Source organism: Oenanthe melanoleuca, chromosome Z (assembly GCF_029582105.1).
Source record: "Oenanthe melanoleuca isolate GR-GAL-2019-014 chromosome Z, OMel1.0, whole genome shotgun sequence".
In the NCBI taxonomy this organism is placed as follows: Eukaryota; Metazoa; Chordata; class Aves; order Passeriformes; family Muscicapidae; genus Oenanthe; species Oenanthe melanoleuca.
The window spans coordinates 21,580,727-21,644,094 of record NC_079362.1 but is presented as its reverse complement, the minus strand read 5'-3'; the positions used below and the strand labels follow the sequence as shown (position 1 = coordinate 21,644,094).

Genomic DNA, 63,368 nt, shown 5'->3' with positions numbered 1-63,368 from the left:
AAGTGGAAGGATAACTGAAAGCAGGAAAAGGAAGGCACAATTAGAAAAATACAAAACATTTAGAAAAGGATTGTGCTGGGTACAGTGTAAGTGGGTGAGAATTTGATTATAGCATGTAAGAAGGTTGGGAACACAGTCAGCAGATTCAGAGAGAAAATAGGTCAGAGCAGACCAACTGCAACAGAAATTCCTTCAAGGAATTTCAGGCCGTATGGAATAATTATAAAATGTATTCACAGAATTATAGAATATCCTGAGTTGAAAGGAATCCACAAGGATCATCAAGTCCAGCTGCTAAGCCTGCACAGGATAGCCCCCCAAAATCACACCATGTGCCCAAGAGCATTGTCCAAACACCTCTTCAGCTCTGTCAGGCTGGTGCTGTGACAGCTTCCCTGGGAGCCTGTTCAGTGCCCAAACACCCTCTGGGTGAAGAACTATTCTCTAATATTGAACCTAAACCTCCCCTGACACAACTTCAGGCCATTCCCCGGGTCCTGTCCCTGTCCCCACAGAGCAGGGATCAGTGCCTGCCCCTCCTGCTCCCTCACAAGAAGCTGTGACTGCAGTGAGGTCTCCCCTCAGTCTCCTCCAGGCTGAACAGACCAAGTGCCCTCAGCCCCTCCTCACACGGCTTCCCCTCCAAACCCTTCACACCCTCACGGCTCCTTTGGACACTCTCTGACAGCTCAGTGTCTTTGTGTTGTGGCACCCAGAGCTGCCCCAGCACTGGAGGTGAGGCTGCCCCAGCTCAGAGCAGAGCAGGACAATCCCCTCCCTTGCCCGGCTGTGATGCTGTGCCTGATGCCACCAGGACATGGAGTATCCTTTTGCTGGCAATAACTGGGAGCAGTATCTATGCAGGCAAGCAACAAACTGGCATTTTTAAGGTAGAAGAATTCTTCCACATATTTCTTTGGTTGTTTTTCTACATGAAAATCCATCTGTTGCCATTGTCAGGTTGTTGTCAATCGTCTGCTGTGACACTGCATAGAAGTAACAGATGTCTCTGTATTGCTGGATGATTTTTCAGTGCCTTATTGACTTAAAGGAAATGGTAAAACATTTCATGCAGTTGAATATGAAGTAATCCTGACCCAGCAGTGAGATGCCTATTTCTGGTATTGTTCTTCTCCTTGCCAAATGTCAGCCAGCTGCTTGTCTCAGCCAGCTGCTGTTTTAGATTTAATATCCTTGACTTGATGTATCCCTTCTGTTTCCATTATTTGCTGCTTCTTTTTTTTTTTTTCTAGTTTATGTCATTCTCCTGTACAGAACAAATATGTTTTTAAAAAATCCTTAGTAAAAGTATTATCAGGAAAAAGTTAATGAGCAAAATAACCTCATCTGACCCAACACAACTATGCAGATAGTTGCTGTTGAAATGAAACAAAAATTTATTTGCCACACCTAATTTCCCTGATAATTTCCCTAATATATGTGATCTATTTATCACTCATGTTCTATCTCCTACTTTAGCTCCTTCCATTTTGATGTATAATTTATAGAATCCTGCCTTGCCATATTTTTACTCCTTATTTATTCTGCATTTTCCCTCATGGTCAGAGTCTCAACACTATGGCAAGAAATGAAAACTTAGACAAGCCACTTAGAGCTGAGTTTCTATTTCATTCTGATTGCAGAACTGCTTCGGCTAAATGTGCTAGGGAAGCATAGAGTGTTTGGTGAGCATCCCTCAGAAGAATTAATTTAATTTCTAAGATGCTTCAATTTTTCCATCAACTACTCCATCAACAACAGACAAGACAAATTCATTATATGTTTAGATATTCATGTTCAAGAGAGAGCATTATATATCACAGTTAGAGTCAAACCAGATTTCCAACATAAGTAGTCAGAAGTACAGAAGGCATTACATATATTGTGAACCTTATCATACACAGAAAAACTATCCCACTAGATAAGTGGATGAAGATTTATGGTCAAAGGTATGGTTGGCTACAGAGACCCTACTATTTATAAGATTTCAAGGAAAATGTTATACAGAAATAAAAGATATCTTCTTTGAGTTTTCTTCATCTGCCATCTACCTGTTGGAGAATTTTAGTTGACCCTGCTGGAATATTTTTGTGCTTTAAGATAATGGAATAATGGAATAATGGGTTTGTTGTTTGGTGTTTTGGTTTTGGTATTTTATTTTTTTTTAATGGGTGAAACATACAGTAACAGCTCCAATTTCTACACTGGAGAGTGCTAATTCAATGTCTCAAGAACTACCTACTAGTAATTTTATGTTGCTAATTCTTGTTTTGTTGGTTTGACATTGCTCTTCAGAGTAAATGGCACACTGTCAGTAAATCCATGATTAAGAGAAGTGGCTTAACTAAGTTAAAACAATCCTTTTCAGCTTGTTTCTCTCTCCCATATAATATATTTTAAGAAGATGTACAGGATTCTGAGTGGTTTGCTGAAGTGTTGAAAGATCCCACACAGAATGTAGTTCTGGCTCTGGTGAAAAGAAAAAACTAAAATTTCCACTAGCTTCACTGGGGTCAGGATTTTGAAAGATGTAATATTTCCATATTGCAAAAGTCAACTAATTTGGCCTTTAACCTGTGCTTGCTTTTTGCACATCCTGTAAAACAGACCCACAAAGTTCAGCTTTTTTTTGAGGGATTCAGAGAGTACAAAACCTGCTAAAATAAAAAAAACCAAAACAAAACACAGTTTTATTTCATACTGTTCCATACTTCTGAAATTAAGCGGTTGCCACTGTTTAAAGTAAGATACGTTCCAGTTTGTAGTAATGGGGTTAGAGTTCAGGTCTCTCCTGTAGTATCAGGTCTCTCCATTCTGCTATCCAGATAGTCTTTAGAACAATGCTTAATTTCAGAGTGGAATAAGCCTAGGCTCATTTATTTTCTCTTAGATTTATGCAGGAAATTATGTGGAAAGACATATATGGGAAAAAATGCAGATAATTGATGGGAATACATACTTATTTATTCCACCAATGTGTCATTATTAAAAACCAAGGAAACACCACTGGTTTTTTGGTGTTTTTTTGTGGTGGCTTTTGGGTTGGTTTGGTTTTGGTTTTATTTTTTTCATGTTTTTGATATTATAGCATATTTTCAATCTACATAAAGCAGCATACAATCCCATGCAACCAGAGGTATAAATACCTGTGGGTCTTGTTTAGTCAAAGCAAATTATTTAAAACACATATCCTTATGAAATTTAAGAGGCCTAAAAGAATGGGTGGGTGCTGTTCAACAAGATGAGTGTTGGAGAAATGCAGACCAATTTTTAACTACAGAAGAATTAGGGACCCATGCCATGGTAATAGTTTAAGCTGTGCAAAGAGAGGATTAAGCTAGATAAACCTTTCTCCTTATGCATGAAAGAGCACCTTTGTAAGTCTGTGTTTTTCTCAGTTATAATCCTTGAGGTCTAATTCATGAAAAGTTTATCACATAAGATTGTCAGTCAAGGAGACTAGCAGTCTAAAAAGTAGGGCAGGAGTTAGATCTATCAGCTCGTGTGTGAACATGCAAGTACATTCATTTATTTCAAAAAGGAATTTTTGAGGTAAATAAAGGACAGTCACAGACCAATCTTTACAGCAATGATTTTTGCTCTTACGTAAGAAGGGCAAATGCAAGCTCTTCTTCTCTGTACTCTAGGATGACCTGAAATATTTGAAGGCTCTAATGGCTGGGTGCATTGCACATGTTTTTACTGGAGGTGACAGAAATGGCAAAAGGAACAAATTTACTCTCTCCCCCAGCTTCCCTCCTGAAACATTGATAAGCCTCAGTATTAAGGGATTCCAAGCAGAATTTTCATACTTTCTGGTCAGCTGTAACTATCACAGCAAACTGGTATGCCTCTGAAAAAAAACCACCATGAAAATACCATGGGAAGTTCCCCTGTCCTTTGCATTCAGCTTTTCTGAAAGTGTAAATATCCAGCAACATTACCCAAAAAGTCACTCGTATCTTTCACTGTATTCTTGGTGAAATTTGATTCAAAGTGAGAAATCCATGGGGGAAGCAGTAACAAGAGGATCATTATAGACTAGGGAAGAAGGACTCTCTGTGCACAGGGTGGTAGAGAAGAGTGAAGGGCTTACCAGCCAAAGTAAGCAGGCCACAGGCAAAATGAGCAGCAAAATGAAGGAAAAGTTACCAAATTAGAAATGCATTGTAGAAGAACTCAAACCAAGGTTGGACAGCATGGAGATAAAAATATCCACACTGCTGTTTGTGTGCTACCCTTCAGCATGGGGAATAAGATTTAACCAAGGCATGGAGATTTATTCTCTTCTTCTGTCACCTAGCTTTGCTTCATGCCTGTAACTAGAATGAGTAAAGCTCTTCCATATACCAGAACCAAAATATTTTGTCTTCTAGGAGTCTTCAACAACAAGGTTTTTTTTGAAGTTAAATGCCTTCTGTTACTTCCCCATTTACAACAAATTTATTGTGATTATTTTTTCCTGTAGAGATTGTCATGCTCCTTTATATCCTGGAAGAAAAGATTATGAAGTTTATCTTCTGCTTCTTCTGGATACTCTCCATTATTTATTTATAACAAATCACCATCAAATTGAACTCTCTTTTGTTGTTGTTAATTTCCCGTTAAAAGCCATACATGGGAAAATCTGTGATGGAATTAGCTGCAATTTCTTAAATATATCAAAAGAATGACAAAATTAGAGCTCAGTTTCTGAGTTTGACTGTGAGAGCATGCCTGTGTGAGAAGCTGCTATGGGCTGGCTGAGGCTACAACACCTTGGCAATGCAGTGGGACTGATGTAGCACGTTTGCCCTTCAGGAAAACTCTCAGCAGGATCTACTGAACTTCAGCACTTGACTATCACTACTGAAATCACTTCCAGATGGGAAGAGGCCCATCACCATCTGCCTGTTGGGGCACAGGCAATGGGGCTTGCACCTGTGTAGGAAGACACACTTCCAGCTTTCTCTCCAGCAAGTGTTAGGAACATCTTCAGTTTCCAGCTGCTGCCTTTAGCATACAGCATCATTTGCTTTACAGTATACACTATTTAAAACATATAATGCAGTTTAACTATTGTGTTTCCTGTCACAATACTCATTAAAGATAATTTTTATGTTAAAAACTTATTTTGAAGGAGTCAGAGTTTCAGCTAATATAATTTCATGAGTTATGAGGACCATGAAGAAGGAACTGGCAGAAAAGCATAAGAGCAAGCAACTGATCCAGCTCTTACTGACTCTTTCCAAAATGTCAATCCTGAACTAATCTCCTTCATTATTTAGTACTGACAGTAAGAATTCTTATTTAACTCTTAAACCTGAAATTCTCAAGTTATGCTTTCTTGACACAGGGCTGCACTATTGGCTTTGTTTTCTTCTATTGCTATAATACCTAATTTTGAATATTCCAGTTCAGAATATGTCATTGCTGAAGTAAGTAGGTCAACACACAAGACTAAAATAACAATGCATTTCATTTCTTAATTTCTGATATTTTACCAAAAATTCGATTTATTTAAAAAAAAAATTGAAGAGCTGACTTAGAACAATAGCCACTAGCTCATTCACTAGTTCATCAATACAGAACAGAATTCACAGTTTCACTCTTTAAGCCATATTTTGAGGGCTAGTTCTCTTTGAGGGCTGGTCTTAGGTGATGGGTACCTTTCAGTCTTACATGAGTAACAAGTATGTCAATTTATTGTAAAGACAAAGGCCTCAGTTTTCTGCTGACTGGCCTCTGCCAAAGTCTTTTCACTTGGCACAGGGAAAGCAAAGAGTGCCACCACTTGCAAAGGTGGCATGGCTTTCTACAGTAGGATTTTTACAGCACTGGAGCTATTTCCAAACACTGTGAAGTCTCTTTGTTGACCTATTACTTTATCTGCAGAGACCACTGTTATAAAGTGGACAACCCCTGACACTAAGAGTATCATGTAAGAAACAACTGACCAGCTTCAGCTTGAGTTACACAGAGCTGTGGATGCTTTGGTGCCATGGATTCCGAAGAAAAGAAAACATTCAGACCCAGACTACATCCAGAAATAACATGCTTTGTTTGAGTTCCTCAGGGAGGGGAGGTGAGGGGAAACCATGACCTCCTGCTTTGCCTGCTTTTTGTACAACCTAAATTCAATCTATAAGAAGGAATGAAACAGTCAGCATTTCAGAAGCTTACCAAATAAATTACTAGTGCCATATCTATTTGCAATTATAGGTCAGTTCTTAATACTGCTGTAAACCACACATTCCAGGGCTTTGCAGGCACTTAAGAGCATATTTTAATCTCTTTGGATAAAAGAAGCTGCCATTGGCAACAATAAAAGAAATGCAGACTAAGTCCCTTGGTTCTTACTACAAAATCATGCTTTTCTCTACCTTAAATAGCTTCCCCAGCATACAAGCTGCATGCCCTCACATACCACCCATGCTAAGCTATTTCTTGTGACAGTTTCAGCTACATTACTGAAAAACTCTGTGTCATGCTGTATCAGAGCACCACACTGACAGTGCTCTCGTGATATAATGTCTGGAGAGTATGATAAAAATATCAGAGGCTATGTCTCATAACAGGCACTCACTGCTAATGGCTCCACAGATGTGTCAGATCCAAATGTATCAGATCCAAAGAAGCTGCAGGCAAGTGTCAATGGCAGAGCCTTTGCTTCCTATGGATATAATTGATCCTTTTGGATTTTGGAAATTGTACAAGGAGAATAGGAGTTGTCTTTTCCTACTGTATGTGCAAAATGTGTTCAAAATTAAGGAAAAACTACATCAATTATCCTTTGTATCAGGTGGTATGGGAAGCATGCAACAACAGCAACAAATTCCTGCTGGCACACTGAGACATTCCTTTGCCCTGAGATCCTTTACTAAAACCAGGCACAGGAGGCCAGAAGGAAGCCTTGTTCTGACTTCTCTGGCTCTGTCAGATGCAGGTGTTCCTGCAGGCAGGGAGGGAAGGGTGGAAGGTGCTCCTTGGGCCCATCAGCTCAGTGAGGGCTCAGGATCCTCAGTGCAGCTCTTTCTGATGCTCTGGCTCTGTGCTCTGCATCTGTCACCAGGGCTTCCAGCTGTCCCACTGACCATGGTGAGATTCATCCTCCCACATGGGCATGGCTGGCAGGCAGGGCTTAGTCAAGACCCTAAATATTGTGCTTTGTGTTGAGGGAAAGCAGCGCTAAGCTGATGCTCTGGCTCTTAGGTTAGCCCTAATGAGGCACTGGACTCAGGAAACGAAGGACAAGATGGATATTTTACTCATCCACTTTATCTAGCCAGTGTATATTTAATAACAATTTAAAAGAAAAAACATACGTTTTCAACTATATCTGAGTTAATGCAAAATCAGAAAAAAAAAAAAAAAGGAAAAAAAAAAAAAAAAAGAAGTATTTTTCTACCCTTTGTTCACTCCCCATTTCCAAGGGTTGCTGTCCTGCTGATGAATATCCAGCATCCTACTGATTTTAATGACTAGTAGGGCAAATTTTGAAGACTTCATCAGTGGCTGCAGTGTCACATCTAAATGGTATGGTATTAAGTGAGCAGTACAATCGTTGTCCATCAAATATGATAGAGCTCATCTTGAAATGATTGATAAGTTCAACTTGACACTATTCAGGCTGCAAATAGATTGGAATTTCGGGTCACTTCAGAAAGGATTAGACAAACAATAAAATTCCTCTACTTCTACGAGAGATTATTCATGTTGCATGAAATGCTTTTTTTGCAAAGAAGGATGCAGATGCTCTTTGCATTGATGAATGCCTTTGACATTCTCTTGGGAGGAAACCCTTGTGTCTTCCAAGAACTATTTTGCGCATTATACAAAGTGGAAGACTTTAAAATAAAACAGTTCACAAGCTCATTTCCAGACTTCCCAGGTACTGGATTGCATGGTGGCTGGAATACACTAAAGGCAACTGTTTACATCCCCAAAGGCAGACAATGTGACTGAATCTGGAACTGGCAAGTCTTGGTATTTTCTCATAAATGAATTGCCATGAGAAAGGATTGCTGTCAGCCTGCCCAGGCTGTCATATCTTTTCCTGTTTTATTATTTTTTAAAGGTACTCCAGAATGAAAGTACATTGTTTCTGCTTTGGTTTGGTTTTAAGCACGAAACAGTCTCTGAAAAATTAAATGCTAAGACGAAGGTGTTTTTGTTTTGTTTGTTTGTTGTACTGCAAGGAAACCCAATACATATTTGCCCTCTTTTTAGCTGTATTTATTTTAGGCTCATATAGGGTGTGATGACATCAAATCTTGATTATTATTTTGAACTACTAGAATTTGGGCTCCTGTCATAAGCTATAGCAGTTTAGAGGTATTTTGTGGCAGTACTTTGATACACAGAAGCTGCAGGATAGGTTTTACTGTCTTACACACTAAGGCTGATTCTGTTCACACAAAATGGCATTGCCACTCAAGGAGAAGCCAGTAGCTGGGGTAAAGGTAGCTACATATGTTTTGTAGCTTAAATGAGGGTCACAGCAGCACAGCAGTAATGTGAATTCTCATCTAGCAGTATTGGAACTGGTTTCAAAGTGCAGGTGAAAAAACAATTTATTTCTGCATCAATTTTATTTTCTGTATCATTGTTATTAAAAGTTTTCAACATGCAGACATTAGTTGCAATTACAAAACCTTTTATTCATGCACTGTAAATTAAGTGTTTCAAATGTGACAGATTAACGTAGGTGAACAATGATGCATAAGGAGAAAAAGGATGTTATGACTTCTGCTGTTTGCTGGTGGGCTGGTGCCTGAACACATGCAGAGCACTGCAGAACTGAGGTCTCAGTGGGCATAAATTCAAATCAGAAGGAATATTTAGCCAGGAGGACGAACAATGAAATCAGGTACTTTCCACATAATGTTTATATTTTTATTTTTATTGATGCTGCGTCCTTGAAAATTATGTTGTTTAGTTTGCCCGCTTCACGAAGGGAAGGGCCCAGTGCCATTATCCTCTGGAAACAAGTATGCTTTGGAGAAACATTCCAAGACAGCGTAAACACTGCATAAGCATAAAAAGAAAACAAGACAGAAAGTCTTTTCTTTCCCAAGCTTTAATGAAAGCAGTTCCTATATGCACTGGCAAATTAGGAATATAAAAAAGCCCAATAAAAAGGATGAAATCAGAGCACCATTTTAAAGGTTGGCATGAGTTACGCAGGGCACTGGTGCATTAGGAGAATAATGAGATAATCTTTCACCACCTCTTGTTTTGCTTTTTTAAAAATGCCATAGACCAGTATTTTACATTTTTTTCACACAGCAGTGACTCTTTTGTGTTCTATTACAAAACACTTAAAAGATTATAACTGTGCAGCATCACCATTTGCTTTATTTTTCTGCCATGAAGGAGAGAAAACTAATGTACATGAAATATATCAGGCAATAAATTAAGAAATGAAGAATGATCAAAGGTACTGAAAAACCTCTTGCATAAAAGGCCAGAGAACAATTAGCAGAACTCATAATTTTCTAATAAATAAAAAAGCATGAAATTTGATTTGATTTGAAAAGTATGGCTGAATTTATGCTATTAAAATTTGAAATCATGCCTCAAAGGAATGAATTATTCACTTATTATTATTTTCCACTTAGATTTTAGAAAATTACAGCAAGCCATCCAGCAATCTAAATAAATATTCTTTTAAAGTTAAGAGAACTACAGCCATTTTTAAAAGACAGGTTGAAAATACATGAAAAATTTGGATCTACAGCAAAAAGCAGAATTTTCAAAAACACCCAGATTATGTGTATAGTTTTGAAAATCTAGAGTTGCTTCACTTAAGCATTTATTGCTAACACATCATAACTTTTTGGCTGTGTGTGTAATGAGCCAAGACTGTTTTGCAATTCCATGCCACAGAAGAAAATCATGGCTACTTCCCTGATTAAAAAAACCTGAAAATTCTACCATTCAGAGGGTAATAAATTAATATAGTTCAACTCATTTAAAGAAGTATGTCAGGTAAATGTCCCAAATCTTTTGCCTGCACCAAAATCAATGGCAATTTTTTTTTTTTTTTTTTTGGTACCAGGGTCAGGATTTTAGCTTTAGGGGCTTTTTGCTACAAAGACTTTACACGAATTTACACAAAGGCACAGCAGACACAAAGAGAAAATCCAAGGCCCAAAAGCAAGGAAAAGGTCATTTCAGTGGCACACAAAAGCAGTTAGTCTTTAGTTTGTTATGCTTTGTGACTAACAACAGCAGCACTGTAAACTGAACTTTTGCAATCCCCTCATTGAAGCGCATGCCTGATACAGAGAAAATAACATCACTGGGCCAGCTAAATAGCAGTATCCCACTTGGAAAATGAAGCACTCCATGGCTGTGCATGGCACACTAGTGAGAGAGCTGAGATCAGACTCTCTGGAGTCTGATCAGCCTCAGACATCAACAAATAGTCTTTTGCTGCTTGTCACAAGATTTTGTTCGTGCTTTTAAAGCAGAATGCCTCCTTCCAGCAACAACATATAGCTCATGATCCAACAGAGCAAAACTAAAATGGAGTTGGTATTGTAAAAATGAAACCACCAGGGAATGATAATCTTTTGGCTACTGATACCTTTCAACTTGCCAGATTTGCTCGGCCCATTTTTTGATAAAATCCATCCCTGTGGTGTTTCCTGGTATTACATATCAACTTTCAAACAATGACGGGTTTGTGTTGCACCTAGAATTGTGAACACATTTAATACTTTGTGAAAACGTAGTAAATGAACTATACAACAAACAGCCTTCAACATGCTGAAACAAAAAAAAAGCCTTCCATACGTATTTCATCTCCTTAGATCACTTCTGAAGGAGTTTTTGATTCCTCCTGTTCTTTGCCTATTTTATTTTTCCACAAACACACAGAGGCACCCTAGGGTTATATATTGGCTTGTTTGCAGAGGTAAAACTATAAAGTCTGGTAGTTGGGTGGTTTTCTCTTAAATATTTACTGGCTTTTAGTAACTAATAAAAACAAATATTTTAAAAGATTTTGTGTAACTGCAAATTTAAAATATTTTTCAGGCACGCAATAGAGAACAGAAAATAATACTTTTGTGAATTTCAAAATATTTAATGTAATTTTTTACATATATCTGGCAGGCATAAATTACATTAGTGATGCACAGTACCTGCACTTTTTAAAATTATTTTTCCCAGAACAATATTGGAACATTTTTCTGATTTGGAATAATGGAAGATTGGAATTCAGAGCTTGTGATATGAACAAAGATAAAAATACAAGTGTTTGGCAAAAGCTAACCCATAATTCAGTATTCTTGATATCCAGTCTCCCTCTCCATTGATCCCTTGTAAAATATTTAACTAGTTACCACTTGTAAAGCTCTGACATTGCCCATTGTATTTGTAGCTGTGCTCTTTCTTCAGGAAATCTTTTGATGTGTCCAGTTAGAAGTATTCCTCTACACATTAGAAGATAGGTCTTGTTCTAAAATGTATTTTTTACTGATTAGGTGTGTGGTGAGGAAAGAAACACAGCTGAAACAGGTACTGGTTGATGCAGCATGTCAAGGAGGGTGTTAGTTCTTCAGACACCTGGTGAGCAAGGGAAACATCATCCCCCCAAGGGAGACTCTGCCACGAATAGAGGCTGGCCATTCTTGCTGTTGAAAACTGGGACGGATCTCAGAAGTGGTGTTGGTTGACACGTCTACCTTCAAGAGCTGCAGCTGCTCCTCCTGGATCCTGAGATACGGCAGAGGAAGGGAATACAGGGGGGTTGTTGGGAATGAAAATACCATCTAGCAGGTGCTTCTTCTATGTAGATAATCATCCAGGAATCCAGCATGTTCTCCTCCACAACCAGGTTCAGGGTTTTCTTTGTACATGCTCAGCACTTTAATAAATCTGTGCTTGTAATCTTGGAAGAGGCATCTGGGGTGACATTCACTGGCCCTACCTGTGCTCTAATACACAGGAACCAGATCTTACATTCCTCTCTTCAGTAAGGAAATGGGGCAGAAATTAGGAAGGCTGTATTTTACTTTTAAATGTAGCTCTTCACCACCCTTTAAAATAATACTCAGCTTGGAGGTTCCTGTAGGTATTGAGGTGAGTTGTATTACCAGGATAAAAATCTGTTCTCTTCTGTACAACACAAGCCTTTTCTCTTTGTCATTTCTGCACGAAATATACTGTTTTATCTAGTAGTAACTGAGACCTTGTAGAAGCAAATATCTGGTGCATGTAAGAATCAGTGGAAATTGGGTCATATTTCATTCTACCCAGTTGCTAGAAGAGGAGGTGCTTCTTTAAGTCAAATTTTGTACTGGCTTGCATCAAACTGCAGTATGTCACATCTGATATTTACAGTAGTTTATGTACTGAAAAGGGATGAGGTGAATTCAAGGTCAGGAGGATTCTAGTAAATGCTATTCCTGCTGTTCTCTGTAATCCTGCATGCATGTGTGGGGAATAGTCCAGTTTCTTTTTACACATGTGTGTACTCACACTGGGCCCTACCTAAGTTGGTGCTGAGCACCTGCAGGCATTGGCAGATGCTAAACATCTTCCCCCCAGTCCATTTCTTCTCCATAGTAATTAGATGAGCTGAAACCTTATAACCTTCTGGCCCAGCCACAGCTCCCACAATGATCCAGTTTAGATTTGACTTCTGTGGCTCATTACTGATTTTGACCATTAATTTCTTCCTTGTTACAGAACACTTCATAAAGACTGGGAAGTCTGCAGATCTAGTAAGTTAGATACTGAGGGAGAATAAACGTGATACAATAATGCACCACCTGCACCGGAAAGACAGCCTGGTGGTTATAATTAATCCATATCCCAAAGGTGACTGTGGTCTTCTGCCTTTGACAAAATACATGGATTCAGCCAAAGACTGACCTCAATTGCATGCACAGAAATAAAAAACAATTTCTTCCCTAAGTTCTGTCTGCCCCTGATACTGCCCTGTTCGGCATTCCCCACCCCTTGTTCCAGTTCCTTCCCTGTCTGTTACTGTAGCCCTGCCCCTTGTTCCAGTTCCTTCCCTGTCAGTCCCACCCTGGGCCAATCCCCAGTTCTTCCACCCCCTTGGAAATCCCCTGACACTCGATGCCCCATTGGCCCCTGTGGCCCTTTCTCCTCCCCTGCCTCCCTCATTGCTTCATGCTTTGTAAGGCCCTACCCTTCACTCCTCCCTTGAGAATCCCTCATCCATTGATTGTTTGTACCCACCCCAGTAACGCCCCTGCATTTAATCCCAGGCACAGCAGCGCTCAGGGCTCTTTGCCCCTGAATCCTGCAGCCCTAGCGATCCCTGTAGGAACCTCAGCAGCTGAGAGCTGCTCTCCTCCTTTTCCTGACCCCAGGCGCTGACCACATTGCTGAGCAAGGAGCTCAAGAGGTTCTGCCTGCACTAAAACTGCACTGAGGCAGTTCCCACAGCTGGCCTGGTGCTGGTGTGTCACAGTAAATGAAATTTAGAGAGAGGAAAGAAAAGAGATGAAACAGAAGGGCTTGAAGGAAATCAAGCGCTAGAATCCAAACAGCTCATCTTTTCACCTTTGTGACTAGTATGTCTTTTATTTTCAACACGTTTTAAACAAATGTAGCTTGGGGCAGCAAGAGGCAGAGCCTTCTTGACACTACATTGATGAGCACGATGTGTGTTTCACCTTCTTAGGAAAAGTAACCTAAAGACAATTATAATGCTTCAATATATCTCAAAACTTGGGAATCCAAATTTCTTAGAGCTGTTCACCCAAACCTTTGTGACTGGTCACTGTGAATCTCCCATGTGTGCCAGGCCTGCAGCAGGCTGTGGACACCTGGCAGGCTGTCAGGGAGACCAGCACACAATGGAAATCACTTCTGTCACCATGTGTATTACTCAGTGGTGGGAGCAGCCAAGCAGCGACACAGTGGTGGCAATTCTGGTCATGGGAAGTGCCACTAAGGCAGTAAGCTTTTCTGAGCAGCCTGTGGGTGGTACACAGCAGGGAAGAGTAATGTGGGAAAGGGCTGGAAGCTGCTGACAGTTCCCATGTCCCACCCAGCAACTCCCAGAAGAACTCCTTCTCCCAAGTAACTTCCCACCTCTCTTCAGCAGGTCAAAGCACGATGCATCCTTCCAGGCACAGGGCTCCTCCCTGCAAGCTGAGGGTCTGTGTAATGTTGAGTAACTGCGACGAGGGTGATGCTGGTGCCCAATGCTTAATGGGTGGCCTCCCTCTGAGCTGTTTTCATCAAGCCCAGATGGTGGTGGTGTGCCAGAATCCTGGTGCTTTTCTTCCACATGGGTCTGTGTCTGAAGGCTGGGCCCCAAGGCTAGGGAGTCACAGACCACGAGTAGCACTGTGACACAGTGCTGAGACTTGCTGTCAGACTGTAATCTCATAAGAGTCTGTCAGACAGTCTGACAAAGAAAGGAAATGGTCTTCATCTCTCTGACAGCACCTCAGCTCTTGTCACAGCCAGCAGAAGCAACCTCCTAAGGTTCCTGGTGTTGCCTCCAGGAACAAATCTTAACTTGAAAATCATGAGCCCTCTGCAGGTACAGCCTGATCAGAAGGCAGGCAGTGATCTCCTCTGAGCCCCATATGTGACTAGGGCTGTATCTGGGCCTAAGAGTGCACATTTTGTGGGGTTTTTATCTTTCTTTTTTCCTTTGAGAAATTATTGAAGGACTCCTTCTTGAGCAAGGGCTTCTGGGAATCAGGAGAAATGCTGGGAGTGTCTTCTCCTTCATACATTGCTGGTTTTTGGTGTGTGCGTCTTTCACTCCAGATGTGTGACAGGAGTATACGTAGCAGGTATTAGATAAATATTACTGAGAAATAAAAGACCTGGTATAGAGCAAGTTGCTCAAAAGATTTCTCAAGCAACAGTACTACTAAGAGCAGAAGCAACCAGTTCTCCAAAATTCCTGTTTGGTAATGCATTTGTGAAGATGTGTTTCTCATCAACACTACAGAAAACGCTAAAGATTTTACATAGTCATATGGGTCTATCTGCCTCTGACTTATTCTAGAACTGTTTTCAACATTAAATATTAATGTTATCTTCTTCATTGTGTGCTATAGTTTAGAAGATCAGGTTTCCAGCAAACTTCAAGTTCCTAGCAAACCACTGAGTCAGGGCCCCTTTCTTGGAGGTTAGAGTGGGCAGATAAAGACAGGACTGATCTGTAATGTTGCACTACAGAAATCAGTTTCACCAAATTTAGAGTAATGGTAATGAGCCTTTCCTGACAAAGGCTATAATCCTGAACTAATGGCTGGTTTTAAAGTATTTGGAGAGCCCTGAAGAGAAGGTGCAGTTCTAGTGCAAAGTCTGCCAGATGCCTTAGTAGTATCAAGCAATGGTCCTTCTTGGGGACATAGCTCTTAAAGGAACCCAACTACTCCCATTCCAAAGGAAAATCAAAATAAATAGGAATAAGTAGTTTCCCTTATTCCCTTTCCAGTATTTCCCTTTCCTTTAGCCTCTGTTTATCACAGACACATTTGCATGGAGCTAAAAGGTCCTTCCGAAGAAAAGCGATTTTAAATTTGATGGCAAGCCAATCTCCCTGGAGTGCCAAGATGCATCCACACCCTTTCATACAGCATAGGCTTAGCAATTTACCTGGTCTGACAGAGCTGGTGCACCCCTGCTTGCTCCCTGATGGGCCTTAGATGGATCACCACGTGCTGAGCCAGTTCCAGATCTTGGTAGCCTTGCACCACTGCTACCTCCTTTGCAGCACCTTTCATGCACTGGGAGACGGTCGGGAAAAAAGGTTCGGCCACAGTTTCTACAGGGCACAAACTGGGCTTGAGCACTATAATAAGCTGCTTCATTTTCATCTGCAATTGTATAGGAACCAGAACCAGTAAGGACCTCAGGTTTCCGGGGCTCTGGCCTTCTAAGGTGCTTTGGTAGCTGATTGTTCTCAATATGCCACCTCTGCAGGCACTGAGGTTCATGTATAGCAATAGAACGTGACCCAAATTCTCTGCCACAGATATAGCATATCTTGAAGGGAGGTCTTCTTGAGTAGGGTGTTTGAGACATGGCTGAAGAATTTGACTCTTGTGATACTATTGCAGTGCCTGGTCACCTTTTCTGGGATCCAGCTTCTAGATGTACTAGTTTGGGAAAAATTCTGGGAAGATCTGGCACATTAGATGGTGAAACTTGCTGTACTAAAGGCAAGGTGCTAGGCGTACTAATAGGAGCTTCTTCAGCACTTGATAGAAGAGTAGAATAGTAGGTGTACATTTTGGGAAGCTGAGGGAAATTGTGGAGAATTGTGTTGGGTTGATGTGGCCAGAAATGTGTATTCTATCACCATCTGTTGAAGCCGGGTGGAGCACTGATTCCTTATCTCTGTGGCACATACCATCTGCTAATGGGCCATCTTTAAAACCAGGTGGGGCAATCATCTTTATCTTTTCCACAGCCCATACTCCCTCCAGGAAGATATCATCTGCTGCTGGCCCATCAATTCCCACTGTATGACTGATAAAATTGCATCATCCCACTGGGAGATGCTCCAGCCAGGGGGAGGAACCGAGCCTTTCCTACCTAGATAAAAAACTGAGATTTTGGACAGCAAGTTATCCGTCTTTCCATTGGATTCCAGAGGAAAGCCAGACCTTTCCACATCATCCCTGGACCTTCAAAGGAAAACTGCACCCTTCTACAGGAGCACTGCTTCAGCTGAACCACATCTGCCACTGCAGGAGGACTGTAGCCACCATTTAATGGGACTGCTACCAACACCCTGACTGACTGACGGGGTGTCAGGTTGTATTCTGACTCTTTCAGGGTTGGGACTGCTCTTTGTAATACTGCATTTCTATTTTAATCTTGTAAAGAACTGTTTTTCTTAATTCCCATATCTTTGCCTGAGAGCCCCTTAATTTCAAAATTATAATAACAATTTGGAGGAAGGGGGTTTACATTCTCCTTTCAAAGAGAAGCTCCTGCCTTTATTGGCAGAAGCCTGTTCTTCAAACAAGGACAAGAATACAAAATTGTGTGAATTAAATGCCTGTGAGGAAGTGGTCCAAACTTGGCCCAAAGTAGCTTAGACCAGCTGGCAGGGCCAGGGAAAGCATCCAGCAGGAAAGGTGAAATAACATTATGTGGAAATAGGAAAGTCCTGGGAACAGCTTCCAGGCAAAGCCTGGATAGGAATTTGTGAACATACAACCCTGGAATACATATGACAGGCCTTTCTGTGGGTGCTGGGGATCATCAGTGTTCATTGAATTGAAGAAGTGGAATCTTAGAAAACAGAGCCCACAGCATAAACATGTAAAATTGGCAAAAAGAAATGGTTTACTCTGTACTACATATATTTTTCTCCACTGTGTTTATATTACACGGTCTCACAATAAAAGCTTCTCAGACTTGTAAATAAAAAGGGATCAATAACATCTACAGGCTGTTGATTGTAGAAGAAGAATCTGGCTGAAGGATCTACACTTCTGTTGCCTGAGGGTATTTTATTTTAATGGTTCTGTGTCATGTCATTCTTGGATGTTTTTGCTCATTTTAAGACATGCCTGTCTACAGTGTTAAAAGAAGTCAGAAAATAGGTGTGAAACAGGCTGCTAATCTATTTGTGTTTTGATTCAGGACACATTGGCACATACAAGGGAATGTCCTAGGAGGCGTGTTCCATAGATACTGACTACTTCTGCGGATGCTTTGAAGGAAAGCTTAAAACAAGGTCTTGTAAGTAAACTTACAAAGGGTACAAAGTACTTGCAAAGTGTTTACCTATTGCTTTAAAATACCTTTTTTAATTCTTTCCACTTTTTTGCTCATCTCTCTTAATTTGGCCTGTGGCTTACCTTGCACGGGTCTGACTTCAGGCTTTCTGGGTTCTGGCCTTCTCAGGTGCTTGGGGAGGTTGTCATTCTCTTGGTGCCATTTTTTCAGGCATTGTGGCTCATGTATACTAATAGACTTGGTTCCATACTCACGGCCACATATGTAGCAAATCACTGTTGGTGGCCGTCTTACCACTTTTTCCTGCAAGTAACAGTGGTGAAGAAGAAAAAAGATTGTTTTCAGTTTTAATTCTGACTTTGTATAAAAACAATCATGTGGATACCTGATATCTGTGAAATCTGTGTAACTGTTTCTTTGAGTCTGGTTTTGTTTGGAATCAGTCCTGAAGCTTGTAAGACATATTGCCTCACTACTGAGCACCTGGAACAGGCAGATTTGTTTTGCAGATGCTGGGCTGAAAATTCATGTGTGTGACTAATCAATACTAAGAAAGACTAAATCATAATGCTATTGGATTACAGGAGCTCTACAATTTCACATTGTGAGGAGTGCTTGCATTGCCACCTGCTGGGCTTTGTGGCTTCACAAGCACACAAGACAGCTGAGCAAGCTCACTGTTTTTCATGTGCCTCTTGCAGATATGGAGTTGCTAATAATTTAAAATTGAATAAATAGAGCCGCAGGAAAAAAAAAATAAAACCCAACACTGTCAGTGTTAATGTGCTTGTGGTTCCAACAGACTATTTCTCACTAATCCCCGAACTCTTCAGAAAACTAACTGTACAAACTGGTTTTTGTTAAAATGCAAATAAATCCATTTTTAAGGTCCATGTTTTGTCACTTTTACCACATGTGAAAGTACCTGTTTACAAGACAGGACAAAAATATAATTGCCATACTGAAAAGGGGGGCTGTTTTCCTGCAGTGCTGTATCTAATACTACAAACACAGGGTAACAATAAGTACGTGAATCTTTTTAAATAAGATAACTTACATCTCTTCTATGCTTAATGTTTTAGTCACTTCCATTGTACAAATACTGTAGAGTGCTGTGTCTGGTACTGTGAGACTGTATCAGTTTACAGCTGTAATCAACTGTGTCAGTGCAGCCATAATTTAGTTTTGTTTTTTGCAATGTGATCTACGAAATGATACAGCATAATTGGTGTAGATGTGAGCAGTGACAAACAAATTGGTGACAAGTTTGTAGCAAACAAAGTACTTCCTGAACACATTTTCTCTCCTTAGATTCCCATGATAATGGGAAGTAGTAGAAAACTACTGCATATATTAAAGATTCTTACACTAACCAGAGAGTCTTTGAAAGAGAATAAGAAAAATTTTCAAATAACTAATTTTCTGTATTTGACTTCAAACTTTAGTAGCAACTGCTGATTTTTACTCTGGAGACTTTTGCAGCACAAAGTTTTGGTGACCATGTCTCTCCAGATGAGCTTTATTTCTCTCATATATGCATACAGTATGTGTGTGTATTCATGTACACAAACACACACACTTTATTTAGCTTAAGACAAATGTGTGTGTGTCTGTGTATGTGTGAGCAGACATGCATTTGTATGCGTGTGTGTTACATCCACTTCACTTTGCAGGTTTTGGTTTACAGGACCTCTGGTGGACGATCAGTCTGTCTGGAAGAAAAGTACGCCCACAAATATCACATGGAACTAGCTGGGCTTGGGCGCTGGTCCAGGCAGCCTCATTTAAAGCATCAAGATCATAGAAGCCTTTGGCTGGAAAATTAGAGAAAGAAAGTATCAGCTTTCATTCTGGAGACCCACATTCAACTCTTTATGGAAAACATTTTCAGGAAATACCTGTTGACTGAGCCTTTCAGTTTAACCAAACCATATTGCTTTTGCAAATGAAAAAGAAAGAAGCAAAAGAGTAAAAAATATATAAAAAAGGCTCTGTTTTTATTTGTCCTAGGGGTTGAATTAAAGTAACCTCAAACAGAATCATTTTGTTCTTTCAGTTTTTTCTACTTTGCTACCTTTGAATTCTTGAATACCTAACACAGAGATACCACTAGTTACTTGTAGTATTTTTCTTAGACTTCTGCAAACTGTTTTCTGTCCTGAAAAATATCAATTACTGGGAGAATCTTAGAGTCCAGTATTCTACAGGCCGTACTGTAATACAAAGCTGGCCTAAATTTATTCATATTAGACCTATATCTATGCTTATTTATTTTGTTTGTAAAAATCCTGCCATGGACAATCTACTGAACATCTCAGTAAACTGTTTGCAGGTTCTGGCTTTCTAACTTCTGAGTTTCAGAAGGAATAAATTCCTGCTTGGAAATTGTTCAGTTGTTTTCTGGAAAGAAGTCTCTTTAATCTGCATATGTACAGTCTACCGGGGGGCACTTAGTCTACACACCCACACTGCAGCACTACTAACTTGACAACCTACTATCTCATAACCTGCTTATAACAGTCCATTAATAATTCCTACATAACCATTCATTAACGATTTGTAACTTCATATCGATTAACAATTCATAACGTCATTATATTAATTAGTAACTTATAACACTACCCCTGAGCATTAACTCATTTATAACATTTTGTGTAAATCAGTTGTGATACTGACCAAAGAATAAACAGTAGCAACATGCAAGAATTTAGACAGTCACTCAGGCTTCTTCTTGGATAGCTTTACAGGCTTACAGATTTTGTTTTTTTAGTGAACTTTAGGCCCCTGTTGAAGCCTGCTTTTGCACAATTCTACCATGTTGCTGGGGGTTGCCTGTCTCCAGATAACAGCAAACTCATTTGTACCCCCTGTGGTCAACACTGCTCAGAAATACAGAATCAAAGCTTTACTCCACTAATGGTGAAGCAAAAATAATCACAGGGCCCTAAAAGAAAATACTAATTCAGACAAAAGACTACCTAGAATTCTTTCTCCATGGACCAGCTCTGTGAACTGGGAAATAAAACCAAAATTTTCAACTGTGAAATTCTACTGTTAAGCAAACACAGGCTTTGAAAGTTTGTGTGCCATCATAAAAAAATGCATTGTCTAATTAGATTAAGACGTATATACATGTCAGCATCTGATCATCCTGTATTCATACACTACTGTATGATGCAGCCACCAGAGCCCGGCTCAAAGGGGACACACCAGCACCAGGCCAGCTGTGGGAACTGCCTCAGTGCAGTTTTAGTGCAGGCAGAACCTCTTGAGCTCCTTGCTCAGCAATGTGGTCAGCGCCTGGGGTCAGGAAAAGGAGGAGAGCAGCTCTCAGCTGCTGAGGTTCCTACAGGGATCGCTAGGGCTGCAGGATTCAGGGGCAAAGAGCCCTGAGCGCTGCTGTGCCTGGGATTAAATGCAGGGGCGTTACTGGGGTGGGTACAAACAATCAATGGATGAGGGATTCTCAAGGGAGGAGTGAAGGGTAGGGCCTTACAAAGCATGAGGCAATGAGGGAGGCAGGGGAGGAGAAAGGGCCACAGGGGCCAATGGGGCATCGAGTGTCAGGGGATTTCCAAGGGGGTGGAAGAACTGGGGATTGGCCCAGGGTGGGACTGACAGGGAAGGAACTGGAACAAGGGGTGGGGAATGCCGAACAGGGCAGTATCAGGGGTGGACAGAACTTAGGGACAAACCAACTTGGGGAAAACACAGGAACAAACCGTTATAACAACCTTAACAATGAGCCGAATAAAATAAACACGTGCCGCAACAACTGTAGGATTTGTTTCAATGAGTACAGGATCAAAAATGATGTTTACAAATCCTAGCTTAAAGCTTAAGCAAATTGTCAGTAGTCAATATTGAAAACATAATTTCTACATGGTGCTATATGCTTTCTGTGGCCTCCAAAGGGAATTCACAGATCCATATAAGTGCTCACTATCTTTAATTACATTTACAAATGATTTTGTTCCTCAAGTTGTGTCTGTTCATTCCTAATAGTCTTTAAGAAGAAGGATCCATTAAACTGTCTTGTTCAGGCCTATTAGACATTTTTAAGTACTGTCCTTAAAGATGAAGGATCTTTTGAAGTTTGTATGGTAACTGTGACATTTCCAACTCAATAAATTATAGATTTTACATATAATACTTAACTGCAGTTATGGATTCGTTAACTAATGCCCAAATTTTCAAGTCTGCAATTAAACTCTTCTAGCTTGACTATGATCTTCTGATTTGCTTTTATAAAATGTCTCATTATTTTTATTTGAAATTGGTAGGTTCAAATGGCTAAACTGAAACATGAGTCATGGCTTTTACTTATGATTGGAAAGTGCATGCTCATTTGTTTAATGTGATTGAACTTTGCTTGTCAATCCATGTCCTGACTTTCTGTATGTTTTGTTCAGGAATAGTTTTAGCTCCTATCAGCACAATTGTGGGAAACTAGATGAAATGTCACTGGTTTTTAAGCACCGGAAGATATTTTCCAGCTTTTTAAATGTGCTGTGGCAGTAGAAAACATGGGATTCAGCTGGAAATAACATTGAGCCAAGAGTGGATGAGATAAGGTTAAATGACAAATCACTTAAGTATGGAAACAAAGGAAGCAAAGTAGCTCAACTTCTCATTTCCTTTTCCTCTTCTGCAAAAAAAGTCAAAATGATACATGCCAAGGAATGAGAAATGCTCATAAGATCTCACTTTAACTCTGTTGAGAGCAAACCATGAAGGCACTTTCAGTGCTTCTCCCAGTGAACAAAGCTTCCATTGAACTCAACATCATCATCATTGGCACAAAGTGCAGAGCTGCTGAGGTCAGCAGAAGAGCTTGTGACAGAGTAACCTTGGGATGTGAGTGACAGTCTGAAATGGAACAATATGCACTCCTATGTCAGTGATTTTTATATTTCTACATATTTTGGAAATCATTGTTCCCATGAAGTTGTGGAGGGAGGGGAATACTACAACCCTTGAGATCTTTCTGAGGGCTGTTGCCTCCAGGTGAGCATCTGCATACTCTGGTATCACTATCAGCCCTCACAGCCCAATGCCAACTTGACACCATGAGTGGTAAGCTCACCATTTCTCAAATCCCACATTAAATTCAGACCTCAGCAGCAATCACCTACTAGCAGAGACAGCTCTTAATTTGCCAGATCCTCATTGCCCTTCATAAAAGATGATGTGGAAAACATACTCCAGACTTATGGCTTCAGGAGTTCCCCACAATGGTATTTCCGAGTAAGACGCAATGTACACTTAATATTGTTTTTATTAATTGTTCAACATTCACCTTGTCAGACAGACTTTACTGCTTTTTGGGAAAAAATTTCAGCAACCAAAAATACACAAGTGTAGAGCTGGCAATGAAACACAGAAAAAGTGTTCTAAGTGAAATCTCTGACAGATTTAAAATTATCAAGACACTAAGTCCAACTTTCAGAACTACACAGGGACTCCAATATATGAATCTCACCAAGAGTCAGAGCTGAATTTTTAATGCCAAAAACTGCAGTGACTTAGTTTCTTTAAAATACGTTTTTGCTCTTGAAGTGGATATGTGAGTCTTGACAACCCATTGAGGCAGATGTAACCAAAAAATGCTTATCGTGTCCAAGGAAAGAGAGTATTCCAAAAAGAGGAAGAGAGGACACACAGGCGAGATTGTATGACATCCATAATCCTCCAATTACCAAAGCACTTGTCAGTGGGCCAGCACTTGGTGTGACTTAGAACAGCCTCAGGGGCTCGCAGTATATGTTGCCAGCCAGCAGCTCCTATGAGCCAATCTAGCAATCACAAACTAGTGCCCCCCTTCTTCCGTCCTCAGGCCACACGCCTTCTCACAGCCAAAAGGAGGAGGGGTCCCCTAATAACTCGAGTTTATTAGTAATGGCACCCAGTTTGTTAGAGGAGGAGCAGAGGATGAGGCTTTTCAGCCTTTCCTTTTCTTCTTCTCCTTTAAATCTTTTAAGTCATTTTTAAAGAATGTTCAGTTTCTCCTGAACTTTTGTAAAAGATAGAACCTTTCTGGTATTTCAGATGGTAAGCTTCCTCTATACAGTCTGCAGCCTCTCTAAAATGAGGACTGAGATGTCCAGAGGAGCTGATGAGACCCTTGACCCAGGAGTAGGCCCAGGCGTGGAAAATTCTGAGTAGTGGGGAGAATAGAAGAGAATGCGATGAACTCTGAAGGAATTTTCTGATCCCCTAGCCTGGGAATTTTCGTGTGAATAAATTCAGAACCCAGACGAGGTGGGGAAATACCTGGAAGGGAAGTGTCATGATGATTCTAATGAGAAAAATCTCATTGCAATAAGCTGGGCCCTGGCATATACTTTTCGAACACTGCTAGATACTGTAGGGCAGCAGATAGAGGCAGGGGGGCAGGGAGATAAATCAGCCAACACCCCAGTTACTGAGGTTGTAGCTAAGCTAAATCAGACAGTCTAAGCTGCTGGCAGTCACTGCAGGAAAGAAGCATACAAGCAAAACCAATGGGCCAGTGGACGATGATGGTCCGGGGGAAGGATCCTCAAAGCAGGCTCCTGATAGAAAATCAGAAGTCAGAGCAACTGACACAAGATCAGAAGTCAATATTGAGTCCTTTTCCCTGAAAAACCTTTGTGGCCTAAGAAAGGATTATACCTGATGACTGGTGAATGTATAATTTGTAGCATTTAAGATGTTGCTTGGGGTAAAATCAGCAGGAAAGGCCTTTGCAGGGTTATACAAAGATGTTTATTTCAGCCACCGCTCAGCATTGTCCAGCATTCAGGGGAACAAAGGCCCAGAGGCTCAGAGGGTCCAGGCTAAAGTACATGGGTGGGTTAGGTGGGGAAAAGCACCAGGGACCAATTATTAGGTAACACGGGGGTACTACAAGGGAAGGTTTAAAACAAAAGACCAAGAGGGGTTTAGGGTGGGAGTGACCAGAAGGCTGGGAGAGGGCACGGGGTGGGCTAGGAAACAGAACAGGGGCTGTGTTCTTTAGCTGGGAATGCTTTTGTCTCCATAACTCTCCTTTTCTTTATTAATTAAGAAGGCTTTTTAAAGGATATTAAAATTAGATGGTTGAGGTAAGTAAAAAGCACAAAATAAAACAATTTTTAAAATGCAAGCTATTTTTTTTGAGTTTTTAGTGTAAAAAGGAATTTTTGAAGCATCTTGAAACTGGTAGGAAGTCAAGTTTTTTTAGCACGGCTTGTTAGGAAACTGAGGCAGGAAAGGGATTTTTCAGCGTGGACTGGCACTTTGGTGGCTGTTAGCGAAATGGGAGTGCTGTACCTGTTGAAACTTTAAAAAGAGATCATTAATTTTGAAGAAAAAACAAAAATTGTTACTTTCAGAAATTTTTTTTTTCCATTTTTTTTTCCTCCCCTCCCTCCACCCCAATTATCCCTCCCTTTGTATTAAAAAGGAATTTTGGGAAAACAAATTGGTGGTTGGGTGGGAAAGGTAGGGAAAAGCATGGCTGTGGGAAAACTTTGGAGGGGAAAGGGGGTTATGAATTTGGGGAAACATAAAAAAAGGGTAATTGGATTTGGGGAAATTTTTAAAGGACTTATTTGGTGGATGGATAAAGGGAAAAGAGGGAGGGAAATAGGAGGGCAAAAGGGATTGGGGGAAGGCACTTATTTGCTTGGCAGGTTTTACAGATGAAGAATTAGGGTTGCTGCTGTGATTTGAGGGCTGTTGGCTTTGGTTGTGTAAAGGACAAGGTTTTTTAGTAGCTGAAAAATAATTGCAATTTGGTGTATAAAAGCTTCCTTTCACTGGAGATCCCTTAGGTTCGGTAACATTTTCTACTTGGAGACCCTTTTTCCTTGTACTATGTTAAATTCCACTAATTCGTTGTTTCTTAAACTGCGGAGACATTTTTTAGGGTTATTTTTCTTAATTGCAGTTTGATGGACAAACACATCTTCATCGGCGTCATTTCGGGTGATAAACCCATATTTATTTTTTACATTGAACCATTTAACCGTTCCTAAAACTTTTTTAACAACGATGTTTTTATTTTTGCTGGCGGGTTTGTGCTTGCGGCTGTTTTGCTGGACGTGCTGAAACTGGCAGGGGTTGTGTTGCGGGCAGGCAGCTGCACGGCTGGAAAGGTGCGGGCAGCTTTGCGCTGGGGGTGCGCGGGGAGCGGGGCTCCAGCGGCACGGGGGCAGCCTGCGGCGGGCCGCTGCTTCTGCTCCCGGCGGCGCAGGCGAGAGGACAGAGCGGCGAGCGCGCTGGCCATGCTGCTGCAGCTGGGAGCGTGGCTTGGCTTCGGGACGGCCCGGGCGGCGGCGGGGGGAGCCCCGGGCTCTCTGTCGCGGCAGCAGCTCCGCACGGCTGCTCAGGGGATGGGCTGTTCTCGGGGCAGGGTCTCCAACAGGCGGGGAGGGGCGCGGCTCGGAGAGGGGAGAGAAGGAGGGGGGCTCCGGGCGCCCCGCCATGCGGTCGTCGCCATTTTGTGCAGTCGCGGGGAACGGAAAATGTAAAGAGGAAAACTTTCCTTGCAAAAGTAAAGAGGCTGTTTGGGATTCAGTAGTTTCTGAACATTCATTAAAAAGCTGAACACTTAAATTAATTGCAATAAACAAAGTCTTCACTTTGCAATTTTTCCACAGCTTCATTTAAAAAGTTATTATTTAAAAATTATTTTTGTGAAACGTCAGGAAAATTGTTACACAGCCAACAAACTAAAAGCTTCAAATCCCCCTTTAAAAACTGAAAATTGCTGCGACGAAGAATGTTTTTAAATTGAAGGTAAATTTCCCGCTGTGAGCAGATGTATTTCACTGGCGTTTTTCACCCCAAGTTTGTTCCCAACACTCGAAAGTAAAAAAGAGCAAAGAGTGATGCAGAGTTTGAAACTCACCACAGTAGGATTAAAAGACAGTTTTGTGCTGGTTGATGTAAATGCAGCTACGAAGAAGTGTCCCAGTTCGGTGCGCCATTTGTAGCGTTTAAGGTGTTGCTTGGGGTAAAATCAGCAGGAAAGGCCTTTGCAGGGTTATACAAAGATGTTTATTTCAGCCACCGCTCAGCATTGTCCAGTGTTCAGGGGAACAAAGGCCCAGAGGCTCAGAGGGTCCAGGCTAAAATACATGGGTGGGTTAGGCGGGGAAAAGCACCAGGGACCAATTATTAGGTAACACGGGGGTACTACAAGGGAAGGTTTAAAACAAAAGACCAAGAGGGGTTTAGGGTGGGAGTGACCAGAAGGCTGGGAGAGGGCACGGGGTGGGCTAGGAAACAGAACAGGGCCTGCGTTCTTTAGCTGGGAATGCTTTTGTCTCCATAACATTATTTGGCTAGTCCATCTTTGGGAAGCTGCAGGTGAGGCTGCAATTCTGGATGGTACCAAAGCAAGGCATTTGGGATTCCTGTCATTAATTTGGTTTTTGATCAAGGAATGATGAGGGGGGCTAACCCTCACATTCTCTGGGCATGGGTCCTGGGAAGTGTGGCACAAAGGTATCTGTGTGCAAACAATCTCTATGTGCAGCAAACCCAGTGGAAGACCATAGAACAAGGGATTCAGCACTTGAGACAAATGGCAGTGGCAGAGATTGTCTTCTCAGATGCCCGAACAACTAAGAATCCTGACTTGGTGTCATCACATCCATAATGTGATGAAAATTTGTACAACTTGGGCCACAAGAAATGCTTCTGCTTTAGCAATAATGAAGCGGGATGAAGGGGAGGAGACCATGATTGATATGGTGAAGAGCTCCGAGCATATGCAGATGCCATGCATGGCCCAACACATGCCAGAGTTGCAGCTGTGGAAACACATCTGCAGAAATGAAAAGATAAAATAGAGGAGAATCACAAGAAACTCAGGGACGAGATTAAAGAGGACCTTCTCCAAATCTCAGCTGTACAGATCAAAAGTTCTGGCCCCAAAGGTAGGTGTCCTCCAGATGGGGAGAGAAGATACATCCACAAGCTAAGCTGTGGTTTTTCTTACGTGATTGTAGAGAAAGCATAAAGAGGTGGAATGTACAATCTACTGTCACTCTACCAATACTAGTACTTACATTGCAAAACAGCAAGATGCAGAGAGAAAGTTTCACCAAAAAGGAAGCAGCTCCAGTAGCCAATAACCAAACCACCAGGTATGATGATGAAGACATGTCCAATCCGCTTGAAAGAACATCCAAGACATATGCCCAGGGAAAGAATAACCAGGCTTAGAGGGGCTATCCTGGTTTCAAGAACAGGCGTCTGCCAATAAAGGCAAGAGCTTTTTTTGAAATGGAGAATGTAAACCCCTTCCTTCCAAATTATTATAATTTTGAAATTAAGGCAAAGATATGGGAATTAAGAAAAACAGTTCTTTACTAGGAAAATTAAAATAGAAATGCAGTGTTACAAAGAACAATCCCAAAACACTGACAGAGTCAGAGTACAACCTGACACCCTGTCAGTCAGTCAGGGTGTTGGTAGCAGTCCCATTAAATGGTGGCTACAGTCCTCCTGCAGTGACAGATGTGGTTCAGCTGAAGCAGTGCTCCTGTGGAAGGGTGCAGTTTTCCTCTGAAGGTCCAGGGATGATGTGGAAAGGTCCTGCTTTCCTCTGGAATCCAACGGAAAGAAGTTTTTTCCAACGGAAATGCCCGTTTTTATCTAGGTAGGAAAGGCTTGGCTCCTTCCCCTGGCATGAGCATCTCCCAATGGAATGATGTAATTTTTTAGTCATACAGTGGGACTTGATGGGCCAGCAGCAGATGATATCTTCCTGGAGGGAAAATGGGTTGTGGAAAAGATAAAGATGTTTACCCCACCTGGTTTTAAAGATGGCCCATTAGCAGATGGTATGTGCCACAGAGATAAGGATCACTGCCCCACCTGGCTTCAACAGATGGTGATAGAATACACATTTCTGGTCAAATCCTGTATTGCAACCCAAGATGAGGGGCCCTGCCTCTATCCAGGTAGAGGCTGGGGAAAATCGTGTTTCTTGGACTTGTGAATTCATTGGCCTGGCACATCTGAACCACAAGAATATGAGGTGTTGGTTGACACTGGTTCACAGTGCACACTAATGCCATCAAGACGTGGGGACAGAATATGTTTTTATTGCTGGTGTGACAGGGGGATCACAGGATTTTACTTGGCGAAAGCTGAGTTGAGCCTGACTAGAAAAAAGTAGAAGAAACACCCTATTGTGACTGGCTCAAAGGCCTGACACATTTTGGGCATAGACTTCCTCCAAAATTGGTATTTCAAAGACCCAGAAAGACTCAGGTGAGCTTTTGGAATAGCTGCTGAAGAGGCAGAGGGCATTAAGAGATTAAGCATCTTGCTTGGACTGTCAGAGAACCCATCTGCAGTGGGACTCCTTGTTGGGGGTTGTTTTTTTTTTCTTTCCACTCTGTCTGTGGAATTTCTTCCCATTGACATGCTAAGGGACATTGATGTCTGAGTTCTTGAGGCCTTGAGATGGGGGAGGGAGACCCTCCCTGTTCTTTTGGGAGTTCCTCTCAGAGAGCGGAGGGAAGGGGTGGGGGGTAGGGCACGTGTAGAAGATTTGAAGCAGATGAAAGAAGGCTGGGAAGCAGTTGCTTGTATGCTCACTCTTGGAGTCAGAGGAGGAAGACTGCAGCCACTACCCACACCACCCCCCACCATCCCAACACCAGGAGCTACCTTTTTCTGGTTCTCTAGTGTTGGATCCTTCACGCCTGCTAGGACGCTTTCCTGCTTCAGCCTGCCATCTCCAAGCATCCTGTTGGAGAAAAGGACTGACACTCCAATGATCCATGAGCCTAGTCTCTCCTCCGCCCTTCCCATCTGGTACAAAGCTGCCACTTGCACACAGGCCAGATGGGGCTGTTGAAGGGTGAGTGGGCTTGGATCCCCTTGGATCTCCAGCTCATGGATCATCTTGTGGATGGGGATCACAGCATCTCGATTTGTCCGGTACTGCCGGCGGTGCACTGTCATGGTGCCAATTGGTACCTGTTGCTCTGTCACTTTCAGGAGCCCCACTGCAGATGGGTTTTCTGATAGTCCAGGCAAAGTGTTCAACTGCTTAATGCTCTCTGTCACTACAGCAACTATTCCAGAAGCCACCTGAACCCCTTTGGGTCTTTGTAGTAGCCGTTCCTGAGGAAGTCTATGCCTAGAATGCACGGTGCCCCTGGGCCGGTTACAATAGGATGTTTCTGCCACCCCTTCCCAGTCAGGCTAATCTCAGCTTCCGGCAAAGTATATTCCTTTGATCCCCCTGTCACCCCAACAATAGAAACAGGTTCCTTCCCCACATGTTCTGATGGTTTCAGGATGCATTGTGAACCAGTATCAACTAGCACTCTATTTTCTTGTGGCTTTGATGTGCCAGGCCATTGCACCCATACTATCCAATAGATCCTGTCATCCCATGCCTTTAGCCCTGGTTATTATTCCTTTCCTGGGCATACATAGTGGAGATTCCTTCCAGGGGATCTGACAGATCATCCTGCCTTCTGTGATACCCTGCACCTTCACCATGGGAGGTTGAGGCTACCTTCATCTTAGTGTGGCTCCCTCTGTTAGCATTTCCCTCCCTTAGCTGACGCACCCGTGCTGCCAGGACAGAAGTGGGTTTCCCATCCCATTTTCCCATGTCTTCCCCATGGTCTTACAGGAAGAAGCACAGGTCAGCTCGTGGGGTGTACCCTCTCTCCCAAGCTGGGGGGCGTTGGGTTCTAGATTTGCGGCACTGGTGCCGCATTGATCTTCTTCATCTCCTCCTTTATATCCTCCCTCACCTCTTCCCTCATATCCCTCACCTCACCTCTCAACCCTCTCTTTCCCTTCACCTCCTCTTGCAGGGCCCTGGCCACGGCAGAGACATTGGCCTGCATTGGGCCATTCATCATACTCTCAAAATTTCTGAGTCTGTTGGCAACAGAACCCACTGTCTCTTGGTGGTCATCAGCATGGATCATTGCAATGAAGGTGGTATACTGAGATGGCCCCAGGTTTGCCAGATTCCACAGCATCTGCCCTGTGCACCTGACCATGTCAGGGTCATTGTCATGCTGTCCATCCCTCCCAAAGAGTACCTCTAATACTGCCACTTCTCTCAGCTGCTGGATCCCTTCCTCAAGAGTTTTCCAGCACATTCTACGGTGGTACTCCTGCATTCTCTCTTTGTGGACAAACTTCTCTCTCACACTCATTAAAAGCCGGTCCCAGAGGGAAAGGAGGCCTTGCTCCCTTACAAATATCTGGTCCACACCTGAATCCTGGGCCAAGGATCCCAAATTCCTGGCCTCAGTTCCATCCAGCTGCACACCTGTTCCTGTAAGGTCCCAGACCCGGAGTAACCAAGTTGTAAAAGGCTCACGGCCTCGCCGTGCAATGTCTTTGCGCAGGTTATGGAGACTGTCGTATGAGAGGGACTCGGTGACAATCTCAATCTCTGGCTCCCTTGCTGGCTGTGAGGGCGCTCCTGGCTGATCCCCATTATCTAGGTGCCTCGTTTTGATCTTAGATTTTCTAGTTTCCACAGGGGCAACTGCCACTGGCTGTGGCTGCCCCTGTGATCCGGCTGGAACCTGGACAGATACAACATCTACGGGTTCCACTGCAGCACCATCAGACTCTCCCTCTTTAGGGCAGGGGGAGAGTTTCTCACCAGCTGGGGAAAAGTGCTCCTTCAACATCTGGCCGTTCTCCTTCAACACCTGGCCTATCTCCTTCACTAGAGCCCCGACCCACTCTGCGTGGTTCATTTCTGCAGTGGGTTCTGGGGCAGGGTCAGGCTCTGGGGCAACATCCCTAGTCCCTGGGGCAGGATCAGGCTCTGGGGCAGCACCTCTATTTCCTGGGGTAGGTATCAGGGTTGTTATCGAAGCCAATATTCCCTTGTTTCTGAATTCTAAGTAGAACAGGCCTATTAGCAATGCCAGCCACTGTATAATAACACTAGCAATTAAAGCAGAACTGAAATCCTTGAAAACTGGTGGGATAGCCTCAAAAAACAGGGTGATGAGTTGGGAGGAAATTTCCCTTGCATTCATTATCTCACACTAAGTACCGTTATTGAAATAACCCCAGAAAGACGCAGTTAGAGTGCAATAGCTCTAGATCCATGTGTCCACTTTCCAGAAAAAATTAAAAAACCATGAATTCCTGACATAATCAATCCATCAAATGAATCGGATAATAGCTACAGTAACTTTGGTGAGAGGGCCCTTATTCAAATAAGGGCTTACAAATGGAAGAGAGATATCTGTGATCACATGGAGCCCAAGCCAGATTAAACTGGACAGCATGTTGCCACTTAAGAGAGCTGTTACTCCTGTCTTAACTCTCCACTCAATGCTCTCTGCCCCACATTGTGCGCCAAATACTGTCCTGGTTTCAAGGACAGGTATCTGCCGATAAAGGCAGAAGTTTTTCTTTGAAATAGAGACTTTCATTCCACTCCCCCCAAGTATTATAATTGTTTGACTCAAGGACTCTGAGGCAGAGATAAGGGGGTAGGAAAAACAGCTCTTCTACTAATATATCTAACCGGACAAACAGCAGTTGTTAAAATTACCAACAAAACAGATGACTCGGTTCCAGTCCTTTCTTTAGCTGCAGGCACACTCTCTCTGCACTCAGTCCTGGTGCTGCAGACGGAACAAAGCCCGACAGCTGCAGAGAAGCAGGCGGGAGCAGAGGCGGCAGCGGAGGTGGGAGCAGAGGCGGCAGCGGCCGCGCTGGTCTCAGCTGGGAGCGGGCTGGAGAAGGCAGCTCCTCGCTCACTGTTTGAGTTCTGGTGGTCAGCTGTGTCCGCAGAGGTGGCAGGCTGTAGCGGGGCAGATGCAGGGCAGGTGATAGCAGACCTTCTGGCTCTCCTGCGTTCGGCCACGTGGCTCCACTCGCCAGAAACACGAGTAGCCCCTCCAGAAGCCCTGCTCCCACCTACCCCTTTTGTCTAGAGTCATCAAAGATCCTAGGTGTAACCCAGCAAGCTCCATTAGCATGATAATGAGAAAAATTCTTTAAATTTACACAGTAATAGAAAAACACTCAACCCCCAACAACCTGTCTTTTCAAACCAGGACAGACTTTGGTGCCCAGCAGTGGGGCCTGAGGCCATCGAGAGGAAAGGGTGAAAAAAGAATAACAGTTCTTGAGTTACCTATGATTTTGTGTTAGGTGGCACCATGTTGTCCACCTTACCCTGGTTCAGGGTCTATGTGATCACAGATATATCTCTTCCATTTGCAGGCTCTTACTTGAACATGGATTGTATAACTACGGCTACTGTGGCTGTTATCCAGTTCATTTTGTGGGTTGATAAGGTGAGGAATTAATGGATTTTTGACTTCCTCTGGAAGGTGGCCACATGAATTCACATGGAGTTAGATATCGAAATCTAAGTGTATGTTTTTGGGGTTGCTTCAATAATTACTCCCAACCCATAATCCAGTTTCCTAGGTTCACCTCACACCTCAGAAATGAACCATCTGGAGTGGGTGGGGGTTATAGCAAAGGAGATACATGAGATGGGCCAGATGCAGAAGGAGTACCTTTCCCCAGCTGTTGAGGAGCCCTCCCTCTGCCTTAAAGAGGGAGAGTCTGATAGTGCAGCAGTGGAACCCACAAACTTTACAACTGTCCAGGTTCCAGCTGAAACACAAGGGCAGTCACAGCCAACAGCAGTGACCCCTGTGGAAACTAAGAAATCTAAGATTAAAACAAAGTACTTAGTTAATAAGGATAAGAAAGGAGTGCCCTCACAACCAGCAGGGGAGCCCGAGGTTGAGATTGTCACCGAGACCCTGTCGTACAAAAGTGTCTTTAATTTGCGAAAAGACTTTATACGGCGAGGCCATGAGGCTTTTGCAATTTGGCTGTGTCAGATCTGGGATCTTCTGGGTACAGGTGTGCAACTGGATGGAACTGAGACAATGAATTTGGGACCCTCGACCCAGGACTCAGGTGTGGATCAGGTATTCATAAAGGACCCAGAGTTCCTTTCCTTCTGGGAGCGGCTTATAATGAATGTGAGAGAGAGGTTTGTCCACAAGGAGAGAATGCAGGAGCACCATCATAGAATGTGCTGGAAGACCCTTGAGGAAGGGATCCAGCAGCTGAGAGGAGTGGCAGTATTAGAGGTACTCTTTGGGAGGGATGGACAGCATGACAATGACCCTGACATGGTCAGGTGCACAGGGCAGATGCTGTGGAATCTGGCAACCCTGGGGCCATCTCAGTATACCGCCTTCATTGCAATGATCCATGCTGATAACCACCTAGAGACAGTGGGTTCTGTTGCCAACAAGCTTAGAAATGTTAAGAGATGATCAACGGCCTGTGTCATGGCGGTGTGCTGGTGGAGTGCCATGGCCTTCCAGGGAGGCATCCTGGGAAGGATGTCCTGGCAGCATAGGCACATCCATGCTTCTGGGTGGAGCGATTTAGCTCTTTTGTGAGTCTGCTTTGGCTGATGCTGGAGAGAAGGACGGGAGCCTTGTGTGGTGTTCCAAGGAGAAGTTTATTGATCTTCTTCCAGAGAGGGTACCAGGGACAAGCACTGCTCCAAAGGACTGAGGGAACAGGGTTTATATGGAAAAGCTAGGGGGCAGGGTAGAGCATCAGGTGAATCAACTGAGGGTGCAGGGGCAGAGCAAAGGGGGAAGAACCAATGGGGTGCAGATAATTTGCTGGATCAGGGAGGTATGCTGGGAGGAATTTTTCTCACCACTATGAGCGAGGTTAGTGCCTAAGGGCATTCTCTCCAGGGGAGAATGGCTGATTCTTTCTCAGTCGGCCCATCAGCCTTCACAGACCCAATGCAGGCCCATGTCTCTGCTGTAATTAAGAACCTCCAACAGGAGATGAGGGAGGTGGGGAAGGAGGTGATGAGTAACAGCTTCCATGTGGCAGCTGTGCAAGTCACAGGCCTCAGAGTCAGAGCCCAACATCCCCCAGTTAGGGAGAGAGGATACACTCCACGAGATGACCTGTGGTTCTTTCTGCATGACCATGGGGAAGACATGAGAAAGTGGGATGGGAAACCTACTGCCTGGCAGCACGGGTGCGTCAACTCGGGGACAGAAACACTAAACAAGGGAGTTCCACTACAGTGAAGGTAGCCTCAACCACCTATCACCAGGGTGCCAGGTATTACAGAAGGAAGGATGATCTGTCAGATCCTCTTGACGGAACCATTACTATGTATGCCCAGGGTTAGTGGGCCCGTGCCTCTAGCCATGGAGAGGCACAGATAAACTGGGTCTTTTAGATGGTGTGGATCCGATGGCCCGGCACATCAGACACACAGAAATACGAGGCATTAGTTTACACTGGTTCACAGTGCACCCTAATACCATCAGGACACGTGGGGGCAGAACTAGTTTCCATTGCTGGGGTGATGGGGGGATCGCAGGAATTGACTCTGTTGGAGGCTGTGGTGAGCCTGACTGGGAGAGAGTGGCAGAAACCTCCTATTGTAACTGGCCCAGGGGCACCGTGCATTCTAGGCATAGACTTCCTCAGGAACGGCTACTACAAAGACCCAAAGGGGTTCAGGTGGGCTTTTGGAATAGTTGCTGTAGCAACAGAGAGCATTAAGCAGTTGAACACTTTGCCTGGACTATCAGAAAACCCATCTGCAGTGGGGCTCCTGAAAGTGACAGAGCAACAGGTGCCAATTGCCACCATGACAGTGCACCGCCGGCAGTACCGGACAAATCGAGATGCTGTGATCCCCATCCACAAGATGATCCATGAGCTCACCCTTCAATAGTCCCATCTGGCCTGTGTGCAAGTCTGATGGAGAATGGAGACTGACTGTGGACTATCGTGCCTTGAATGAAGTGACTCCACCGCTGAGCGCTGCCGTGCCGGACATGCTGGAGCTGCAGTACGAGCTGGAGTCCAAGGCAGCAAGGTGGAATGCCACCATTGACATCGCCAATGCGTTTTTCTCCATTCCTTTGGCAGCAGAGTGCAGGCCTCAGTTTGCTTTCACCTGGAGGGTCGTGCAGTACACCTGGAACCGACTGCCCCAGGGTTGGAAACACAGCCCCACCATCTGCCACGGACTGATCCAGGCTGCACTGGAAAAGGGTGAGGCTCCAGAACATTTGCAGTACATCGATGACATCATTGTGTGGGGGAACACAGCAGTGGAGGTATTTGAGAAGGGATTGAAGATCATCCAGATTTTGCTGGGAGCCGGTTTTGCCATTAAAAAGAGCAAAGTCAAAGGACCTGCCCGAGAGATCCAGATCCTGGGAGTGAAGTGGCAAGATGGACGGCGCCAGATCCCCACTGAGGTCATCAGTAAGATCACTGCAATGTCTCCACCAACAAGCAAGAAGGAAACACAAGCTTTCCTAGGTGCCATAGGCTTTTGGAGAATGCACATCCTTGAGTACAGCCAGATTGTGAGCCCTCTCTACCTGGTCACCCACAAGAAGAACGATTTCCACTGGGGCCCTTAGCAGCAGCAAGCCTTCACCCAGATCTAGCAGGAGATCGCTCATGCAGTGGCCCTTGGCCCAGTCAGGACGGGACCAGAGGTAAAGAATGTGCTCTACTCTGCAGCCGGGAACCATGGTCTGTCCTGGAGCCTGTGGCAGAAGGTGCCTGGTGAGACCCGAGGCCGACCCCTGGGATTCTGGAGCCGAAGTTACAAAGGGTCTGAAGCCAATTACCCTCCCACAGAGAAGGAAATCCTGGCTGCCTATGAAGGAGTTCAAGCTGCCTCAGAGGTGATTGGCATGGAAGCACAACTTCTCCTGGCACCCTGACTATTACATTTTAAGGCTGTAGGAGCTGAGAAAAGGATACTGCAACATAGTTCCTCATATAATGGAGAAGCAAGAGAGAAGAGAGTTTTATTTAAAGAAGCACTACACACATATATAGGGTAATATGTGCAAAACAAAATAGAAAATATTCATTGGTCCAAGAAGGAAACACCTCTTTGAAAACAAACTTTTGCAAAACATCACGTCTCTCACAAACCTTGCAGGTGCATAATCGTTGTTATAACTTCTTGACCTTGTAAAGGCCTGAGAAAGGCAAGGTCTCAAGGCTGCTTTTTCCCTAGTTTTCCCACAGCATCCAACAACACCCAACTACCAGTGCTGGGGTGGATGTTTAAAGGAAAGGCTCTTCCCACCATGCCACTGACGTCACATGGAGCAAGTGGATCACCCTCATCACGCAGCGCACTCATATTAGAAAATTGAATCTCCCTGGGATTTTGGAGATAATTACAAACTGGCCAGAAGGTAAAGATTTTGGTCTCGCTGACAAAGAGGAGCAGAAGGAAGTGACCCAGGCTGAAGAAGCCCCACCGTACAACCAACTGCCAGCAGATGAAAAATGCTACTCCCTTTTCACCGACGGTTCCTGTCGCATCGTGGGGATGAACCGGAAGTGGAAAGCAGCCGTATGGAGCCCCACACGACAGGCTGCACAAGCTACCGAAGGAGAAGGTGGATCAAGTCAACTTGCTGAGCTCAAAGCTGTTCAGCTGGCCTTGGACATTGCTGAGAGAGAGAAATGGCCAAAGCTCTACCTTTACACTGACTCCTGGATGGTAGCCAATGCTCTGTGGGGGTGGCTGGAGAGGTGGAAAAAGGTTGACTGGCAATGTAGAGGAAAACCAGTCTGGGCTGCTGATGAGTGGAAAGACATTGCCACTCGGGTAGAGAAGCCACCCGTGAAAGTCTGTCATGTGGATGCTCATGTTCCCAAGAGTCTGGCTAATGAAGAACACTGGCATAACGAGCAGGTAGATCAGGCTGCACAGATAGAGGTCTCAAAGACAGACTTAGATTGGGAACACAAGGGACAATTGTTCCTGGCTCGATGGGCCCACGATGCCTCAGGTCATCAGGGCAGAGATGCCACCTACAAGTGGGCACGAGACCGAGGGGTGGATCTAACCATGGACAGCATCTCCCAGGTTATCCACGACTGTGACACGTGTGCTGCCATCAAGCAGGCCAAGCGGGTGAAGCCCCTCTGGTATGGGGGGCGGTGGTCCAAGTACAAGTACGGAGAGGCCTGGCAGATTGACTATATCACACTGCCTCAGACCCGCCAAGGCAAGCGCTACGTGCTGACCATGGTGGAAGCCACCACCGGGTGGTTGGAGACCTACGCTGTGCCTCATGCCACTGCTCAGAACACCATCCTGGGCCTGGAAAAACAAGTCCTCTGGAGGCTTGGCACTCCTGAGATAATTGAGTTGGACAACAGGATCCATTTCAAGAGCAGCCTTACAAGCAACTGAGCTAGGGAACATGGTATTGAGTGGGTGTACTATATCCCCTACCATGCACCAGCTGCAGGCAAAGTAGAGAGGTACAATAAACTGTTAAAAACCACCTTGAAAGCATTGGGTGGGGAATCTTTCAAGAATTAAGAGCAGCATCTAGCAAAGGCTATCTGGTTAGTTAACACCCAAGACTTCACCAACTGAGCAGGCCCTGCCCAATCTGAGTCCTTGCGTATAGTAGAAACAAAGTCCCAGTGATGCATGTCAGAGGTTTGTTAGAAAAGACAGTGTGAATCAATTCTGCCTCAAGTACAGACAAACCCATTTCTGGATTGTCTTTGCTCAGAGACCAGGTTGCACATGGTGGATAATACAGAAAGATGGGACAACACAATGTGCACCTCAGGGAAATCTACTTGTTAAGTAGGAACTATATGTAACTATTACTATTTAATGTCGCTGTCATTGTCTGTGTATAGCTGTACATTGTCTGTATATATATATATATATATACACACATATATATATGTGTGTTTATAGAATAAGAATTTATATATATACACACATATGTGTGTGTTTATAGAATAAGAATACATATATATTAAATATGGTAGCATGATGATATAAGGGATAGAATGTCTTGAAGTGACTTTATGATGCTTGTATGCCCAATCGTCTGTTCTGTTGGTGTTGAATATTGAATTCTGCAGCTTTAAGACTGGTTTCAGGAGTGAAGGGGGAGAGAAGAGGTGCAGAGTTGTTACCAGAGACTGCAGTTGCTCCTCCACATCCTTCACACAAACTGTGTTGTCTGCAGTAGACAGCAGGAGAGAGCTCTCCTTTGCTCTTGGTTAGTTTTGGCTACCTGAGGCAGAGAAGCTCCCTGGACTGTGGGTTTTTTTCCTTTTTCTTGGAATTGTTCAAACCTGCTCTGGACTGAAAACTCAGAAGAGCACAGGAGCTCACATCTGTGGCCCACGGCATTCCCCAGCACCAGAGGGACTGAGAATAGCCTGAGTGAGCCGGGCTGCAACCCACAAGAGGGACTCTTCTGAATTTGTCATCTCTTCAGAGCGACTAGAGGTTTTGCTGTTTAGTATTGTTCATTTTTGTGCTGGGGAGTGCTTTGTTTGTTAAATAAACAGTTTTTTTCCACTTCTCTCTGAAGAAATATTTCCCCGAACCAATTAGAAGAGGAACTGCTTAAATCTGTTTCCTAAAGGGACCCTATTCAGAGGTTTTCTCCTAAATGTGTCCTCAACCAGGACAGTTCCAAACAAAATAAACTGGAAAACCCAAACAAAAAATGAACAAAGTTAAAGGAGCTACTTGGTTTCTCTGATTAGTCAAGTTCAGCTAAAGGTCCTTACACTAACCAGAGAGTCTTTGAAAAAGAATAAGCAACATTTTCAAAGAATTAGTTTTCTGTACTTGACTTCACGCTTTAGTAGCAACTGCTGATTTTTACTCTGGAGACTTCTGGAGCAGATGATATCATTATACAATAAAGTTTTGGTGACCATGCCTCTCCAGGTGAATTTTATTTCTCTCATGGCGTGTCTGAAAGGTGCGGGTGCATCTGTGTGTATTCATGTACGCGCATGCATACACACACAAACACACACACACACACACACACTTTATTTAGCTTAGGACAAATGTGTGTGTGTCTGTGTATGTGTGAGCAGACATGCATTTGTATGCGTGTGTGTTACATCCACTTCACTTTGCAGGTTTTGGTTTACAGGACCTCTGGTGGACGATCAGTCTGTCTGGAAGAAAAGTACGCCCACAAATATCACATGGAACTAGCTGGGCTTGGGCGCTGGTCCAGGCAGCCTCATTTAAAGCATCAAGATCATAGAAGCCTTTGGCTGGAAAATTAGAGAAAGAAAGTATCAGCTTTCATTCTGGAGACCCACATTCAACTCTTTATGGAAAATATTTTCAGGAAATACCTGTTGACTGAGCCTTTCAGTTTAACCAAACCATATTATGCTTTTGCAAATGAAAAAGAAATAAGCAAAAGAGTAAAAAATATATAAAAAGACTGGGTTTTTGTTGTCCCAGGGGTTGAATTAAAGTAACTTCAAACTGAATCATTCTGAATTGTATGGGAGTACAGAGAAAACATCATGCTGTGTGTTATGATCTGCATTCTCAGCTAATTATTAACATCTTTGCATACATACTATTATCAGCAAATTCACTTTCTGGCTTTGCTTCAAGCTCTGTTTAACAAGCATGTGTTATCTGACCATGGCTATGGGTGGGACCGTATCGTACTTGAGAATATGCTCTTTGTATTACTCTGGACGAGGGCCCAATTTTCTCCCTGATGGAGTAAATATAACTTATACTAAAAAGTGGTGTAAATCTTAGATACACTTAAAGCCTTTCAGACAAAACCTACAGTACTTTTAAGACACAACTTCCTGTGGGGTCATTGCACTGATGCATCTATTGTCATCTAAACACTAATCCAGCCTTACTCTCAGTTATTTTCCACTGTGGGAAGAATGACTGCTCTGAAAACTCAGGAGCATTCTTCAAGCACTCAGATGTGTTTTCAAGATTTAATTTGGTTAAAAAAATCATCTTGTTTACTTTTATCTTGAAATGGACTTTCCTTCTGAAATGGATTTTCACGTAGTGTTGTTTCAAACTGATTTGCAAAAAGGCCAGGCAGGTTGCTTAATACCTGGATTTAGATCTTAAGGATTTTCATTTGAAGTGCATGCAGAAAAAAATCCACATGGCTCAAATTGAAGATGTATTTGCTTCACCCTTCTTATTTGGTATGACAGTATAGAAAAGATTTTAAAATCTGGGTTTTTTCTTTGAACCGTTAGCAGTGGACAATTTTTAAAAGAAAAGGATTTGTGCTTTAAAAAATATTCCATGGTTTCTGTCATTGGCACATGATAGGGTTCTTCATTAAAGACCCATACAGTTTTAATATGATTCATATCCAATGGTTCACATAACCACAATAAGCCTTAGATCTCTTAATATGCCTGTTCCTAATGTTCTTTTTGTTAGAAGAGCAACCAAGTAATGTTTCTTTTCTTGGCTGAGACACATACCCCTTTGCTTGCAGGAAATGAATGTGTATTTTCTGTACTTTGGAAAGTTTATGGAATATTAAAAAAAACAAAAAAAAAAAAAAAGGAGAAAGAGAGATGACTTTCTCCTCCTTGCAGGCATGTGTTAGGCATTCCACAAACAAAACACTGTGTAATGAGGGCAGTGGTTGTCTTCCCGTCACACTTGAGTTTTCAGAAAAAGATTTATGTAAGTTATAAAAATTTTATGTAAGCAGTTAATATTTCTGAGCCTTTTTGGATCATTGTCTGTTTCATTCAACAACAGGGGTAATCCCTCCCCCCTAAGCTGAGAAACTGTGAGACATGCAGTACATGTATGCGGTCTGAAGGTCAGTTATAGCATTTACCACATGATCAAGAGTAAGTCTTATGGTAAAAGAACAACCTCGAGATTATTTTCGCAAGGCCAGGAGAATGAGGCAGCTGCAGGGGGAACAATTTTAGCTCAAGCTACAGAACTGTTCAGGCTTGCATCAGCAGGCATTTAGGGACAGATGCTGGAAGCAGGTCAGTATCCCCAGGGGGACCATGGGCACACAACACCTCACAGGAGATGCGAGACGCCTGATATGACTCACTGAGCATATGAGACAACTTTCTGATTCATATCTGGGAGCCTCCTGCTAGATTGTTTTCTCAAAGAGTGGTTGTCTTTCTGCTTCCACTCCTTCAAAATAAGAATAGTGTATTTCAAAATAACCTGATTTGCCTTTTGCATCCTACTCTTTCACATGGAATTCTCATTTTCTCCATCTGTTTTACCACACAATGTGTAATAATTTAAAAGTGCTTAACATCTAAAAAAGCAAATACAATGAAGATGTCTTTTGAACACATCTTTTACAGCAGATTCAACTATGCCACTTGGCATCTGTTAGCCAAGTTCCGGTTTTATATTATTTGAACTTTGATTATTATTTTGAACATCTGGTTAGTGTTCTCAGCGATCCTGCTCTCTTCTGCATGTCTTCTGAGGACATATTTCTTTGTACTGCTGTAAACTGATCTAGTGTATGACTCTTTCACAAGTGAGTTGTAGGAGACTTTGTCTACTTTTCCAGACATTATGGGAAGCTGAGGGAAATTGTGGGGAATACAAAAAAAAAGTGTGTGTGAATTAAATGCCTGTGAGGAAGTGGTCCAAACTTAGCCCAAAGTAGCTTAGACCAGCTGGCAGGGCCAGGGAAAGCATCCAGCAGGAAAGGTGAAATAACTTTATGTGGAAAGTCCTGGGAACAGTTTCCAGGCAAAGCCTGGATAGGAATTTGTGAACATACAACCCTCGAATACATATGACAGGCATTTCTGTGGGTGCTGGGGATCATCAGTGTTCATTGAATTGAAGAAGTGCAATCTTAGAAAACAGAGCCCACAGCATAAACATGTAAAATTGGCAAAAAGAAATGGTTTACTCTGTACTACATATATTTTTCTCCACTGTGTTTATATTACACGGTCTCACAATAAAAGCTTCTCAGACTTGTAAATAAAAAGGGATCAATAACATCTACAGGCTGTTGAATGTAGAAGAAGAATCTGGCTGAAGGATCTACACTTCTGTTGCCTGAGGGTATTTTATTTTAATGGTTCTGTGTCATGTCATTCTTGGATGTTTTTGCTCATTTTAAGACATGCCTGTCTACAGTGTTAAAAGAAGTCAGAAAATAGGTGTGAAACAGGCTGCTAATCTATTTGTGTTTTGATTCAGGACACATTGGCACATACAAGGGAATGTCCTAGGAGGCGTGTTCCATAGATACTGACTACTTCTGCGGATGCTTTGAAGGAAAGCTTAAAACAAGGTCTTGTAAGTAAACTTACAAAGGGTACAAAGTACTTGCAAAATGTTTACCTATTGCTTTAAAATACCTTTTTTAATTCTTTCCACTTTTTTGCTCATCTCTCTTAATTTGGCCTGTGGCTTACCTTGCACGGGTCTGACTTCAGGCTTTCTGGGTTCTGGCCTTCTCAGGTGCTTGGGGAGGTTGTCATTCTCTCGGTGCCATTTTTTCAGGCATTGTGGCTCATGTATACTAATAGACTTGGTTCCATACTCACGGCCACATATGTAGCAAATCACTGTTGGTGGCCGTCTTACCACTTTTTCCTGCAAGTAACAGTGGTGAAGAAGAAAAAAGATTGTTTTCAGTTTTAATTTTGACTTTGTATAAAAACAAGCATGTGGATACCTGATATCTGTGAAATCTGTGTAACTGTTTCTTTGAGTCTGGTTTTGTTTGGAATCAGTCCTGAGGCTTGTAAGACATATTGCCTCACTACTGAGCACCTGGAACAGGCAGATTTGTTTTGCAGATGCTGGGCTGAAAATTCATGTGTGTGACTAATCAATACTTAGCTGTGTTAAGTTTCACCTATTTTATTTTCATACTTTCAAGTTATTCACATGCAGAAACAATACCTCTGCTTCATCAGGTTGAAATGCAGCATCCATCTTACATGGCTGAAGCCATTTTTTACTTACCAAGCAGAGGTCAAATGCAAAGCAGCAACAAAAGCTTCATCAGCTGAACTCTTGATGTCTAGTACAGTAAGAGAAGGACTCCATCTTCCACCAGAAGACAGCTCAAAGCACTGTGTTGAGCCTTAGTATCTCTCTTAAGCAAGGGAAGCTGTCCCAAAAGGTAATTATGGTTCTTTACCCCACTTTTGCCACAGATCAGTTAGCTGATGGAATTCTTGGCCTTCAAAGATTAAAATCAGACCAGGATATTTCAGGATGAGGGGCGAAATAGGAAGTGATGTTTGTTTATCCCAAAGGCCTTGGTGTGAACTTTGCCAGTGACTGCACAAGGGCAGAACTGGACTCTAAGCAAGTCATTGTTTCCACACTGAAGATCTGCTTTTGTTCCCAGAGAAAAACAGCTCAACAACAGCAGAAAAGAATTCCTCAACCCCAAATCTCACAAATACATAATCTAAGGCTGAAAAATATATAATTACTGTGGTAGTGCAGATTATGGACTCAGCTGTGTCCTTAGCCGCGTCTTGGGCTAGGTGTGGTGTCAGTACCAGCCATGCTCCAGGAAGCAGGATAAAAACATGCTGTAGAGAAGAACTTTGAGGCACACAGATGGGTCTCACAACTGCCAGCGCTTCCTACACTTCTGACTGCAGAATACCAGTAAGAGATGAGCTATTCCCTGCCCTCCTCACAGACAGCCATGCCAGACCAAATACAGGAAACCTTTCTCACTCAAACAAGAGTGGTGGGACTTTCATTTTTTCCTCTGCTGCTGTGTAAGACAAAGCATAACCTGTTCCCGTATTTATGACTCTTTCTGTCAGCCCATCAATGTGTTCATGAAATTCTGGGCAGCTCTTCTTGTATTTATGTTACAGTCTGAAAATGTCATTAGTGAACAATCTGCATAAGATTACCTTCCTGAATCACACATGTAATCTCACTTATATGAAAGTAATAGTACTCTATAAAGTGTTTTTTCTGAGAAAAGTTGGACTTCATCTGCAAAGTTCTCACAGTGTCTTGAAATGTAACATCCAAAGATGGGCTCTCCAAGGACACTTTCATCCTCTTGAGTTTCAAATGGAATTTCCTTGCTATCTTTGATAACACAGTACTTATATAAGCATATTTTCTAATATATATAAAAATACAACCTTCTTCTTGTATTCATCTATTTTTAGATGAAAACAGCAACAGCTGTTTTAAAAACACCTTATAACTTTTCATTATCAAATTTCATCTACTTCTTTAATTCAAGTTGTGAGCTATAACTTGTCTGAAGTAAGACTGGGTCAAGATACAAAGTCTTCTGAAGACACTATACATTTATTTGTAGGCTCTGGATAGTTTTACGTAAAGATAGTACAATCTAAACTCCTGAGGTCAGAGAACTCTTTTTAGTGTGCATGCCTGCTGTGGGTACAGTTATAATATTTTAGAAATGGTTTCTTAAACAAACGCTAGGTGTAAAATCACTTTCCCCACGAGTTCTCATTAGCTGGGTAACTGCCATTCATTTAAATGCTCACCTACTGGCTGTGAACTAGGAAAGAGCAACTTGATTTACATTCAGTTTATAGGGACTCTACATATACTAACAGAATAGGAAAAAGAAATCCTAGTACAAATGCAGAAATCTTTTCAAGTAGAAATGTCTGTCTTTTGCAATTTCCATAATAAAAAATGGTACAGAAACAATAGGAGAAAGCAGAATTAATTAAAAGGAATCAGGTCACTCTTAGGATAGAATTATTTTTATTCCAGAAAAATACTGAGATTGACCCATCACCACACATACAATTATATACACAAATTCTTCTCTGCACACATGTTTAAAACCTGAAAGAGATTAGCCTAAAAATTGGTGGTAACAGATTTTTCTTTTTTTAACTGTGGAATCCAAGATATGATAAGCTTTACTTGGACTTTCTACAGCTGATGATATTTACCCATCATTTCTTTTTATTTTCAGTGCGCCTGTCCCAAATGTCACATCTGGAGGCCTGCAGTTTGAAACTAAACTATTTTTGGAAACACCGCAATTTTCCAACCCAAACTACTCATAGGCCAGTGGCTAAGCTGTCTGTTCACTGCTTTGTTTTTAACTTTCAAAAAGGGTTGTAGGGAAGGTCTGTTCCTGAGGATATGTGTTATTATAAAAATACCTACAAATACCTAACAGTGTAGTTAGGCTTTCCTCTGGTGTCTCAGTATTTTCTTTTTTACTCCAAGACTGCTAAGTATGTCTGCGTGACTATGAATGAAGTTATTTAGCTCAGAGGGCTATGCAACTATGTATTTTCAATAGACCTGACATTACTTAAGGTTAGCCCCAGGCTGATGTTATGGTGTTACATGAGGTCAAATCCTTCCATGCTGCACAAAGCTTTTTATTTCTTCTTAAGTACACACAATAAGACTGAATTCCAAACACCCCAACATAAATATTTATCACCCAGGACTGCACACACCTCTGCCCTTCTTATTTGTTTAATTATCCATGTTTAATTATCCATTTTAATGGGAAGGGGGGGGCATCCTGCTCTAGGACAGAGCTCTTGTCATAGACTTGAATTGTCCAAGGATTAGAGGCTCAGGAAGAGATTGGTACAAGCACTTAGCAGCAACATTCTATTGTATGAAAGGAGCCCTTTCCTCACATTCCTCTCTGCCGAGTAAAAGGCATTTTGCAGAAGGATCATGGACAAGGTATAGCATGGTTCTCATGACCATCTAAAGCTGCACTACACAGCCTACCGAATCTTTGAAACAGACACAAGAGCACTCATGTTAGGATCATATGCCTGTGTAGGAAAGTTCTTTGAACAGCGAGGTAATTCTGCAAGATGATGCATATAATTAAAACTACTACTTCTCTGAAAACATGAAATATCCCATTTTTCTCCTGATGTGCTTTTTTTTTAAACTAAGTCAGTGCAATGAATATGGCACTCATGTACAAACAAAGGAAGGAAGCTCAGTCATTCCCAATGATAATACTCAGTAAGTTTCATCCAAACCATCCATTCACTGTCCATTCTCATCCAAATTTCTATATTTGCAAATTTATTTGTCAGTGTTCTCCTAGTAAGGTGCTCACAATGAGACAGAAAGTGTTCATCATTGACTTTCCACCTTCATTAGAGTTACATTGCACCTGAAGAAGTCTTCCCTTTACCAAGATGCTACATGGCTTTATGCAAAAGCAAACTACATCAAAGTTCTTGCTATACAAGTTATCAAGAGTTACACTGTGTTAAAATGCATTACAATTGAGCAAAGGAAGATCAGTGAAATCTTTTTAGGTAGTTAATCAGATAAGAAGAAAACAGCAGATGGCAGCACCATCTAATAGGCTTTTAAGATCAGGATTATCTATTGTCAAAACTGCCATAACTCATATACATACAGTAAGTTATTGATGCTCACTTACACATATCACATATTTTTGTCTATGAAACAACAGAACACAGACTCTGTTTTAGTGCAAGTCTGAGTTTCAGTAGCTGCAGAACCACTTCCATTGTTTGGGGTATCACAGCAAAATCCAAAGCAGATTTTCTGAGCTGATGTGACCCTTGAGAGTCCCTAAGAATAGGCTGTTGTTTTAAACAGGCAGACATGATTAACTCAAATGTATTAATTGATTCTGAGAATGAGGACAAGTACTGAAAGAGATATCTTACAGAGGCTGTTCAGTCTCCATTTGTAAAGACATTTAATGCAGAACTGAGAATTTGTCAATAATGATACTGGCCTAATTGATGCCACAGTTGCTAAAGGGGAGAGAACTCCCCTTTAGCATACAGGCAGAGGCATAGAGGGAGAAGTGCTTGCAGTTGTAAAGTCAAAATGCACTTTACACAGTGTACCACTAAACCAGTCAGAACTTCATTTTGAAAATGAGGAAAATCCAGCTTTTTCATATAGGACATCTTTCATTGTATAAATTTATTTGATGGTAGCACTACATCTCTTAAATACACTTACATAAGGGCTGGGTGGTTTTTTCAGTTATTGGTTTCCTCTGATATTCTGCTGAATCAGGACTTTAAGCAAGTACTTAAATAATTCATTGTCACAGTGAGTAAGTCTGTTCAATGAGACAGGGAATGCCCCAAATGCTTTCCAGCCAGGATCAAAACAGTAGCCATTTCATTCCACCACTAGTGAAGCACTATGTTTTAACAGAATTAATAAGCAGCTGAGTAGCTGGTAACGTGAGCAACATTAAAACCATATGCTGGAAATAGAGGAAGATTTTAGCAGAGACACAGACCTTGTCCCTGTTCATAACTAATCTGCAGTTATTCCATAAGCTTAGTGCTTTTCCACACTTTTCAATGTGTGGACCTTTCAAAATGTTCAACTGGTAGTGAAGATCCTCTCACAGAGAATTTAAACCTACAGGAAAGTGGCTTCCTTTGACAACTTCTTATAAGCTGTCTGCGAGTCTTGAAGAACTTTCAATCTTCCCATCCCACCTCTGACTTTAACGCATAACTGTACTAAAGAACAGCTCTAAAAATAATACAGTAATAGACCTCAGAGAGGTAAAATCCATCATCCCTTCCTGAAAGTCATTGTTAATTGTAAAGTCCTTCAAAGTCAATTACAATCTGCAAGCTGTACAGCCTCATTAGTTCTGCTGCAACTGTTGAACTGAAACTGCTTGGAAGTAAATAAGGAAACCTGTTGTTCACACAGAAGGAAGAACAGATTTGAACAGATTTAGCTTTGGCTCTGCAGAGCTCACAGAAGTAAAAAGTGGTAATAATGTTGTTGTTCAACAAGTCAGCAGATGTGAGTGAATCCACAAAGGGAGCAGATCCGTTGTGCAAGAGGGTAACATTTCTTACAGAGTCACTGTCAGTGCCAAACCACTCTCTAAACGTTTTTTTTTTTGTTTTGTTTTGGTTTGGTTTTGGTTTTTTTTTATGGTATCATAACTATAGAAAATTGCACTCACCCTCTCTTTTTAAATCTACAGAATTATGTGTGATAGATTATAAACTTTTTGCTTCACACCTATGCCTTTACTTGACCAGTTGGGAAAGAGCACAATGTAGTGTAAAAAGCACCACTTTTTCTACAGCTATAAATGCAGCTGTGCAGCACTTTGAACTGCTTGTGGATTATGTAAAATATGCTGATAAAAGACCTGAGGAGTGAACCCTAATTTGCCAAAATATATCAATTAGTGGCCTCATAGTGCATAATAAAAAAAGAGCTCATGAAGTCTTTAGTCTCCTGTGAGCTAGGGTAATGCTATGATTTTAATTTTACTCAGCAGCTAGTAAACTAACATGTGACATACTTGCCTTCAAAAGCATTTTAAGAAATGCTCTGCATAGCATTGCGTTCCTTTAGCGACTGAGAGAGCTAAATCCCATTTTCAAAAATAATGTAGGCAATCAAGATTCCAACCCGCATTTGAAAAAAAAAAAAAAAGGACCATTTAATTTGGACACTGGGCCTAAATTTAGACATCTATCTTACAAAACTCCTGGCCAAGAGACAGCTTGTGCAGAAACAAATGCAGAAAAAAATATCCCATTTCCAAAACTCAGTGTAGCTTTTGGATAATATGAATCAGCTTCTTTATTCTTGGATCATGAATCAAATTCAGTGGAAAAAAATGTGCAGTCTTATTTATTTTGTTGTTGTTATACCCAGAACTGCTGCCTTTGAACATGCAGTCCTCAGTAAACTCATGTTGCATGCCAAGGTTAAGAATAACACTAAAATATGAAAATCATGTTTTGAAGTGCTGGATACTTGTAGGACAATGAAACATTGCATTTCACGTTAACTAAATAAAAATACCTACATCACCTAAAGCATATGACATCCAGACCTTGCCTAAGCTGCTCAGTAGAATCTTCTAGGGAACTATATCAAGCAATGGTCCTTCTTAGGGATATAGCTCTTAAAGGACAACAGAGAACCCAACTACTCCCATTCCAAAGGAAAATCAAAATAAATAGGAATAAGTAGTTTCCCTTATTCCCTTTCCAGTATTTCCTTTAGCCTCTGTTTATCACAGACACATTTGCATGGAGCTAAAAGGTCCTTCCGAAGAAAAGCGATTTTAAATTTGATGGCAAGCCAATCTCCCTGGAGTGCCAAGATGCATCCACACCCTTTCATACAGCATAGGCTTAGCAATTTACCTGGTCTGACAGAGCTGGTGCACCCCTGCTTGCTCCCTGATGGGCCTTAGATGGATCACCACGTGCTGAGCCAGTTCCAGATCTTGGTAGCCTTGCACCACTGCTACCTCCTTTGCAGCACCTTTCATGCACTGGGAGACGGTCGGGAAAAAAGGTTCGGCCACAGTTTCTACAGGGCACAAACTGGGCTTGAGCACTATAATAAGCTGCTTCATTTTCATCTGCAATTGTATAGGAACCAGAACCAGTAAGGACCTCAGGTTTCCGGGGCTCTGGTCTTCTAAGGTGCTTTGGTAGCTGATTGTTCTCAATATGCCACCTCTGCAGGCACTGAGGTTCGTGTATAGCAATAGAACGTGACCCAAATTCTCTGCCACAGATATAGCATATCTTGAAGGGAGGTCTTCTTGAGTAGGGTGTTTGAGACATGGCTGAAGAATTTGACCCTTGTGATACTATTGCAGTGCCTGGTCACCTTTTCTGGGATGCAGCTTCTAGATGTACTTTGGGAAAAATTCTGGGAAGATCTGGCACATTAGATGGTGAAACTTGCTGTAAAGCCAAGGTGCTAGACGTAGTAATAGGGGCTTCTTCAGCACTTGATAGAATACTACACGTTTTGTTCACATTCTTTTTCTTGATACTTGTTTCCATGAAGGGTATCACATCTCAGGAAACTTCTCTCTCTCCTACACTTAAAGAACATGTTCTTAATCCATTTTCACAAGCCAAAATATATTAGGGACTTCCAAGCTGGAACACTGAACCTAATGGCAGCTTCAGTAGAGAAAGGAGGTTTATGTGTGTTTTCCTTTTGTCTTTTGTTCTTACATGACCCTGAAACAAATTAAATTAGTACAAATTAATAAATATGTTCTCTCTAATAGAGGTTACCAACCACTGGTTTATCACAAGGCACATCTGTCATATTTTCAAATAGCAGATTAATAATATCAAATATATTCTTATCCATAGTGATCAGCTGAACAACGTAAATCTGAAATTCTGGTCCCAGAGGATGTAAAATCATGAATGACATGAGAGAGGATGGGTTTGCACAAACTGAAGCTGATGACATGCAAGTAGTTTGGTATATAACCAATATGCTTTATTTTCAGTTACTGACAGAACTGGTATTTCTGGCAGTCTTCAATTTATAATCCTTTGAAGCTGTTACTTAAGCTTCATTTCCCTGTCTCCAGAGACATAAGAAAAAATTTCTCAGTAGAGAGATGTCAATGTCCAATCTACAAAGGGACAGTCAGAAAGGCAAGTGTTCCAGTCAGCACTCTTGGTGTCTCAAACTCTGACCAGTCTTGCTTCTCCCAGTACAAGAGAGTTATTAATGAAATGGAGCAGGTTTTTCAACAAGGCTTACTGAGGTGCTCTGGGGGCTGAAGCACATGCTGGATGGGAAAAAGGGCACTCCGTTTGTTTAGTCTCCAGACAGCACTAAATATATTTCAGTTTTTCAATGTCCAGTCTACCACTGTAAACAGATACATTTGTGTTTTATCCCTTAAATGTTCATTTCTTACAATATTTTTTGCTGGTCCTCCAAGAATTAGAAAATACTATACAGACCATATACGCTGGAGGTTACTGTTTTAATTGCATGGAAGAATCAAAAACCAAACTAGCACATTGAATAGATAGGTAACTGTCAAGGACAGTCTACTTTATCTGTAATAGAAGAAATATCTGGCAAAAGTCATCTTGCCCTTACTGAATACTCCAAACTTCATCTCAATCTTTCCAAACTTGTAGGGGATTCCTAACACTCAGACATATCCTCACTGATTATCTTGGTATCTTGGTTCACTTCCTCTGCTGCAAGTATTCAACCTGGATCTTTTAACAGCGTTTTTGCCATGTCACCATTGAAGACTTTGCTCCCACTCAACAGCCTTTTCACCTTTATCTGTCCTACCTCTAAACCCACTGACTGACTTTTATTATACCCAAGTGCAATGATAGAGTTTTGTCATTACCTTTGAGATGACAAACTTAAACTTTGTCTGTATCACTGAGAAGCAGCTGAGCTCAGTTTAGTTTCTTACAAATATTCTAGAGGGTATCTTAATTACAGAGGCAACAGTGAAAAAACAAGTTGTCACCAGGTTCACGTGAATAGTCATCCTTTTGCCAGGCACACAAAAATGTTTAGATTACTGTACTGACACTGCTTGCTTAAATACTCACAAAGCTGCATATTTCTGAGACACTTGGCATACTTTCTTGTTCTACAAAAATTTCCTGTGAAGCTTGTATTTATTTGTAGGCAAACTGGAAAATGTGAAGGCCATCAGACTCAGTCTGTGATTTGTACTGGAACAAATCTCTGTGAGCAAGTATGTTGTAGTTAGCTGTTAAAAATAAAATTATTGAGGGCCATTCGACTTTGTGCATTCAAAGTTAATACCTAGTCCAAAACAGTATTAAATAACTGCAGTCTGCTGAAAAACAGGGTAATGTGGCTGTTGTATCCTCACATGTCTGAAGCTTTTAGGTGTATCAGGTGCATATAATGTATGCTGATGGTTACACAAGACTAGGGCACTGGAATTTTTACTTCAGGTACCAAAATAACAGGATCAGTAATATGTGATATTTAAATGTGCAAACTAGTATTTAGGCTACTGTACTGCAAGGCTGTTTCAAAAGCTGGGAGAATTTCCAAGGAGGGTGGCCCGTTGGATGAATCCAAGCTGGGAAGTAGCCAAGCTCTTTAGGAGGATGAAGGGAATGGAGAGCCAGGGAAACATTAAAGGGTCATGAAGGCAGGGGAGATAAGGGTTATTGGCAGGTCACAGGAAGGGAAGCATCAGAAAGTTCAGTAACATTGCAGGGAACTTCTAAATTTCGCAAGGTCCTATTATGTCCTATTTGTTGATTTATGTCAGAATGAAACTTTCTTGTACCTGAGAGGATTCTTAAAGCAACAGCGAACACTGAACTGCCTGCCATATGAAGAATGTTAGGTGACTAAATCTGTTGCCATTAGGAATGAATCAGTCAATAAAAGATGCTATAAACAATCTATTAACAATATAACCTATTGTTGGATTTCCAAGCTTTCTATTGTAAATACTTCATAAGAGGATTATGCTTCCTTGTGGGGATTACACCATTTGGTCTACATCTATTCTTGCCAAGTTGACTTGTTATTATTTGGAAACTTCCTATAAATTTAGTGTGAAATAAAAAGGCATATGAGCAGTTCAAATCTTCTCTCAAGCTCAGTGGTAAAGATGTGGAAGTAAATCAGGACTGGGATTTAACAATTCGAAACATAAAACTTTCTTCTTTTTTTTTTTTTTTTTTTTTTTTTTTTTTTTTTTTTTTTTTTTTCTTTAGTGTTGCAACATGTTTTAATAAAGCTGGAAGGTACAGTTGATCATTGCATATAGTTATGGGAAAACATTTCTCTCCTCTACAGTTCCACTGAGGACAATATTAAAAACAATTTCATGAACTTCAGTGACAGGTCACTTACAACTAGTGGAGAAATTCAGTGTAATTAAAAGCAAATGAAATACTATGGCTAGTTTAGAATCAGGATAAGAGCTTCAGCCTATCTGAAATAGAACAGAATGACAAGAGCACAAACATCTATCATTTTCTTGTGCTGAAGTGGGAACGGGAACTCTTGCACATAGTTTTTAAATTTCACCTAATCATTGCAACAATAACATTACTGCAACAACAGCAACAATAGCATTATTAATCACTGCAACAACAGCATTATTAATAATGTTTTGCTTATGCTGCCTTCTGTTAGCCGGCATGTGTGATTCAACCTATAGAAGCAGAAACTTCTTCCCTGAAACAGCCTTCATTATGTCTTGTTTCATGTCAGTGTTGAAACTTGGAAGCAAAATTGACACATACGTTTCCTATTTCCTGTATGCAGCCCATTTCTGAAGAGCAACTCTCTCTGTTTTTCATCTCTCTTGATTCTCTCATGTAAACAATTCCTCAAAAACCATTATAAAGTCATTTTATAAGCCTGGATTCCTTGACTGAATTGAACAAAACATACTTGTGTTAGCTGGGGGATTAAAGTGGCTGTTTCCAATGAATCCTCAACACTACTGCTTTTTACTTAGCTAGAATTCCACACAGAGACCTCCCAGCTCTAAAAAAGCTGAGTTTACCCTGTGGAGGAACACATTGCATGAAGCTTCCTATCACCACCACATAACCACGCTTATTCAAGGGACAAAATACAGGAACAGCTGTGAGAAGGTGGGGAATCTGTTTTTGTACAGTTTAAAGATGCTGACTGGTATCACAGTCTTTCCAGGTGCAGCTGTATCAACCTGTAAATTCTATTTAATTTGGTTTACTGTCACTGTTCTAATCTGCTAGCACAGAAAGATAAATCCTTGAGCCAGATGAACACAGAGCTAAACTGAAAGTCACAGGGCTTTCAAGCTTACAAGTCAAAAATACCCCAAAAACCTCTTAGACATGTTTGACTCCATCTAAAAGCTAAAATTTCAAAAACATTCCCCTTGGACATGCTTGGCTTCATCTAAAAACAGAGACAATTTCCAGAAAGACCATAAACAAGCAAAGTAAGCAGTGGTAACCACTTAATTTGCTATTTTTTTAAAGTGTTTGATAAAGCTGAGAAGGACAGATAGACAGTGTTTTAAATCCAGGAGACTATTTGGAGAGGTTATCTATAATTTTGCTTATAAAAAATCAGGATTCCCATAACAGAGTTATGAGAATGTCTGCATGAATTGATCTGCTTGAGGGAGAGGATGAAAGGCTACAGAGACATAAAAATGAAGAGGAAAACATATGGGTCCAAAATGGTGGCAAATACAAAAGCCTGACAGAAGCTCAGCTACAGATCAGGTTGTCAGTGCCAAAAAAACCCAAAAAAACAAATGGACTAATTTTAGCTTGCAGAGAGGAAATGGTTCATTCATTGTCTTGGATTCAAGAACTCTTGGTTGTGTGAACCCTCATCTATGTAAAACCCCACTTCACTCTGTGTTTTCCCTTTATTTTTCCTTTCTTCAATACTACACTCAATGTATGTATTCTCCCTGACAGCCAAGCAGTGCTTGGAACCATAAGCTTTCTGTTTGTGTCAACAAGTTGTTATGTGGGTCATCTAATAAGGGTGATTTACATGCATTGGATTGAATTCACAAGTATCCTAAAAGAAAAGATTTTAACTGTAATACCTAACTTTACTGTTATATAAATTGGAAATGTCTCAAACAGCTTTAAGTGAGAAGCAACAAACAAAATCTTCTTGCACTACAAGGACACACAGAAATCCTTATTATTCAGTCTGGGCTGCATTGAGTAATCAGATGAAGGAGAGAACTCAGTATAAGGGGATATAAGATACATAGAGATGAAATAAGTGATCTGCCAAGCACAACACAGCATTAAATTTAGATTTTCTAGCACCCCAATCCCGCGTTAGTTAAGTCACAGGATTTTCTAAGGCTGATCTCTAACTTTACAGTCAAGATAAAGATAAGTCTTTTTTCTCTACTTTCCTGGGTTCACATTATATTTACATATAAAAGAGGTGTCAGAGTGCCAGAAAGCACTGCTTCAGGCTCTTTCCAAATAAAATGTTTTCTATGAGGCTTCTCATTATTCTTTAAGGGAAATCAAATGAAATTAAACCAACATCTGAAGCTTTATTTTTCCTTGTGCTAAATGTTTTATATTGCTCAATTATAAATCATTTTAGAAATCTGTTACGACAAAATACTCAAACATAAGCTGGACAAAAATAATGGACAATCTGTAGTATCTTAGTGTTGGATCTGTTTCCACTGAAAGATAAAAGGAAAAAACCATTTTTTTATATTTCCAACAATATTTTTAGCAAATTAACCACATATTAAAAACTTCACATTTTTCCAGCTCAGCACTACATTCTCTCCACAGTTTCTGGCTGAAGGAATCTCCTTTGGTTAGAGACTAGAGACTAATCATTTCCTTCAGTCATGTGAAAAGAATAATCTGTTATTTTATGGAACTTAAATAAATGCCGAGATGTAGAAAATCCAAAGTTTACTATGTCAAGATGCTTCATCGTGTCACAGCTGAGCATGATCTATGTTTTTATGCATCCTCCTCTCTCAAGAAACCACTTGCAAGCTCCAAACACACAAATATTGGCATATACCTCACTTCTGTCAGCTTCAAGACTTTTTTAGTCTGTAACATCTCGTATCACAGCAGCTTGGCTTAAATGTCTTATGAGCAATGCACACTCAGAAACATCTAAGTGTGGAGCTTGTTCCAGCAGAGTATCAGGTGCACAGACCTTTTCTCCCGTGTGATCTGCAGCCCAGAGGGTGGTGGTTATGCCTCTGTTTAGAGTGGAGGCAGCCAGACAGGATGACAGGACTAGAATACTCAAACCCAAACAGGCCCAGTTAAAAAGCCATTGTGTTCTGATATTTAGAAACAGGGTAGAATTGTCTGGGAGTCTTCTAGTGAACATTTTCCCCATTGTTTAAAGTGTTAGTTATACAATACTGGAAGTTTCCTCAAAGATGTGCTCTGTGTGACTTCCACAAGAGAGAAATTGTGAGTGTCTCTGAGCCTGTGTCTGCATGTGTGTGCAAAGGTCTATTACAATATAAGATAAAGAAAATACATAAGCCAGAGATTTCTATACAATTCTTATACAAAAGTATTTAAGGTGTTCTTTGTAATGAGATAATCAACTTAGTCAATGCTTTTCTCAATTTTCCTTTGACCAATGAAATTACCAGGTCTTTCTTTGGATCTGATTATCTTCCTACTTAAAACTTTATGGATCGCTCAAAAAGTCCCTGGCATCAAGTGCAGCCAGCATATACTTGGCATTTAAGAAGACCCTATATACTATCATGTAGTAATTAGATTTATTTTACTTGATTAGCTCTGTTTAAGTCTGTGACTGTGTTACCAGAGAAAGCTGGAGACTGGTTCTAGAGACCTAGTAGTTCTTTCATGTTACTATGTCCTCTGCCCAGACATAAGAAATAATTCCTTTGATTTGACTGAAATCCCAACATTATATGAACAAATTATGACTGCTACTAGTTAAAATACATGGGAAAAATGAAATATTTTTAGTGAAAAAAAATGTAACTTTTCAGACTTTTAACATTCAAAAACTTTTAAATTCAAAATCCAGTAACACCATTGTCTCACATCTCAGATATCATTTATGCTCTACAAACAGTGTTCTTGGTTTTTGTATTTTACTTAGTGATACATTATGAGGGTAAAGATTATATTTTGTTTTACTCACAATTATTTAATACAATCATCTCATACTCTTAAAGAAATATTACTGCCTCCACACTACACTTACTCTTGTGCAAAAATCAGCAGATATATTGCCAGTAGGGGTGACAATGGGGATACTTATATATCACATTCTTAATCATCTTTAGTTATTAGCATATATCTGTGATATTTACCCTGCAAATCCTATATGGCATATGAGATATGCATCAAATGATGGATAGATCAGGAATGCTAACCCTGCCCACAGTGTGGAGGTATGAAAGAAAGCAGATGTTGAAGGAAATATGTTTACACAGCTCAAAGTGAGCTACCTGTACTTTCTAGCTTAAGTATCTTTGTTCAGCATTTCAATTTCTGGAACTCACATGTGCAGAATCAGGTTTTTCCCAGGGATCTGGATGTTGACTATTCAATTATTTCAACAAACTAGGTTCAACCTTATGGAGAAAAAAACAGGTGGGTGGATAAATGCATATTCAGTTATGAGTCTGAAATAAAAAGAACAGCAACCAAGAATGTCAGCTTGTACAAACTGACACGAGTCAGTGGAAATCAGAAGATGGATGACACTGTACATGTGCTGAGAGCCTGTCAATGGAACTGTAAAGAGATTCAGTGATGGAAAGACACTTTTCCCATAATCTGCAGTAACACAGTTACATTATACAGGATAAAGTAATCTAAAGGGGTTCTTTTCTTTTACAGTGTAAATCAATCTTAAGAGATTGATTTTTCTGAATAGAAAAAAGTGTTTCTGCTGATAAATGATTCCATAACTCAAGTTTCTGGTACTTTTGTTATGAACAGGATACTCAGATAGGTAATCTGATTACCATGGAAATGACTGCACTCAGCAAGACAGACCAGCTAGTAAAATATGGAAACTAAATAATGAGCAGAGAGCTACAACAGCAGAAGAGAAACTGAGGGAATCTAGAGCAGCAGATGAAATTATCTTAAGAGGAAAATGTCTTGAAAAGCAAAACTCTGGACATTCCAATCACTTAGTGAAATGTTGGAAAAACCAAGACATTATTAAATACTAACTGTAGTGTTTCGCATGAATAATGCAGCACAACCTAATACTTTGCACAACACTCGTGAAACAGTGACCCAAAAAAGAAAGGGCTGCCTACTAAATATGTTACAGAAAACAGCGTGCTAAGAGGGCTATTGGAACATTCATCATGTCCAGCAAGAGCCTTAAGAGCACTATAGCACTCATTCTGAAGGCTCTTGTTTGTAAAAAATCTTAAAAGCATCATTCCTCTACATTACTGTTTTTTCTCCTCCAGATTAAATCAACAGTGATTTACAACTGGTGTGAGAGGACATGATGGATAAAGGTCATCAAGTTTTACCTGCTACCCCTGGGTCCTGATGATTATGTAACTTGTCATGTTTAATGATCATATTTTTCTCACTTTGTATTTGAAGCATTGATTGATATTGTTTGTCTTACAACTCTTTAGTGAACAGGAAACTCTGTTTTCTGTCTTGTAATTCTTGAACAGGATTAAATTCCATGTGCCAACAAAAAAACATATTGAATATAAGCCTGAAATATCCCCAGATAATGTGGCTTAAAAGGAGATATGTCTGAGCTCCCTACTGTGTAGCCATAATTTCACCTGTTTATAAACCACTGTATTCTATTATAGATCAATATCCTGTGGAGTTAAGTGGATAGGATAGCAAATTTTAGTAAAATGTACAAATTTGTGGTGAAGGAAATGGTATCAGTTTGTACCTTGAACCATCAGTTCAGTTACAGTACCATAGGAATAAATTTTGCAGTAAGCTTTAAGTTAAACCACTCAGCAAAGTTTTCTGTTTGTTGTGCTTTCCAAACAAAACAAAGCAAAACAAAATGGCTTTTTAGCAAACCTTGTCGTTATTGTTATTTACCATATATTTTCCAGGAACAGAACTGAAAAAGATAATTTATTATATAGAACAATCAGCAATTGTGTGCCAGGTAGGGCTGCCTTTTACAGAGAGTAACGTTTCTACCTTTCAACGTCCATATTGTTGGCCACGAGTACTCCAGTTTTATTCTTCTGCCCCTTAAAACACACATAAATGAACTCAGTCCACTCCTCTAGAAGAGTGGGGAACCAAGAAGTCAGGACACCTGATCTGGTAAATGCTCATGCAGAGTTTTTGCCAGGCTAGGCAAACCTGTGCAGAAACAAATCCCAGAGAACAAATGCATTATCTTGACAGTAAGCACTAATACAAATGAATGTATTACCAGCTAGCTGGTCTAGGGGTAGAAAGTCACACAAATCTTTGTTGATTGACCTTTCTGCTTATTTACAACTGAGCCCCTGACCTCTGCAGGAATCTGACCATCTGGTGCTCAGGGAAAGCCTTTTTTTAGTTGGATGAGGGGAGGACACACTGCATTATTTAAACTTTTCTTGACTGAGGCTCAGGCTAGGCACGCTGTCAGTACCATCTTCACAGGAAAATCAGGTGAAAACCAGCAAAAGTGGGTTGTGAGCTCAGAGGATCCCGTGCCTGTTGGCCAGGCAGAAGAGTGGCTTTGACTTCGGGAGAGAAGGAAAAGCGTGGTTCCTCCTCACCCAACCACTCCGCCACCTTGCCCGAAGAAAAGAGTTCACAGGCTTATTCAGAACCAAGGCTCCTGAGACCGTGGATGGCATCTAGTTTTTCATGTCCTCCTAAATTACCTCCGCTTGGATAAAAATTCCCTCACGGCCCCTAAGGCTGCGTTTCAGTGCTGTTGCCCCGAGGCTCGGTGTGCCTGCTCCGGAGGGAGGGAAGGAGGGAAGGAGGGAAGGAGGGAAGGAATGAGGAAAGGAAGGAGGAAAGGAAGGAGGGAGGGAGGGAAAGAGGGAAGGAAGGAAGGAAGGAGGGAAGGAAGGAGGAAGGAGGGAGGGAGGGAAGGAGGGAAAGAAGGAGTGAAGGAGGTAGAGAAGGAGGGAAGGAAGGAGGTAGAGAAGGAGGAAAGGAGGGAAGGAAGGAGGTAGAGAAGGAGGGAAGGAAGGAGGGAGGGAGGGAGGGAACGAGGGAAGGAGGGAGGGAAGGAAAGCGCTCATGCCCTGAGCGGCCAGGCCGTTCTGCCGTTACCGTTCCGCCGTTACCGCGGCAACGCCGCGCCGCGTGCAAATCCCTGCCGCCGGCGCGGGCGCCGATTGGCCAGCGCGGCTGTCAGTCAGCGGGACGGCCCCGCCCCGGCCCGCGAGGGGCTGAGGGGCGGCGGAGCCCCTCGGGTTTGGGCAGAACGTGCGGTGGTTTCGCTGGCGGCGGGTGCGGCTGAGGGGAACGTCTGAGCAGCTGAACACCGGCAAGTGTTCTGTGGGAAGTGATCCCGCTCAGGCTCTGCATCCTTCCGCAGGGACCCCTCTCTCGATCCCTTTCCCCTCTTGCCCAGATGAGAAGGGACAAATGGCATCGTTGTGAAGTCTACGCAGCAGAGGAGGATAAGCTTGAGGAGTCCTAAGTCCGTCTCCCACGTAGGCACTTTTCTCATTCAAAAGTTCATACTTTTCGGCCAGACTGTTTTCAACACTTTTCCAAATTTAGCTATTGCAAGCTTCATATTTTCCTTGGAAGTTAATTCTTACAGAAACAATGATAAATAATTACTACAAGAAAACACGGCTCGTTCAAACATTCCCATGGCAAGTGTTCTCTGGTGGCGGTGCCAAGAGCAAGCCAGCAGGGCTCCTTTCATGCTGCCCCTTTCTGCATAAAAAACTTCGGTTGTCACTTAGTGAAAACTTAAAATGCACAACAGGCATCGTTTGTGGAGGATCATGCCAAGACCAAGAGTTTTGCTAAGCAACAGAAATCTTCTGCACCAGTACCTGTTTGAGATTTTCGGTGTGCCTGCTGTCCTGGTGAAGGCAGCCGAAGCAAACCTGTCAAACAAGCTTTTACAGCATCATGTCCTTCAACCAGGTGAATTCCCAGGCCCAAAATTATATTTACGAAAAGTTTTCAGAGAAGTAAAATCAGGCTGTCTGATGAGAACATGATGCATTGCAAAACGTCAGTGTGCAAAGAAGGAAAGTGATAGCAGGCAAGGCCTTTTGACACTGCAGCACCAGGAAGCCCAGCAGTTAATTCAGCCTCATGCTGTGTATGGCAAAGGGTGTTCATCAAATGAGGAGCACCTGGACCAAAAGCAAGTGACATTTAACCTGCACTTTCCCTTAGGGGTTAAATACAATTTGTATCGCACCAAATTTATTGTCAGTGTGACACAGAACTCCCACCTTTTGACAGAATTAAGATGCACACCCTCTTTATAGCAGTATTTGCAGAATGCTTTGATGCCATGAAAAATACAAGAAAAAATTATTTAACCTTCAACACTGATTCTATCACCCTGTTAGTTTTGAGTTATTTGAGTTTACAAAACTGTGATCATTGTATGTGACAGATAAATAATTCCTAAAGAATAATAGTGCAGTTACAGAGTCAAAATCTAGAAATGCTAAGATTGAAGTTACCCTTTGCCTCACAGATCTAACAGAAAGTTTATAAATAGAAATATAAGTATGTTTGCATGTTGTAAACAGAGGTCAACCTACATTGACCTATGTGTCTTCAGAAAATAAAAAATGTTTTTCTCCATTGTATGATTTTAGGTGGTAGACAGGTAAGACTGTTGTTTCCAATGAGCTGTCTCAGATGTGAACTCAAAGCTTTGAAATCACAAGGAAGTAATGACAGTCCAAGATTTAGGAAAAAACCCCAACGTCTTGCTAATTTTTTTTGTTGTTGTTGAAATTAATAAAAGTGTTTTCAGTTCATTAGAAATGAGGAACAAACTAAACAATACTTCTACTTCAATTTAAAAGCCCACCCCAAATCCTTAACAAAATTGTCATCAAGCTGATGGAATATATTTTCTGTTACAAGTACCGTCAATAAAATAGATTGATTTTTAATAAGTTACTATGTGTATAAAACTTGGTAATTTTTTGTTAAAATTCATACCAACAATATATAAAAAATTGGTGAGGAAGTTCCATCTTAATTTCTGATTGGCATATTATGTATGTATGTATGTATGTATGTGTGTGTGTGTGTGTGTGTGTGTGTGTGTGTGTATGCTTGTATGTGTGTAGATGTTTAGGTATTTGAAAAAGCAAAAATGGACAGCCCTGAAAAATGTTTGCTATATTACATATGCCATACATGTGGTTTGCTGCAGCTGACTGGTATACCAGAGATCTCTGTGTTGTTTTAAATTAAATGGTACAAAATTGCATTTAAACTCTTCTGGTTTGTATCTTTTCCATACTCCATTATCAACTCTTGCTGACTGGATAGAATGAAAACAAAAAACACAGGAATTACTTTTACCAGGGAAAGAGGAACAGCAGAAATGAATTGCTTTCCACTGTGTATCTTCTTCAAGCGAGACTCTTATCACATAGTGGACAAGATACTCCCTAGAACCGGCTTTATTATATGAAGTAATTTACATTTCTTGTACATGTGCAATCAGGGCACCCTGGAACAACAGGAGGGGTCACAGAGAAGCCATGGGAAACTTATCATGGGATATCAATGTGTTTGATAATTTCCCAAAGGGTTTGAGACGCACATCAATAAAAATATTTGTATCCTGGCAAGACAGAAACAGCCCTGATACAATTATTTTGCACAGATTTTTGTAACTGTCATTCCAAATAGTAACTCTTTTGCTTCTGCTGCCCTATTTGCTTCCTCAAAAACTCTGGGTGGCATCCTATTTGAAGGTCAACTTGGAAGCAGCAGAGGAACAATAAATAAACTAAGAGTATGAAAAATGCCTTAAAAAGTAGCTTGGAGGGGTAAAGGTGAGAGGTCATCAATTGCTAGGGCTTCTTTATTTTTAATGTTTTTTATAGCTCATTTACTCATGGAGAGAAAACAAATGAGGGAAGTCCATTTCATTATACGTTATTTTTACTTTCAGGATTGCTTTTCTGAACATTTGGAAACGTTTATTATATGTCTTTCTCATTACCAGTATTTCTTTTCTCTTGTGTGCAAAGCAGTAATATTAGCTCCACTGAAGATTTTCCTATGACAACATGTTTTGGTAACTGAAGACTTAAGAACTTGACTATCCAGCCCATGAAATCAGTTTAGTATGTTTAGTATGATTTAGTTGTTGTGAAGACATTACTTAGGAGACCAATGTATTTATTTTTTGACATTGCCTTGTTAGGTGCCACCCTTTTGCTCTGCTTTACAGATTAGCATGCAGACCCTCCCTCAAAGCATATCTTCAAAGCATCTGAAAGAATGTCAGTAAATTAATTACCGTCTGTGTTCAGTAGCTTTTCTTTCTGAAGAAGAGAAAGGCAACACTGAGGCTGAAAGAAACGCATGCCTTGTTTTCATTACCATTTCCAATGGACAACCAGAAGACAGAA

General features: G+C 41.5%; 1 protein-coding gene across 1 annotated transcript; it reads right to left on the bottom strand.

Moving 5' to 3' along the window:
* Positions 1-39,322: 39,322 nt before the first annotated feature.
* Positions 39,323-60,075, bottom strand: LOC130265417 (zinc finger protein 474). Its single transcript, XM_056514506.1, has 4 exons — positions 59,661-60,075; positions 49,678-50,514; positions 42,946-43,126; positions 39,323-39,786 (listed from the first exon to the last, which is right to left on the bottom strand). The coding sequence occupies exons 2-4, from the start codon at positions 50,104-50,106 to the stop codon at positions 39,635-39,637; spliced, it is 762 nt and encodes a 253-aa protein (XP_056370481.1). The 5' UTR covers positions 50,107-50,514; positions 59,661-60,075; the 3' UTR covers positions 39,323-39,634.
* Positions 60,076-63,368: the final 3,293 nt, after the last annotated feature.

Excerpts from the sequence above, each read along its gene's own strand:
- LOC130265417 (XM_056514506.1), bottom strand. The coding sequence starts at position 50,106 with ATGTCTCAAACACCCTACTCAAGAAGACCTCCCTTCAAGATATGCTAT. Across the intron at positions 43,127-49,677 it reads CACCAGCTCTGTCAGACCAG|GAAAAAGTGGTAAGACGGCC; the intron begins GTAAATTGCTAA and ends TGTTACTTGCAG. Across the intron at positions 39,787-42,945 it reads TGAAGTCAGACCCGTGCAAG|CCAAAGGCTTCTATGATCTT; the intron begins GTAAGCCACAGG and ends CTAATTTTCCAG.